General features: G+C 46.2%; 4 protein-coding genes across 8 annotated transcripts; all 4 read right to left on the bottom strand.

Annotated features, from left to right (window-relative positions):
• Positions 1 to 1,211: 1,211 nt before the first annotated feature.
• Positions 1,212 to 38,452, bottom strand: LOC149340825 (uncharacterized). 4 transcript variants are annotated; one of them, XM_089549720.1, is made up of 3 exons: positions 38,351 to 38,452; positions 4,956 to 5,055; positions 1,212 to 3,245 (listed from the first exon to the last, which is right to left on the bottom strand). In XM_089549720.1, exon 3 carries the CDS (start codon positions 3,171 to 3,173, stop codon positions 1,212 to 1,214), a length of 1,962 nt encoding a protein of 653 aa, XP_089405846.1. In that variant the 5' UTR covers positions 3,174 to 3,245; positions 4,956 to 5,055; positions 38,351 to 38,452. The 4 variants fall into 4 exon arrangements, with proteins under 4 accessions (XP_089405846.1, XP_089405845.1, XP_089405843.1 ...); XM_089549719.1 differs by lacking the exon at positions 38,351 to 38,452 and adding an exon at positions 21,293 to 21,428; XM_089549717.1 differs by lacking the exon at positions 38,351 to 38,452 and adding an exon at positions 13,228 to 13,349.
• LOC149340827 (uncharacterized) lies at positions 7,678 to 21,381 on the bottom strand. Of its 2 annotated transcripts, none has more exons than XM_089549723.1 (2): positions 21,293 to 21,381; positions 7,678 to 10,297 (listed from the first exon to the last, which is right to left on the bottom strand). In XM_089549723.1, exon 2 carries the CDS (start codon positions 10,222 to 10,224, stop codon positions 8,263 to 8,265), a length of 1,962 nt encoding a protein of 653 aa, XP_089405849.1. In that variant the 5' UTR covers positions 10,225 to 10,297; positions 21,293 to 21,381; the 3' UTR covers positions 7,678 to 8,262. The 2 variants fall into 2 exon arrangements, with proteins under 2 accessions (XP_089405849.1, XP_089405848.1); XM_089549722.1 differs by lacking the exon at positions 21,293 to 21,381 and adding an exon at positions 13,228 to 13,339.
• Positions 17,489 to 21,430, bottom strand: LOC149340826 (uncharacterized). Its single transcript, XM_089549715.1, has 2 exons — positions 21,293 to 21,430; positions 17,489 to 20,737 (listed from the first exon to the last, which is right to left on the bottom strand). The coding sequence occupies exon 2, from the start codon at positions 20,685 to 20,687 to the stop codon at positions 18,717 to 18,719; it is 1,971 nt and encodes a 656-aa protein (XP_089405841.1). The 5' UTR covers positions 20,688 to 20,737; positions 21,293 to 21,430; the 3' UTR covers positions 17,489 to 18,716.
• Positions 38,453 to 40,950: 2,498 nt separating the features above from the next.
• LOC149340824 (uncharacterized) lies at positions 40,951 to 43,387 on the bottom strand. The gene has a single exon (XM_089549714.1). It carries the CDS (start codon positions 42,906 to 42,908, stop codon positions 40,965 to 40,967), a length of 1,944 nt encoding a protein of 647 aa, XP_089405840.1. The 5' UTR covers positions 42,909 to 43,387; the 3' UTR covers positions 40,951 to 40,964.
• Between the last annotated feature and the right edge of the window lie 17,561 nt (positions 43,388 to 60,948).

Genomic DNA, 60,948 nt, shown 5'->3' with positions numbered 1-60,948 from the left:
TGGCTTGCGGTTAAAATTGATGAAAAAAGCAGAAACGTACAGCCGCCATCAATATAACCGTAAGAAAACTTTGAGCATTGATTATTGTACGTGACAAGCATAGTTTTTCTGTTTCTGAAGTAGGCTTCCTTTTCGCGTATGATAATGTATAATAAGGTTACTTGGCGGTCAGCCGAAGAATGAGGCTCGATAAACGATGGACAAGATATGATTTAATGGCCACCGGCCTAGCCCATCCTTCTTCTTCTTCTTCACCATATGAAAATGGCACATATGAGCCCATCCCGTGTGCCAGCTTCGTAGTCTTCGTCACATCATACCCGCGGCCACCGAGCGATCGTCCCGATCGTGAACGAAAGACACTGAAGAAGACGCGCGGAAAATGGTGATGGGCTTGAGATGACGGTACAATATAGATGGCAAGGTGGTGTAGTGCTGGCCGCCACGATGAAAGAAATGAGCAAATGAGTCCTGGTCCATGCAGCTTCCGAGCCGCTGGTCGCCAGGAGCCGAAGCCCTAGGCCCCTGGACACGCCTAACGGCATGGGCAAAGGGACACTATTCACATGTGAGCGGCGTCTTGGGTCGGTGGGGTCGGTAGGTGAGGTCGTTCATGGCGTCGGGTCCAGTTCGTCGCGTCGGGTGGTCAGTGCGCAGAAAGAGGCAGGGTAGCAACAGCGAGGTCAGTTCAGTTCTGACAGCCGAGGCGCAACCGGACGAAGCGGACCAGGAACCCTAGCCGACGGAAGGATGCAGACACAGAGCTCCGAGGAACGACGACCAGGAGGATGAGACGAGAGTTGGACGTTACTCAGCACCTCCACAAAACGTTGAGTGGCGCCCAGCCGAAGAAGAGGCGCGATTAACGATGGACAAGAGGTGATTTAATTGCCGCCGGCCTAGCCCGTCCCGCGGCACTGCCAGGTTCGTCGTCTTGGTCACAGTATCCAAAAGTCGTTGAGAAATTTACTGGAAAAATAAGCAGCTAATTTGCAATTTCGTGGAAATCATTTGTCCCCTTTCTGATTTCACACGTATTGGTAGATATGGCGCACCTTTCCGTGTGGTTCTTGCACTACGTACTCAACACATCAAGAGCTTCTTTTCCAGAAATCTTGAGTGCACACAGCTAGGTAATGTTTATAGAGGAGTTTGAACGTCGCACTGAATGCCACACACGAAGGCAGGAGGGCAAAATGGAAGTGGGGGCACTAGTTCTGCTTGTCGGCAGATCTGACTGCAGGCGGTCGATGGACATCCTCTCTGGAACTGAAGTCTTTCCCAAAAGTAGTCATCTCTGTGTTCGCCGTAGACACATCAGTAGCAACTGGTTTTTGTTTTTTGCGGAATCGCCTCGGGAGCAGGAGCTCGTAGTCCTTGAAACCGAAGAACAGATAAACCCCCTGGAGCCCGATAAGTATGATAACGATGATGTCGAGGGCGAGCATGTTGATGAACGCACCGACGAAACCCAAAAGCCACGTGGAGCCCATGATGAAAGCGAGCTTCACGAACAGTCTCAGGTGCGATTTGTTCCCACCGCCCTTGAAGTCGAAGCTCGCCGCGCTCTTGGCGGTTTTCCTGATTTTCACGACAATGTGCACGTAGAGTCCCACGTCGAGTAGAAGCAGTATTATCATGGGCATGAGGAAGAAAGTGAGCTGACTCCACAGACTGCCGATCCAGCATGAAAAGCGTCCGTACTGGGGCGAAAGCACGAAGTCTGGGGCCTTCCAGTTCAACACTGAACACAAGGCGATGACAGTTAGAGGGCCACCCCAAGCAATCGAAGCATAGAGCGAAAATCCGCTGCGGCGGCTTGATGAAAGGCGCACGGCCACGACGTTCTTCCAGATGTCGAAAGACAGCACGCTGGTCCAGAAGAATGTGGACAGGAAGCCGTAGTGAAGGACGATGGCAAAACCCACACACACTGGCTTGGATACGTCGAAGCTGTTTCCCAGGAGGAAGAGGAGATGGCTCAGGAAAAGCGTCCCTGAAAGGCACAGAGTGCACCTTGAAGAAAACGTCCGCGAGCTTCTGTAGAGCACGTACACGAGGCCTTTCAGGAAGAGGCAGATGAGTGACAGGCTGATGCAGATGACTGTCAGGTAGTTATGCACGTTGTAGGGTTCGTCTTTAGTTCGCGCGGTGTTGGTGCTATTGGTCATGTTGCCATTGCTGATTGTTCCATTTTCGGCTGTCATAGCACTATTTGTGAATATATACTGGGGTGCTTTGATGAAGCACTTACCGTTGTACCATGAGAAGCAGGAGTCGCGGCTCACAACTGGCCTTATCAGCGACAGAAGATTGGGGCGGTGAAAAAATGATTTGAAGTTTAAGCGGGACAATATATCGGGCACGAATAGCTCCGGGAGACATTTCATGAACGAGAGCTCGGCGCCATTGCAGAGTCCGCAGTATACATTTTTGTACACCACTTCAGACTCATTGCTCTTGAACTGTACTGGAGCGAAGTAAGTCGAGCATTTTCTTGCAGTTTCCGCGTCAGTGCTTTTGGGACAGCTCTCAACGTCTACAACGTAGTTGCCGCAAGGCCAGAAGAAAATATCTGGATTATCTAAGACATGTTCTGGAGGAGCCACAATCACTTCTTCTTTAGATGTCCCTGAAGCATTCCAAAATGTAGACGTGTTGTCCAAGTCGTAATTGCAGAGTGCACAAAATGCATTCAGGTAGGTTAGTTGTCTTTCTGTCGTTACGGGAATCAAGTAAAATGGATCATTCATCTCCGTGGCGTTCTCGCACGAACTCCGCACTTCGTCGTTGGGCCATTTGCTGTCGCATCCTGAGACAACGTAGAAATTTCTCTTTGTCAACTTGTCGACGTTACGTTCGACGCATGTGCCTGACACAGGAGACACCAAAGACATTCCAGGGTCCCAGCAGCAATCTCCGTAATAAATGCAGTTCTTGGCACAGGAGCAAGTGACAGCGAAGAGATTGTTTGTGCAGTTCACCGGGGACTCTGTGCAGCCGTGGAGTCTATCAGGGCACCGAAGAAGCTCTTCGATGCGTTCCACCGGTATGGCTGGGTGATCCTGGCTCAATACATTCCACGGTAGCGTTGCATTGCAGTCTCTGTCGAAGCAGTAGACACCGAATTCAAGGAGGGCTGTCAGTACAGTTAAAATGGCCGGGTTCTTCATAGTTCTTGGAGCCGAACTGACCTTGTCCCAGCGCCGGGTTCACGGTGAACTTAAGACCTTGTCTTGAAAGGCCTGCATACAGAAAGTTTAAAACGCCTTAAAAATTTTGGCTATACTTATACATCACTCACGGTGCCGGAGGCTCTCCTTCTTCGGCACATCCAAATGAATGCAATTATCACCCCGTCTCGCCTCTTTCTCTATCGCTATCGATGGGACCCTTCCTGTCTCAACTGCCCCTGTATCTATGCGGACGCGGCGCATTGCCTCTTCTATTGCCCGGCTGCTCAGCAGTCGGGCTCCTACCCCCCACCTTCTTTATCCATCACCACCTGGCTCGACTGGCTTGGCGCTGAAGGGGAGGAAGAACAGCGACTTCTGGTCGCCCAGGTGGTCGACATGCTCGACCTGTAAATTATGGCCGAATAAAGGTCTTGTACTACTACTACTACTTATACTTGTCAGCAGACAGGAGTCATCCATACCTTACTTTAGCTGTTATGTGCGCAGCCTTTGTCAAAATGCACAATGCATCGAGTGTGCTTCTAGGCTGTATAATGTCACTCGGTTTACACTGCAAGTATTTCAACGCTCTCGAAAGTGTGTGAAACCCGTCCTGAACTCCCTGAAACTTAAGACAGCAGGACAGCTAGAACGCCGCGCTACACGGCTTCGAAGTAAACTGTTCTTTCACGCTCATTTTCTCCTGACAAGGCTAACGAATTACTGTGCACAAACGAGCGAGTACCAATCAACAAAAAAACGTATTATAAAGACGGCGTGTATGCATGTGCGTTCCTCTCCTCTTAGTGCTATTTAAATGGTAAAAAAAATTATGGATTGCAGAAAACTATCAGCCAGTAGTGGAGCGCTACCATTGCGAAAATTTTAATAGAATAATATATTGGATTAATATATTCCTTTATATTCTGTTTAAGTCCCCTATTAGTCTCATATGGGCTTGAATTACTTGAAGAAAAAACACCACGTCCAATTCGAAGCATGAACAGCACTAACTTTTTTCTTTATTTCAGCAGTTACTGCGGTCTTCACTCAACGAAATGCCATAGGCCAATCTCGTCAGGTTTCTACGATGCCTAACCAATATCAAGTTATGATATTTATTAAGCTAGCTTCGCTCAACAACAACTCAGCATGTGCCAGTACGTATGGATGCACTGTTAAGGCATACAAGCCCAATAAAGGCTGCATATTTAAACACGGTACGTGCACAGTCTCTATGCTCTGCATGTCGTTGCAGCGTCGCTGCGTTCCCAAAGGACATTAATGGAGACCTCGGTTAATGGAGACCTCTGTCACGGCGTCGGCCCTGCATCTGCTACTTCCCACCACCATGGAATATAACAGGCTATCAGATGTTTCTATTTGATGCATTTCTTACTTGACTAATTGACTGTGAGTGGTCGATAAACAAATAAACTATTAGTTCTGTTCATAGAATTTCGCTAGAGTGATAAAGGAATGGGTATGCTTCAGCGTTACGCTGGCGGGGATCAAATTTGTTGGCATCGAAGAATTCACGTTTATAAACAATGAAATCTTTGCGTCTGCTTTTTGAACACAAAATATTGTTGATCGAATGACAGAAAAAAAATTTGTACAAGTTTTCTCGTCTGAATGCAGTGAGCCGATAAAAGAAAATTCAAACGTATTTGTTAGAATTAAGACTTTGCAGTAACCCAACAATGCAGCCGGAGAAACGAAAACACCTAGAGCATACACAATCCGCTGTTTTTCAGGCGAATAATGCGCATAAATCACCTCAGTCTTTTTTCTGGCTTGGAAGGTAGCCTGGAAGGGATCTGTCCGGGCCACAGCCACAGTGCCTCCGTTTTCCATAGAGATTCTTCAGGACAGGCGCCTGTAAAAAGAGCAGATAAAGCCTTGTAAATCGCTCTCAGCTGGAACTGTTTGAGCGAAGTTCCTCGCCGGCGTAGTCGTCGAATCAAGCCACACATCGCGAGCTCGCTTGCATCCGGCGTGCGAACCGACCGCTGCGACGGATGCGAGGTCTTTGTCGCAACAACAAACGATAAGAAAAACTAAAATAAACAATCATACAGAAGAGCAGATAGGGCATTGGCAAAAAGAGCAGATAGTGCGAATTGGCAAAAACACAACTCTAGATGGCAGCTCCATCACAACCTGTCTCAAGATGTTTTTTTTTATTCAAGGGTCACTCGTGAGCCCGGCTCTCAGGATTGTGATTTTGTGCAATTAAACACGTATAGCACGAAAGTAGGCACGGACAGCTTGGACATTCACTTATTTTTATTCATATTCTTTTATTAATTTACTTTTTTTCAGGCAATACAAAGCACTGACCCTGTGAGGAAAACAGAAAAGATGTGAAATGACGACCAAGACCTCACCTCGGCGGTCGACGCAGCAGTAAGAAGTAACACACATAGAACTAGTTTGTAAAAAGTTTATGCATTACGATTTTACGTACTGCGAAAAAAACAAAACACGATACAATGGGTATTCTGGAAGCAGAAAACAATGGGGACACTGACATTGTGCAGTCAAAACCAAGAGCCACATTAAACAAACAGTATTCTACGACAGACAAACTTCACTGAAAACACCGCGCATAGCCCGATGCACTGAAAAAAAAAGTCCGACAATGTGTACTGCATTGTTCGCCTTTGCTATACACAATGTCGAGGAAAAGTCGATGCATGTACAGAAACTTTGGAGAATGAATCCCAGAAAAACATGTCCGAAACCCGAAGCTTCTTGGTGAAGTTTGTCGCGTATCAAACATCAATAGACGGTGACAGACGTCAGCACACGCAGCGCTATATCTTGGGAAAGAGGAGCAGCAAATACAGAGGACAATATACGTCATAACAAAAGTTTGAGACATTTGAGCGGTGCATCTCGATTCCTTTTGTCGCAGTATTCTCCCAAAATCTGCAGCGATCTTATTTCTTCGACCTCCCTGCGTTCTTTACCGTGCACTGATATCGCATGCCCCTATGCTATGCCATGTCAGTGAACGTTTAACAACCCTAGGCGGTCAAAATTAATTCGAAGCCTCCCACAATGTCGTCTCGAGTAGTCCATGTGAAACTTTTAACCGACACGGATGGGGTCGAAGAGAGTGTCGATGTGTCCTGGAATTGGGAGGTCCTGTGGTCTGAAAGGAAGCAGACAAGGAGACTAGCGGACACATTCCTTGACCATTCTGGCAAAAAAGGCGTCACCGATGCGTTGCGTTCATAACTTGGCGATAGTGAAGCTGAGCAGCCCAAGCAGCGCATGTAATTGGCCCAATATTGGAAATATATTGGTAAGGGCCGGTCTTACAAAGGACCTTAGTAAAACCATCTAATTGTAATACTGGGCCAATTACCTGTGCTGATTGGGAAGATACCCATGGTTTTTACACGCTGTTTTCGACGACGGGTCTGCCATGTCGTCTGCTTCAAAGGTACCTTGCCTCGTGATTTATTGAAATGGCAACATTTACGAGTAGTTCTGCAGCCTAGTCGCCCAGTTGAACGTACTCGTACTACGCGACGGACTTGAAAAAGCCATTTAAGAATCTAATCGTTATTCACCTTACTGATGCTAGTAGTGAAAAACAAAAATGGAGCTATTATAATGACAACGATCAACGTCCGTGACGGCACAAACTGTCACTGCAACTTCGGGGAGGCGACAGTGGATGTTGAGATGGTTTTTTATTTACCAACCATCCGCACAGATACAAACAACATGTGATGCCTGTCAAGAAATTAATGAGAGACTAACCATACTGCTGCTATTTCCAGCATGCCATTTTTCTTGGCAAGGTATTTAACTGGTACCCCTTCCATGAACAGATCAAGAAGCCATATAACGTGATTCATTAGTAGACGCCGATGAGCCTGTGTAATGTATGGATTCGTAGTACGTAGCCCAGTAATATGCTGTGCACATCAGATACATAACTTTCTACTTAATTAGTAAAAACTGTGGGTACTTCAACTGCCGGTTGATCTGTATGAAGAGGTGATGACAGGGAGTCCGCGTGTGTTTCCATCGCAACAATAAAGCTCTTATATTTGTCGCACTGCAAAAAACAGTTTTGTGAAAACAGACACGCATGCTTCTAATTTTGAAACTCCTGTAGCCAGTGGACGAAGATCCGAATGCTCTAGTGACGCCGACCTGGGAGGTATATGTGGCGAGCGCACGCTGACATGAAGATTAAAGAAAAGCCGCAACATACCATTTTAGGCTATCTATTTTTGAAAGAGAATCAATTGCGATTAGAAACATTTACAGTAAAATTCAGCGACACCGGTGACGTGAAAGGATGTGCGGATATTTACCGTTCCTATGTGTCCAGGTCTCTTCGTGAGGAAGATGAGATGTCGTGACTGTGCCATAAATAACAGCGCCATACCAACAGTAGAGTGAAAGCCCAAATGCTTTGCCTTTCTAACTTTTACAAGTTCAGCGATTTAATTTCTTATAGTAAAAGCAGACCAGGTACTGACCAATCGCGTAATTTTACTTCAGCGGATCACTCACTGTTATCAACAAATAGATGGATACAATTCCCAGAACTGAAATTCCTCTCAGAACGAGGGAGATTTGTTTTTACCACAGACATTAGCATACATGGTCACTCCCTTATGTGAAACAGGACAGCAAGTGCTGACAGTCTTTGAAGCATCCAAAATATGCACATCCTAGATCCTGATCAGATGATAATGGTGATGTCCGGAGCGAAGAAGTATAAAAGAACGCACAGGAGATGCTTGAAGTCACGTCGTGCCCATGATGAAGGCAAGCTTCACAACCTGCTTCGCCTGCAATCTGTTCTCCATTCCTCTAAAAAATTGAAGGAAGTTGCGTGCTTGGTGGCTTTGAGTTTGTCACTTGCAGTTAACACAAGACAAGAAAGCAGAATCGCAGACATGGCGGACTCTTGTGTGCGGTTTTCGCACTACGTCCACAAGACACCAAGATCTTGTTTTTCTTACCCTGAGTGTACACACGAAAATAATGCTCATAGAGGAACTTGTTGGAAGGAGTACCACACACACATGTGCGCGAAAGTGAGGTGAGAGAATTAGTTCTCCTTGTTGACAAATCCGACGGCAGGCGACCGGTGGATATCCTCTCTGGAACTGAAGTCTCTTCCTGAAGAAGACATCTCTGTGTTCGCCGTAGACACACCAGTAGCAACTGTTTTTTGTTTTTTGCGGAATCGCCTCGGTAGCAAGTGTTCGTAGTCCTTGAAACCGAAGAACAAATACACTCCCTGGAGCCCGATAAGTATGATAACGATGATGTCGAGGGCGAGCACGTTGACGAACGCACCGACGAAACCCAAAAGCCATGTGGAGCCCATGATAAAGGCGAGCTTCACGAACAGCCCCATGTGCGATTTGTTCCCACCGCCCTTGAAGTCGAAGGTCGCCGCGCGCTTGGCGGTTTCCCTGATTTTCACGACAATGTGCACGTAGAGTCCCACGTCGAGTAGAAGCAGTATTATCATGGGCATGAGGAAGAAAGTGAGCTGACTCCACAGACTGCCAATCCAGCATGAAAAGCGTCCGTACTGGGGTGAAAGCACGAAGTCGGGAGCCGTCCAGTTCAGCACTGAACACAAGGTGATGACAATTAGAGGACCACCCCAAGCAATCAAAGCATAGAGCAAAAACCCGCTGCGGCGGCTTGATGAAAGGCGCACGGCTACCACGTTCTTCCAGATGTCGAAAGACAGTACACTGGTCCAGAAGAATGTGGAGAGGAAGCCGTAGTGAAGGACGATGGCAAAACCGACGCACACTGGCTTGGACACGTCGAAGCTGTTTCCCAGGAGGAAGAGGAGATGGCTCAGGAAGAGCGTCCCCGAAAGGCACAGAGTGCACCTTGAAGAGAACGTCCGCGAACTCCTGTAGAGCGCGTACACGACGCCTTTCAGGAAGAGGCAGATGAGTGACAAGCTGATGCAGATGATTGTGAGGTAGTTCTGCACGTTGTAGGGTTCGTCGTCAGTTCGCGTGGTGCTGGTGCTGTTTGTCATGTTGCCGCTGCCGAGTGTTTCATTTTCGGCTGTCATAGATGTGTTTGCAAGTATGTACTGGGGAGCTTTAATATAGCACTTATCGTTGAACCACGAGAAGCAGGAATCTTGGTTCACTACTGGCCTTATCAGCGAAAGTAGATTGGGACGCCGAAAAGATGTTCTGAGTTGGATGCGGGGCCATATATCAGGCACAAGTTGTTTTGGGACGCAGTTCATCAGTGAAAGTTCGGCGCCGTTGCAGAGTCCGCAGTATACGTTCTTGTATACCACCTGAGTCTCATTGCTTTCGAACCTTACTGGGGCAAAGTATGTTGAACACTTTCGTGCAGTTTCCGCATCAGTGCCTTCGGGACATGCCTGGACATCCAAGAGTTCTGGGTCACAAGGCCATAAGAAATTATCGCCATTATCCAAAACGATTTGCGGAGGAGTAGCCAGCAATCCTCTCCCGGGAGTCCCCGAGACATTCCAAAATATGGATGTGTTGTCCAAGTCGTAGTTGCAGAGCGCGCAAAACGCATTCAAGTAGGTTAGTTGGCGTTCTGTGGTAACTGGAATTTGGTAGAACGGATCTTTCAGCGAAGTAGCGTTTTCGCACGAGCTTCGCACCTCGTCGTCAGGCCATTTACGGTCGCATCCTGAGACAACGTAAAAACTTCGTCTCGAATAGTTATCTACATTACGTGCGACACATGTAGCTGCCGCAGGAGACGACAGGGACACTCCGGCATCCCAGCAGCAGTCGCCGTAATATATGCAGTTCTTGTTACAGGAGCAAGTGACAGCGAATAGAATCTCCGTGCAGTTGACGGGAGACTCGCTGCATCCGTGTAGTTCACTGGGGCAGCGAAGGAGCTCTTCGATGCGCTCCTGTGGTATGGCTGGGTGATCTTCGACCGAGATATTCCACGGTAGCGTTGCATTGCAGTCATCCTCGAAACAGTGAGCACCAAGCCCGAGGAGGGTTGTCAGCACAGTCAGAATGGCTGGTTTCTTCATTGTTTCTGCAGTGGAGGCTATCTTGTCCCAGCGCCGGACTCCGTTTGCATGATATCGCCCTGCCTTGAGGAGCCTGCACAGGTTGAAGTTGAAGACCCCTTGTAATTGATACCTCGAATAGAAACATGTCTCCACACACGGTCATTCCAATCCTGCCCTTGCTGGAAATCGGTACAAGTACATGCGATAGTAAATTCTTAATTCGGTCCCAAAAAAGAGTCATTTGTACCTATGCACATTTGAAGAAGCACTTCGGGGTCTATTCATTGTCAGGGAAACTAAAAAAAAAGAAGTTGTGGTTTTCATTCATGATTGAGAAGAAAAACTGATTTTACGCTAATATAGCACGCTCTTTCATACTGATTCGGCATACGATTGTGTGATGAAGCAACGTAGGGAGCATGGCGAGCACAAAATTTATTCGCAGTGAACTGAGTAGCCGCAATGTTTTTGCATATGAACCGTGAAATACTCAACTAAAAATAAAGAATTCACGGGGATGGCTTTCACGGGGATGACGGGGAGTGTGATAGCACCAGAAGCTGTTGATGCCTCTGCATCGAGTATAGTGTTACTCTCACAGTTGTGCGTGTGGACACTCAGATGTCCGTTTATACACATCCAGACATCTCTTCTGGTCATCTAGCTGCCGGTTAAATGTTTGCCCGAATGTGTCTAGACGTTTCGAGACAGTCTCAATGAAGATAGATCAAACCGTGTAGTTGTCGCTTCGGGCCTGGTGACGTCAATTGGTTTCGGTCAATGAAAATTATCCAGTCCGATGACGTCACTTCCCTTCAACATGCATGCTTTTAGTGTTGTTTACAATGACTAGCATTTAGGGCATCGACCCTTTTAGATGCCTTTGTAGTAGTCTAGATGTCTGAAAAAGTGTTCGTAAACTTGTGAACGCTTTTTAGATCTGCGTGCGATGAGGAATGACGATTTTTTTTTCTCACAGTTGTCGCTGTTCACTTTAGTCGTGATCCTTTCGCATACTGATGACTATGCTTTGTATGCCGTGAAGAAGGTCAGCCTACCCAGCGAGTGTTTTCATTGAGATGCTCTTTTTGTTAACGAAGGAAATATTGCGTAATCAAGCGCTATGTGCTGACGAAAGGAAATTCTCAATCTTGAGTGGATCTTGAAAAATTCTGCAACACATGATTTATGTCATCGATGCTGCATTGCTAAAGCTGGATGTTAATATTATTGATTTATTTTTAAACAATAGCAGTTGCGTTTTTAAATGCCTGTCGGGGCATTTTCTGCCCCGACAGTTCTTCTGCAGTTCTTCTCAGTGTTCGTAAAAAGGTTGGAAACGGCAAACATTAACAAATTGTAATAGACATTTGTCAAGTGTCAGACTACATTTTAGTGGACATATGTAAACCCCTTCGGTTGATATTTTTCCCAAGCACTAAAGCTAAGGCGCCATTGCGGTCGTATCACAGCGTGCAAACCTGACTTAAGAGTTCCAGATTACTTTCTTAGACACTTTACCAGCTCGGGAACTGGTAACTGCACAATTAGGCGGTTGCAATTTTTGTATCCTTTTAGGCTTCGCTCGGCTTGTACGATATGCGGAAAATGTTACAACTGACATCATTAGAAAGAAATACACATGCTATTACGTACTGTAATTGATGCTCGACAATACTTTCGCAGTTTAGCAGGAAAGCCCAGGAAATCTGGAGAAACGTTTCTAGCTTTTCACGGCTAACACCACATTCCGCACGTCGCGGAACGCTCATATTCATGACGAGAGTATCGAATGTGCTGTACATCCCATTTGTTTTTTATGGTGGTTAATGATACTGGGTATAAGTGCAGGAAACATTTTATAGATAAGATATTGCGGCGAGGAAAACAGAGTCGGCAATGATAATTACCATGTTTGCGCAGAATCAGTTGGAACTTTCTAGGTTTTCAAAATTACAAATATAAAACATCGCCTTGGAAATTTGGGGTGTTTGCTACTCGCGGTAAACAGATGTCGCTAGTTGCTGAATATAGTGGAAATTTAAGCAGAGTGGACGTATGGACAACTTTTGGTGTGGTTTGTTGGCATATGGACGGTCGGATTTCCATCACATGTTTCTTATTTTTTTTTTGTCTAGAAAACAGGGCAATGTGGTTTTTCCGATGAAAAATTTCTCGCCTTGGGGTGAAGGGCGGTTCCTCCCCCAACCCCTTCCCCTACCCCTCTGAATTCGGCCTTGCTGTAGTGCAGTCGTCCAAAAGCAGCAAACCATCCTGCTTTTTAGGTTTAGTGTACAGCTCAATCATAAATATTTCTTTTTTGCTGGCGCATATTTTCTTGGTCAAAGAAAAGCCTTCTATATAAGGCTCAAGACAATTAACCCCTACAAGTACAGCGCTCAGAAAGCAATGGAATTGTCTCTGATTTGCTCTTTTCCGGGCGTCACAATATTCACGTGAATACACATTGAGCTCTTTGTAGCCAGAGTTTTTTTTTCCCACAAAAAAATAATGAGGCGAACAGTTCTCAGCGTTACACAAAGTACGTTCAGAAGCATACATATTAAGCTGTTTGCAGCCAGAGGTTTTGTTGTCTAAAAAAAATGAGGCGAGCATTTCTCAGCGTGACACAAATTACGTTCAGAAGCCAGTTGGTGAATCATCTTTCCTCCTCCATCCTGTCCCGTAGCGCAGTCTTGAGAAAGAAGACTGCGCTACGGGACAGGATGGAGGAGAGAATCCGTGGGGACACGCGTTCACAGGAAACGACTACGGATGTGCAGAGAGGAATGGACTGAGCATGCCTTGTCCTCCTCCCTGTCTCATAGCGGGCGCAGTTTTATTTCTAGAGTTTTTAAAGCTCCCGCTACTTGTAAAAGAAACGATAGCATGGATTATCACGAAGGGCTTGAAGGAAGTGGAAACGTTCAATTAACTTTTAGGGTGAGAATACATTCGAGGCAATGTAACCAAACAAAACGTATTAATTTGAAAGAACATGACTATGCGCTAAAAAATCACCTTAATTGTGTCTTTGACTTGGACGATCACGTAGTTGGGAAACGGGAGGGTAGCTGTCTGCAGTCGCTGACATAGCAGCAGCGTCACCACTTTGAAAAGCGATGCTCGACGCTAGGCACCTGTAAAACGAACAAATGAAACGGTGGAACTCGTTTTCGGCAGGAAATGTGCGACTGATATTGCTTGGTGGCGCAATCGTCGAAACAAGACCGCGCTTCACGACCACGTTCGCATCCGGCGTGCAGAACAACTGCTTGTAAACGGATGTGATCTATCTAGCGAGATCAAAGGGAAAGAAAAATGACAAAAGTATACGTAGTAAAACGCAGATAGAACTATCTATCAAGCGCTAATGTTACATGGCTGATTGTAAGGCAAATATGCACTAGACGCCAAGCTGCAGCTTCATCAACAACTTGAATCTAACTGAACCCGCTTTAATCCAGAATGCATTTAACGGCTGCTCTTCACGGTTTCCTCTTAACAAATTTATACTGAAATTTTCAAAAAGGGTCAGTCGTTTAAGCCCTCATAGAGAATGGAAAGGGTGCACATATGAACACGGAAATGGTACATCTGTAAAGTTGAGCCTTGTCGCTATTCAGTGGTGCAAATTTGCAGTTACTAATTACTTTTGGATGACCTTGACGGAAGGTGGTAACAGCTAAAACTCGCGTTTCGAGCCCTTTTAGTATACTACTCATCTGTCATATCGGACGACGAGCGCTCGAGCGCTCGCTGATGGATTACTAAGGACATACGCATAGCTGTCAGCCATCATCCATAGTCGCGCTGGACCTGTCGCCGTCGTCATCATCATCATCATCATCATCCCTGGTGGCCCGTCCAGAACGCTGCTCCCATGTGCCAGGCACGTAACGTGGGCCACAGCCAGTGTTCTGAGGCGGCCTTGCTGTCCTTCCTCTCCTCCTTCTTCTAACCTTCTCTCCGACTCTCCCCACTCTGTTCGCAGAGTGGCCGTTTGAGGGGAACTGGCACACTAGTTTGTGAGTAATTTGGACTGAACGAAATGTTTGACGCAGAAGACAGGTTAAGCAGGAGGTTAGCGGGAAGGGAAAGGATTTTGTTTATATTTAGAAAGTGTTTTTCACTTCTTTCTTTGTTTACAAAACGAAAGAGTTCTTCATTCTTTCTTTACAGAAAGAAAGAATGCAGCGCTCTTGACACTTCGTAAGAGGAGATGAAACCGGCTACGTTTCAGTTTCAAAATCTGCTTTATACAATTTTTAACAAAAAAAACATGAACTGCATGTAACTAGAATAGCCGGGATTAAATATTATTGCACTGAGATAAAACCCGCTTTTTGAACAGTCGCGCAGAAAAAAAGCGAGGCGCCTGTTCTGCCGCATCGTATTGCGAGTCATTATTTGTGGCGCATGTTAAGTATACTCCATAACCTGCTCATATATCTTTGTACTGCTGGCTCTGGGCCTTCGTAAGTGAGGAAGGCCAACCGACATGGTTTAAGCGCGGTAAGCTATCGACACACCTCTGGCATACCATTTCGGTTTAATTTTTGTAATTGCTCAACTTATAAAAAAAAAAATTGATTTAGCGTTTTCAACCCGAACTTTTGCTGCTTGAAAAGAAGAGGCAAACAGTTTCTACATGTTCTGGCCGTGCTTATTAAAAACAAGCTATTATGGTTTGATGAGAGCGCTAAAAGAAACAAAACATTCGTGAAAACTAGAGGCTGAGAGCCACTTTCAGCCTATAATATTATTGGGACAAAACTAATCGTACTCATTTGTTTGTAAAACCAACCAGGCTGCCATGACCACGGAAAAAGCGAGCTGGCGGCGGAGCGGCGACGCTGCAGTCGACAGCCCTTTTCGACTGCGAGGATAGCCTGTATCACCTGAACATGAGCCGCTTTTATCCTCCATCGGATGACAATAATCCACCTGATACTATTAGCACAAGTAAGGGCAGCTTGGTTACTTTTAGCACCGACGGTACAAGTCTTCGATAACGATGGGTATGAAAATCACCTCGTTCGTATTTCCGAGTTGGGCGAGTCCTTGGCAGGGTAGTGTCAGTGGCTTTGCTGATTGTCCGTGTTAGAGCAAGAGTGTCATCACTTTGCGAAGCGTTTTTCAGAAGAAAGACAACTGTAAGACGAGCAGATGAAACGCCGCAACTCGCTTTCACTAGAGCATTCTCGACTGAAGTGCCTTGCTGGCGCTGGTGTCGAAACGAGCTCATTTATCGGGGCCTTGTTCCCATCCGGCGAGGGAGCTACGTGCGGAAGCGGATGCTTCAGCGGAGCAAGAAACCACAAAAGACATGGATGCTGAAAGGCAGAGAGCGCCGTTTCTTGAATGCTCTCACCGTAGTGCTCGATGCAAGTCATATTAGGAGAAAAAAAGAAACTCGCAGGTATCCTAGTTCTATAACCCCTGAAACTTTAACTCGTGCCTTTTTCAAATGGTGCACATTCGGGAGGCACCCTTTTGAAAAGGTGCGCATTCGCGCCTGACCCTGAAAGGAATCGCACGAGCCGGGCAGTGGATGTGGAAGAGTTCTTGGTGATGGAGGTCACAGGTCGGTGACAACGATCGACGCCACTGGGGCCAGGCACGACTTTCGACAGAGCGACAGCAACTTTCTGAACGAATTCATGTACCTGGTGCCGACCTCGGTATAAAATGATCCGGAAGACTAAAGTTTTGCGTTGCGTACGTGTACTCGGTATGACTAGTAATACTGCAATGCTACGCGAATGACAATTTTTTTTTTCGGCACAAGGAACTGCGTAACCAAGCAGCAAGAGGATGAGCAGCCGCAGTAAGTTAAGTGCTGTATGCCGGGCTTAATGGCATGTAAGTGTAGTGCAGGCTATCACACGCCACAGTACTTCTCAATAGAGTGCCTGACTACAGGAAAACGTGAAATGACACCTCCTCGTGTACTTTGGCAATGCACTGTCACGTGTGTGTACTAAAAACTGTGTACAGGACGCATGGTCAGTGCGCGTGAGGTTAGTACTTGTTAATTATTAATGCGAAAGCATTATGTGGCTCTGTCACGTCAGCAAAAAATGTCCGCAAATTTGTTCGCCCGATTATGTCGTTCTCTGAAGATAAATGTGTGAAAGAGTGACTGCGACAGATAGTGTGTGATAAAATGTTACCGTGGGAAACATTTCGTTGATGAAGTATTATTAGCTACCCTTATAAAAATGTCTATAGACAGTCTATGGACTTCTTATTGACACTATTGACTTCCTGTAGATATTGCTTTCTGTCTATTCATAGTCTATAGACTGTATATAGATAAAAGTCTACTAAAAGTGTATGACCATAAATCTATAGATTGTCTATAGACTGTCTATGGCATTTGCATTGCCTATAGACTGTTCTCTAGGATTTGTCTATAGAAAGTCTATAGACTTCATAGACAGAAGTGCATAGACACTCTATAGAGTGTCTAGAACTTATTTGTAAGAGAGTTGTTTAATTAAATGCGAAAAAAACACGACAAAAATACACTTAGACGTCAAAATAGCCATGGAATTTGATATAGTACATGGACGCCAGAACAGCCACGGACGTCGATATATTATGTGGACGTTTTGCTCTCGCATTGCAACAGTGCGAGTAGCCGCAGTGATCTCATAAAGTTTTTTTTTGTTATACGCCTCACAAAGTGCTATGCACCTCTTTTCGCTGCACCGCTGGCTAATCGTAAAGGATCTGGTGCGTTCGCAATGCCAACAGGCACGGTTCAGGTGCGGCGAGCTCTACGATTTAGACTGCCTGTCCGCTACGCTTTCGGGTTGTCCAGGAGCAGGTTGGGCTTGTCGCCGTTGATAAGGCCGCTAGAACTGATGGAGTTAATGTACACTAAGGTGCAGCGTATCTATGGCGCAAGGAATATATTGTTTTGTGTTTTCTGTAAACTAAATCTTAACAAGAATTATGTGTAGTAAGTAAGACATGATGTTGGGCTAGTCGGTTCATGGTAAGAGCGAAACAAAACTGCGCGAAGACAACGGGACAAAAGAAAGGCACGAATACACACATACAAAGCGCAGTAAGACTCGCTACGTGCGCAAGATAGGATAGTTCAAGGTTTTTGTGCGCTGTTTTTCTCAACGGGTCTGCCGTTATGTCCCCTTTGAAGCTGACAGGCCAGTGGTAGAGCGAAACTACAATATTTGTCATCTCCGAAGCATGACTCTGATCTTTCATTTGAGTATATTGCGCGATGTCTCCTTGTTCTGGAGCATTCTGGAGTGACATCTTTAAGACTCGAAAGGCCTCCCGCAGATTGTATTCAATACCCGTATTCCTGACTTGCCGTGAAGCGACAAGAAAAAGTCATACTAGTCAGCACTGACGATACGTATTCGAGCCTGTACGCATTGTTCGAAATATTTCGGAAAGGTGTTTGTACACGTTACATTTTTTTTTATCGTAAACCTTTGTGCAGACGCCAACATTGGCTTAGTACCTGTCAAAAAAGTTGATTTGAGGCCAGCTGTGTGGCTCTTATTTCCGACACGTCATTTCTGGCGCGAAAGCCTTGAATTGTTGCTCTGTTGTTGGTCTCTCAAGAAGAAATGGGATTGTGACATAGAAGCGAACGGTAGCCAGCCGAGTCCTGGAGTTGCATGCACTGTTATAATATGTGGAGCGCAGAAAGTTCGCGGTTTTCTTTTCTTTTTTTTTTATAGTGTGTGGACAGACTGCGGGCTGACGAGTACGAAAAGGGGCGGCCTGTCCGCGTTTCAACCAAATACCGCAAAAAGCTTTTATGCTTTATAGGGGGTTTAACGTCCCAAAGCGACTCAGTCCGAGGAATGCCGTAGTGAAGGGCTCCGGAAACTGACCACCTGGGGTCCTTAATGTGCCCTGACATCGCACAGTGCATGGGCCTCTAGAATTTCGCCTCCATCGAAATTCGGCCACCGCGGCTGGGATCGAACCCACGTTTTCCGGGTCAGCAGCCGAGCGCCATAACCACTGAGCCACCGCGGCGGATTAGAGCTGTGTCCTTGTGTCTATTGGGGCTTATAGAAGCTTATGAGAGGCTTATATCATATGGAAGGGTCATGGCTGTGGCTTGCAGTAGCTGTAACCTGTCCATGTAACCTGTAACCTGTAACCTGTCCAGCTGTAACATAAAGTTGAATTTTCATGAAGCGCCGACGTATTTGTGGCACCTCAACTTTGTGCGCTCGGCGTGGCGAACAGCGGTAATAGATATGTGCATAAAGGCTTACATTGAAGCTCAACGCCGGTTAGGCTTTGTAATAGAGTTCGCATTTTTTATTGCAGTTCTAAAGCGAAGTTGACAAAATTAATATCCAGGGCTCTTGATGTGGAAATCTGCTTGGTGGGTTTAGCGTCCAGTTTCTTCGTTAGCAGTGCAAACACACGAGCCTAATTTGTTTCGTTTTCATTTTTTGGCAGTCAATTTCCTTTAAGATAAGAACAACATAGTTAGGGCTAAAGCACACGTATCATTGTCCTTTATCGGTTGATTTGTCATCAGGAGATCGACGGTTGTCTTCTCTAGAGCTTAAGTCATTTCCAGTACAAGCGAGTTCCGTATTTGCCGTAGATGCAGCCATATCCACTTTTCTCGTTGCGGAGTATCGCTTGGGGAGCAAGTTCTGGTAGTCCTTGAAGCCGAAGAAGAGGTAGGCTCCCTGGAGTCCGATCAGTATGATAACGATCATGTCCAGAGCGGGGAATTTGACGAACGCACCGACGAAACCCAAAATCCACGTCGTGCCCATAACGAGGGCGAGCTTCACAAACAATCCCATGTGCGATTTGCTCACGCCGCCTCTGAAGTCGAAGGTCTCCGCGCGCTTGGATGTTTTCCTGACGTGCACGAAAATGTGCACGTAGAGCCCCACGTCGAATAGAAGCAGTATTATCATGGGCGTGAGGAAGAATGTGAGTTGACTCCACAGGCTGCCGATCCAGCATGAAAAGCGACCGTACTGGGGCGAAAGCAGGGAGTCTGGGACAATCCAGTTCAGCGCTGCGCACGAGGTGATGACAATTAGTGGGCCGCCCCAAGCAATCAGGGCATAGAACGACAGTCCACTGCGGCGGCTTGATGAACGGCTCACGGCCACCACGTTCTTCCAGATGTCAAAAGACAGGACGCTGGTCCAGAAGAATGTGGAGAGGAAGCCGTAGTGAAGGACGATGGCAAAACCCACGCACATTGGCTTGGATATGTCGAGGCTGTTTCCAAGGAGAAAGAGAAGGTGGCTCAGGAAGAGCGTTCCAGAAAGGCACACCGTGCACCTTGAAGAAAACGTCCGCGAACTCTTACAGAGTGCGTAAATAACACCTTTCAGGAAGAGGCAGATGAGTGAAAGACTGATACAGGCAATTGTGAGGTAGTTGTGAACATTGTAGGGTTGGTCACGAATTGTCATATTTGTGGGGCTATTCAAGGTTTGGTTTTCTGTTACCGTAGAAGTATTCATATATCGGTACGCGGTGTTCTTGATGTAGCACTTGTTTTTATACCACGAAAAACAAGATCCGTTGCTCACCACAGGCCTTAAGAGGGAAACCAGATTCGGTCGGCCAGGCTTGGGTGGTCTGGATAGAAGTCGAGGCCATTTCTCTGGCACAACTTGTTTTGGAACGCACTGCATCGATGAAATGTCGACGCCGTTGCAGATGCCGCAGTACACATTCTTGTAAACCACTTTGGAATTGTTTCCTGTGAACTTTACCGGAGCAAAGTATGTCAGACATTTTCGCTTAGTGTCCGGATCAGTACCGTCGGGGCAAGTCTGCGTGTCAACCAAGACGGAATCACAAGGCCAAAAAAAGAAATCTCTGTTCTGCTTCACATAATTAGGCGGAGACACATAGAGACCTGTCCTTGCAGTACCCGATGCTTTCCAAAACATCGACGTCTTGTCTAAATCGTAGTTACATAGCGCACAGAAAGCGTTCGAGTACGTTATCTTTCTTTTAGTGGTAACTGGGATCAAATAAAACGCATCTACAACATCCGTAGCGTCCTCACACGAGCTGCGCACTTCGTCATTTGGCCAGTTGTCGCTGCATCCACAGACTGCGTAAAATTCCCTGCGAAAATATCGTTCCACGTTGCGGTCTATGCATGTTGCTTTTGCCGGCGACGACAAGTACTTCCCAGCGTTCCAGCAGCAGTTACCATGGAGTTCACAGTTCTTGGCACACGAACAAACGACTGCATAAGCGTCTTCGCTGCATTTAAGCGGCGATCCACTGCATCCGTGAAGCTTGTCCGGACATCTAAGCAGCTCTTCGATGCGCTGGAGTGGTATATCGGGGTGGTCCTCCTGTGACAAGTTCCACGGAAGTGTGACATTGCAGTCCACTTCGATGCAGCAGACACCATGTCCAGAGAACGGGGTGCCAGCAACAAAAGCAACAAATACGTACATCAAAATTTTGCGATTACAGCGCACCATCTCCAAGATCCGCACCGACGCCGCACCATATCATGGACCCTGGAGATAAGCTGCACACAAAATTAACGGCGAAAATAAACCGACTGCAGAAACTTGCCTGAAGTGGCAGCTTATACGCGTAATCTTCGATACGACGCATAATTCTTACACCTTGAAAGAACGTCAAAGCACGCGACAAGTGCGTACCCCTTTGCCAAAAGTAACCCAACCGTATTACGGAGCCTTTACGGCATCGCTAAAGACCGAACGGTGTCAGAACGTGAGGACAAGAGTCCACTTTACACAGATTCAGAGCTTAAGGGCTGTCATAAGTGCTTCGCTACGCGGCTAATAAACAAACCACCGCTGCCCGGTTACTTTTGGCAAAGACGGCGCATGCGTGGCACACGTGCTATTTTGGCATTCACGGCTGTGCTTATTCTAGCAGGCTGACCTATAGTACTGGCCACGAATCGCACTGGTCTACAGTCACAGTAATCACCCACCACTGGAGATGGTTAACTTCTCTTGCTGTGCATCAGGAATAAATATTAGCCGCCATATCCATAGTGTTGACATCAACAAGATTCTGCGGTCAAATCTCATCGCTGCCATTCGCCACGTACCTGAGGCGACGGTGTGCTCCCGGACGCGGTAAGCGTAACTGACAGCACTAGCTGCATCCCTCGCCGCGACGTCTGCCTTGGTTGTTGTTGTGGAGGAGGCCGCGCAATCCGCGGCATTTCTCGCGACCAAGAAAACCTGTCCGGTGAAGGCCGACAGCGGCCTGCGCACGTGGACTGCGTGACTGGAAGGCAGGCGTAATCAGCCCCAACTCTTGTTTCTCAGACCTTTCGCTTGCCCCGGTGGGGCGAGGGAAGAGTGAATGGGGCCGGCCGGAGTGGTTACCTGAGAGAGGGAGGCGGAGGGGTGGTTGTTGTGGGGGATGGGAGAGGGGTGAAGACGCCGGCTGCCATGTGCGACGGAAGCCCGGACACCGCAGGTCCTCCTTGAGATCGTCCGCTTTCGAGGACATGATAGCGCCGGTGGCAGACTGTGCCGTCTCCTGCAGCTCCTCGTTCGGTCGCAAGTTAACAATCGTTGCTCCTGAGAGAGCTTGCTCAAATCGCCTGTGTATACTTCAATTTATAAGATTGAGAACTGGCTCCAGGACCATTTCTCATTATTTTTTTGGCAGGCGAGGCGAAATACAGCCTTGTTGCTCTATGCTGGCTTCACGTTCTCGCTGGTTTCTGTAGGAATGACTTGCAGACCCCGCAGGTGTTTTTGTGAGAAAAAATCCAGTGCACGAAGAAGAAAAAAGAAAATGGGACAAATTAGATGCGGTGAACGTGAAAACATGACGTCTTCCTGTGTTTTCTCTCATACCATCGTCTTTTTAAAGCCACCCCAGCGGTACTGTGCATCTCATCATAGTAATTCGTCCAGTTAGGTTCCTTCCAGTCTGAACCTAAGTCAGCATTCAGGTGCCATATCGCCGGCGAAAATAAAATTTTGTGCATACAGAGCAGAAAAGCAGTAGCTACAGAGGATAGTCTTTGATATTTGCGTCTTTCCATCTTCGTGCGCGAATAAAGCAACTTGGTTTGCAAAAAAAGCTTAAAAGACATTGTAATGGAGCTCACCTAAAACAAACTATAGCGTGCAGATAGGTAAGTACGTTACGTACGTGAGAAAGAGATTGCATACTTCGAAGCACCGTAGCGATGCGGCATGCCATGCGAGGGAGAAGAAATTGAATAACATTGGCTCAGTAAACTTTTCTGTCCGTGAAGTGCACAATTACTGACGTGTACAAGTAGTGTATCGTGTGGTACAGCACTAAATGACCAACGGTCTGCTCGCAATGCGCCATCAGAGGTGCAAGTGTTCGAAACCTCGACGGTCGCCATCGGCTTGTGGTCCCTGAAGCCGAACGGGAAGCGGGCCGCCGGACTCGGTTGAAAGCGCGAGCAAATTGGAGCGGGGTCGCCGGTCAGGTGGGAATTTCGATAAGGTGGTCTTAATCTCCCTCTGGTTTCTTCCGGCTCATTGGGCTGTGGCGTGCACACGATGTGGGTTGTGCATGCCTGCGAGAAACTTCGATCCAGAATATTACGGTGAAATTACACATGAGTGGTTGGTTTTCTCGTATAGCCGTGTCATGGACTGATCTAAAGAACTGGTGACATGAAATTTGTTGGAGTTCTTCGAATGGCATGATGCGCTGACACTCGACTGGTATACAGGCGGGGACGTCAAGCGCTGTCGTGCTGCGAACAAATTACCATAGCATGATTTCTATCATTCGAAGGTATGGAACTACGTGTAACGTTATTCAAAGGTATGTGACGGGAGACAGGGCCCCTTGGCCGACAAATATACGACAACAGACCTGCTAAGTAAACTGTCACCCCCCTCCCTCCGCCCTCTTTCCCTCTCCTCCCTGCCACTCCTCAAGCGAATAACTATTGAATGGAAAACAATGGAAAACTTGACAGACCTGAATAACTAACATCTTCACGAAGGACCGGCCATCGAGGATGGAACCTCCAAAGAAGCCAATTCTCATCTCTGGCGTATAATCTAGCGTACACCGGGGCCGTTTATAATGTATACCAAAATTACAGAGCGTGAAAAGGTGGGACGCTTACGAAACGAACGCTGGAAGTAGTATGTTAAACCTTTGCATATTTCCACAAATCGCTGGTGTCGGCGCTGTAAGCAGTAACGTAGCGATTCAAGTGAACTAAATCGCAGGCGAACGAAAAAGTATTGCGAAAGAAATATATCGAAAGCTACCAAGCAACCGGAACTTTCGTACGACTTGAGTTCCCCTTACCGATGCAATACAGTGCCTAGAGTCATTGCTGGCTCTCCTAGGTTGTTATGAATGCTCCCAAGCATTGATGACAGGCTTCAGTCTAGTACTTACGTACAAGTAAGGAGTCACGCTGGTGCCTACCTCGAGGAAGATTTTGCGATGCGAGCATCGATCTTAACAGTGCCTAACCACTGTTCCGCCATGCATGGTTCTTTCGTTTTATTAATTTTGTTTGATTGTACGAGTGCCTCATGCAAACTATAGAGTTGCGACATCCTCCTTCACATGAATTTGGCTGAGCTCCTGGTTGGTGTATTTTTTATATTCCCAGCACTATGTCGTGCTGTACTTTGTAGAATGCCTAGTGTAATTTTAATAGAAATATGAAACGAAAGGCATCTTAAATTGGCTGAAGTATGCCATCTCCAAGTATTTGTTAGTTAACAAACTAACAAAAATGGATTCCGACATCTACATCAATTTCAATAAAAGAAGAGAAACAAGAGGCAAGCACAGCAAAACAATTTTGATGCCACAGGCTAAGACTAGCGCCTATCGCTTCTCGTTCTTCCCTCGAACTATTGCAGAGTGGAATGCTCTACCGCTAGAAGTCGCCAGTCTGACCTCGGTCGAATCCTTTGCGTCTGCCGTGCACTCTTTGCAATGAAGCGCGTTAGTTTTAGAGTGTCCAGTTCTCCTGTATTTGCAGTTTGCAGATGTGTGTTTTTTTTTGTTCGTTTCAATGACGTCAGTGTCCGTCATTTTGCAATTTTGTATAAGCTGAATTTACTCACGCAGTAGTCTGTATTGCAAGCCATTTCCTTATGCTTTCTTGCCACTCACATTCTTGTTTACCTTGATTTGTAGTGCCGACTTTGACTTGTCTTTCCTGTATTTACTCACTCCTGCCTGGACTGCCAAGAGGCAGTTGGCGGTATCAAATAAATAAATAAATAAATAAATAAATAAATAAATAAATAAATAAATAAATAAATAAATAAATAAATAAATAAATAAATAAATAAATAAATTATAAAAGGACAGATATATTACTCGCTCATACATACGCACCTTACCTGTTGCTCTCTTGTGGGGCTAACTACGACGGAAACAAATTTAGATTCTCTAGTCTGTCGAACGAATAGCGATGCGTGCTATCGTTAACTTGAGGCTCTCCGAAAGTTGTGCGCCCTATTTAAACCTGGGATGCTAAACGTACGACAATTACTCAAGTACAGACTCAGTATCGAAGTTTATCGCCAATACCAGTCGGATAGAAAATCTATGGAAAGAAAATATCTAAGAAATAAACAAGTGGTTACGATTTAATGCGGAAAATTATAATCAATTCAAGAACTCGAACCAACTACTGATACCAGAGATTAAGCTGTCAAATACTGGATTTATTAAGCCACTATTCAGTCATTCACCTATGTTAAACAATGATCTTTCACTTAGCGAAGTTAAGATATTGAAAGAACTGTTCTTACAGGATGATTAGCGCCTTAGAATAATTAAGAGATTTCATTCTATGTTTTAAAGGCCTACTTGACCGAAAGTTCACTTCAGCTAATTTTGCGCTCAATATAGTGTGCATGTTATGTGGCTTTGAAGCATTTGCGGGGTTTGGTTCAAAGCGTTCAAAAACCGCTGTAGCAGACGACGCAGTCCCCTAGCGGTGTGTTGGACAACTAACAAGTCGGACAAGAAATGACGCATCTTTGAGACGCTGGCATCGCCGGATCATCTGTCTCAGGCGTTCTCAAGTGCGTGAGCATCCCATGTTGGCCATTTTTCTGGCGCATTTCTGGCTGTTTTCACCTCGAAGCTCAATGGTTCCCGAGAAAAAATAACTCCTGGCACCATGTAGACGCAGTGCGTGGCTGCGGAAAGGAACGCGAGGTACGCGGAATGCACCATTGTACCCTTCTGCCTACTGTCCTTTACACTCGATTTCGAAAGCTGGCGGCAACTGTCTGGACTTCAGATTTAACACTAATACCCCTCTTTTTTTTTTTTTCAAAAAGATAACATTGGTGGGCTACAGATGCTTCTCCCTCGCGCTAACCCAGTTTGTGGGCAGGGTTTTCTGAACAGACCTCTCCCAGTCTGCATCATCAAGGTACCTACATATGTTTCTGGTCCGATCGGCAAAGCATGCACGTACCGAGTGGGCTGTATTTGGGAGATGAAAGGGTTCGAGGCGTCTCTAATTGGGAGAATAAAGACGACGAGGGAGCGGTAGTCACAAGCCAGCTTAGCTGGCTTAGAAGCTAAAGTGGACGGCATTGCTCATCGAACAACGCCCTTTCGACGTCCCATATTTACACCAGGCGGAGGTCTAAAGAGAGGCCTGCTTCATGTGAAGAGGAATAAACATGCACGTGTTTATTGCAGGGTGCAGCTCTACCCAATGCGCAATAATGCCATCGTGCACCGAGTGCATCTGCTGCAGCGAAGACTCGCAGGCCGCGCTGAGAACCCTGTAAAGCCACACGAGTGTTACTGAAAACGCCGGATTTCTTAATTACTGCCTCGCACCGTTCATACTTCAGGTCGCATACAGGGAACTTCAGCATTGCCATCCAGCGCGTTTCGACGACCTCAGAACCTGAACGGATAAGTTATATGAGTGATAATATTTTCAAAGGAAGGAAACACATAAATTTGATTACATGCTCGGCATTATAACTCAATGAATACAGGTACACTGCCTACCGGCAATTTGCGTGGTGGGCGTAGGGTCGACTGGAGTCCGGTAACCACGTACGTCATTCTGCCCAGCTGTGTGGTTGGAAAAATTAGGAAAACTTCCGTCCCTGCAGTACACGGGCTTTAAGTGGTTCTAGGTAAATATAGTAATGAACGCACCGCATAAGCCTTTGTTCATTTGTAACTGGTATGTATTTTGCAACGCGCAGTGGCTGGCCCGTCTGAGGCGCACAAAGATGAACCAGCTGCATCGGCACCGCATTGGTGCCACGGTCCTTGAAGAGAAATATGGATGTTTATTACGCAACACAAATTTTTCTTCTGGTATATTCTATCAATTTAGACTGCACTTAATTCTCTATAGCTCCTTTTTTTGACATCCAGCTGCTTTTATTGAATTACCTCTCGTTCACTGCACCTGCTCCAGCACAGGGAGGAATACCTTTGAACGGGGGAGAAAAAATTAAAAAAAAAGGCAGGTCTTTTTTTTTTTACCAAGACAATAACCATATTGCACGCACAGCATAGTACACATGTGTTGCTGGCACGCATGACCGCTCAAAAATGTCGACTTGATAACAAAAAAATTTTTATACTTGGCCTCCATTTGAATATGACTCTTTCCTTCGCGATGTCCGAACTTTGCACAAGCTGTAATCGAATACTGCCAGGCAAACAACGCTCACTATCACTAGCAACGCTCTTCACTGAGGTTGCGCGAGGAGTTCTGGACAGTATACCACAGCAAATAAAACAGGTTTAAACCTTTTCTAGGGCGTTTCATCGGGTTTAAGATGCGTGGTACGCGATTTTATGTATGTTTTTCTTAAATAACCGGTTATTATTCAGCAAAGTGCTGCACGCGCTACCAGTACCGTAGGTCGGTGAACTCACTCATGAGTGGACTCACCCGGGCTCACTCACGCTCATTTCAGATCATGATCTGAGTCGCGAGTGAGTCCGAACTAACGTTCAGGTCATGATCTGAGTCGTGAGTGAGTCCGGGCTCACATTCAGATCATGATCTGAGTCGCGGTGAGTCCTGGCTCAAATTCGAATCATGATCTGGGTCGTGGTGAGTCTGGGCTCACATTCAGATCATGATCTGAGTCGCGGCGAGTCCGGGCTCACATTCAGATCATGATCTGAGTAGCGGTGAGTCCGGGCTCACATTCAGATCATGATCTGAGTCGCGGTGAGTCCGGGCTCACATTCAAATCATGATCTGACTGGTGATGAGTCGGGCTCACATTCAGATCATGATCTGAGTCGTGGTGAGTCCGGGCTCACATTTAGATTTAGATCATGATCTGAGTCGTGGTGATTCCGGGCTTTGATTATGATTATGATGATTATTATGAGATTATGATGAATCGTGGTCAGCCCGGTCGAGTTCCCTATACGTTCGTAATACTTGTTACGCTTAAATGAGTCCAGATGAGTCGTGGGTCGAAATGAGTGAGCTCAGATGAGTCGTGAGTCAAAATGAGTTAGTGAGTTCACGTGCAGGAAAACTTTGCGCAGATTTACACAAGACGGGAGGGAGAAACACGCACACACACACACGAGCGCACATACACACACAAGTGCATAAACACGTTGCGCTCGCGTGTGTGTGTGCGTGTTTCTCCCTCCCGTCTTGTGTTAAACTGCGCAAAGTTTTCCTGATTGTGTCGCTACATCAAAAGACCCAAATTTATGCTCTACTGAGTTCACGTGAGTCGAAATGAGTGAGCTCAGGTGAGTTGCGCGTCGAAATGAGTGAGCTCAGGTGAGTTGCGCGTCGAAATGAGTGAGTGAGACCAAATGAGTCGTGAGTTGCAATGTGTGAGTGAACCCAGATAAGTCGTGAGTCTGAGTAAGTCGTTATGATTTGTTGACCCCTGATGACTAGTTAGTTTGAGTGAGCCCAAGTGAGGTGTAATCCTAAGTGAGTTTGAGATCATGAGTTTGAATGAGCCTAGGCCACGGTGAGTGTAAGTCTGAGTGAGCCCGTAGGTTGACCAAACTTTTGTGAGTGAGCTTGAGCGAGCACTGGTGATTTTGCCGAGGTATGACCAGTATCAGTGCTTTGCATGAGCCGCGACGAGCAGACGCTCCGCCCCTGTCCGGACTCTTGTCTCGAACATGCGTCACTTCGGGCGAGCGGTAATGGCACCCGTTTTTCCAGTTTTGGTATTGAAGACTCAGATTTTTGCGTGCCGTTGGCACCTTAACTGCTCGAAACTAAAGCGTGATGTTTTGTGGGTAACATAATCCGGGCGTGCAATAGGAAAAAAACAACCCCTTTGCATTTTGCTAAATTTCGGTCAAGTAGGCCTTTAAGTGTTTGAATGTACGCATGTATATATGGTTAAATATTTTTTTTGTAACCGCACGTTATAAGTAGCAGCTGTATACTCAGACTCCTTTTATGATCGTTGTGATTCTTGCCTTGTGTTGTTTTACTTAGAGTTTTTGTAGGAAACTCGTTTTTTGTAACAACTAACAAGTTTTGTCGTGCTCTTGAGTGCCAACCGATCCGCTGTTTGACTAATGGGAAGGATTTCCCTCTTCAGGTAGTTTCCTGCCGTCGGTCACGTCATTCAAGAAAATATTGCAGTATTATTGTCTTGAAGAAAACACAAATTAAATTACAAATACAGTCTAATAATTTGTCCTTGTTCCTACTGTCAGCATAGATGGGTGGGGAATATTATTTTTAAAGCTTCCTTACCGACAGTGCATCTATGCTGACATTGAGTAGTTTGTACAAAATAAAAAGATTTAGTTTTAGTTTACGGGGTTTTAACGTCACAAAGCAACTAAGGCTATGAGGGACGCCGTAGTGAACGGTTCCAGAAATTTCGACCACCTGAGGTTCTTTAACGTGCACTGACATGACACAGTACACAGGCCTCCAAAATTTCGCCTCCATCGAAATTCGACCGCCACGGCCGGGAAAGACGCGGGTTCGATCCCGGCCGCGGCGGTCGAATTTCGATGGAGGCGAAATTTTGGAGGCCCGTGTACTGTGCGATGTCAGTGCACGTTAAAGAACCTCAGGTGGTCGAAATTTCCGGAGCCCTTCACTACGGCGTCCCTCATAGCCTTAGTTGCTTCGGGACGTTAAGACCCCGTAAACTAAAACTAAATCTTTTTATTTTGCCCAAACTACTCAATGTCAGCATAGATGCACTGTCGGTAAGGAAGCTTTGCTATCGCGTGTTGTCAGGACATCCACTTCGATGGAAGGTTAACACAGTTGTGGTCTCTACGGCCTCTTGTTGAGAATGTACCACGCACCTGGCACGAATTTTCGCATTTTAGCTCATTCATCATTACGTAAATGGAGGAAACTTTATTGTGATGTTAAATTTTACTTTTGACCCAAGTGGTCAAAGGAGGCGTTCAACACGACTCAGCGCATACACCCGCCGCCGTTCAGAAACTGTCTCATGCAACAAGCGATCATCGTTCACGAGGACGGGTATCCTGCTTTTACGCCTGGCAGTGGACATCGGCTTGGCGAAGCATAATCCACGCGAACATCCCGTCGCAGGCTCAAAGCACGCAAGCACGCGCTCACCTCTGAGGGTCAAGGTTGCAAAGGGCGCGCACGCGAGGGAAGTAGAAGCCATAGAGAAACAGGATAAGACAGGACACTATGAGAGAAGGGAGCGGAGGAGGGCTTCCACCGGTCGAGTCCGGTCTTCTCAAAAGGCTGACCCGGAAACTGCGCAATTATTTTGCCTCTCCCTCAACTTACTCTGTCACACGTGCGAAGGCAGGCATCAAGGCGAAACGACCCGTCGGCTTTCGATTACTACCGTCTTGCTGGCAACGTAGCCGCTTGTGCCAGCGGCGGTATGCGGGAAGCACCGTTTGCGTGTTTGTGTTGTGTCTGTTCCCGGCACTGCAGATTCAGTCGTGGTTTATCGCCGGATTTGATTCCGGATTTCGGGGGAAGACTGAATAACTTTATTTGAGGCCTTGAGCGCCCACGGTACAAAGTCTCCACGCCTGCACAGTACCCAAACTTGCAGGCGCTGCATGGTTACACACTGGGACGCTTCGTTGCGATCGCTCAATCTCAGGCTAGGGTTTGCAATTAAATTTAGCTGAATTTCTGATAAGGAACCCGGCGGCAAATGGAAGTTAGGGTGATCCAGGTTTTGAGGAATGACTCAATAACTTTAATGGAGGCCTTGAGGACTCAGCGCGAGGCGCGCACAGTGCGGAAACTTTAAACAGGGACGCCTCTTTGCAACCTCTTGATCTTAAGCTAAGGTTTGCAGTTGAACTTGGTTGAATTGTCGATGCGAAACATCGCGTCAAATGGAAGCTAGGCTGCAAGTTGGGCCATTTGTACAGGAAATATGAAAACCTTTCTAAGAAGGTGGATTACCTGCGCGGTACACTGCATTGCAGACGGGATGCCATTCTAGGGCGGGAAGTGTTTCCATGTCAGGCACAAGTCACCAAACATAACCGGGAAATCAAGCACGCAGCATGTTTGCCGGATGGCATGTTCGTTTATATTGGCGATTTTCACGATCTCTTGGGGGAACTTCGATTGATTCATAATGCAGGTGTTATGGATGAATGTTCCCGCTGATAAACCCGCGTTTATTTATTGATGGTGGAAATTTCGCTCGAGGTAAACAATCTGCCTTCTCGATGGTTTAAAACCAATAGAGAGAGAAGAAAAAATTTCTCTCTGGTGTTTGAAAACTTTCGACCTTAAAGCGGAGCGGTAGGTGGTCGAGGTGCACTTTGAACTCTATCTAAGATCTATGACATAGACGATGAATACTTGCAAAACGGGTCAATGAGAGAGGAGTCACGTGTGAGCGATCTGTCTATCAGCTTCTCTCTTAAAGAAATAGTTGTTTTTTTGGATAATCGGACGCAATTTATGTGTTACTGCTTCTGGCCTAAAAAGACCGCCTAATGCCGGGTGGTTGTTCTGTTTTTTTTTTCTGGAGATGTATATATAAAGAAGCCTCTGAAAAAAAATCAATTGTCTGCAGCGCTTTGCCTTGCGGTTTTCTTGTGTTCTTGCCTCGCAGTTAGCGCCCGTGTTTTTTCAAGGTGAATGACAAAACCAGGAGGTCAGGAAAACAAGACCCAGCGACTTTCGTTTTGTCATGTTGCTTCTTAGAAAACAAGCTGAAAAGGTTGCCAATCACTTTGCGAAATGATTGCCAATTTGGACTTATAAATCTGTGTATTTAAGTGAATTTTCGTGCTCAAAAGTCTTTTTAGCGATGTGCTACTTTAAATCTGAACATAACCGGGTGAACATAGCGTTAAACAAAGATTAAAAATCACCGATCAAGATCAGCAAGTCCAGGATTCTATTTGTAAGCAGGAATTTTATTTGTAAGCCAGCTCTAAAATACTGTAAGGTACCGTCGCGTAAATATTGAAGGTAATGGTACATTCTTCCGAAACTCAGGAATATCTTTCTTGTATAGTTATCATCGCTCCCATGAGCAGTTAAGACTGCGAAAGAAAACCAATGGGGAACGTTTTTGACGGCAGCAAAAACGTTAATAGCTAGGAAATGCAAGCGTGCCTAAGACGACCTGCGGATATATTGGTTGTTATAGTGAAATGTTGCGATATATGAAAAATTGATTTTATATACTGTTTCCCGTTGAAAAATGCGCTTTTCCGGATTTTTTGGGCATGGTCGCGGAAATTTCAACCGTATAGATTCTAAATAATACCTAGAAGGAAAGCTGGAGGCCGCCGTCTATGCGGTTCCCTTAAAAGGGCACTTCATTCATTCATCGTGGAAATGCCAGGAAGACGAATGCGAGTCTCTTAAAAGGGCACTTGGTTTATCGTAGGAATGCCAAGCGTTAGCCCTAAAACTTAACTACGACTGCAGAAATAAGTTTTTGCACAAAAAGATATAGTAAAGAATCGTTGTTTTACACTTAATATATCCTCTAATAAAATCTGCTTACTGTTGTTTGCCATAGATGACCAGAGAAGCAGTGCAAACGAAGTTTATGGCGAAAGAGAGCTTTCTCTTCATGTCTCCGAGTATAGCTAACCGTCGAAAACAATTTTTTTTTACGCTAAATGGACACACTTTTAAGGGAAAATATTCTTTCAAAAAACTTGTTCGCACTTAAAATAGTACACTTTAGGAACTTGGCATAGTGAACAATAGAAATAGAGCTACCGCGGTGGCTCAGTGGTTATGGTGCTTGGCTGCTGACCGGAAAGACACGGGTTCGATTCCGGCCGCTGCGGCCGCTAGAGACCCGTGTGCTGTGTGATGTCAGCGGGTGTTAAAGAGCCTCAATTGGTCGAAATTATCCGGAGCCTTCCCTAAGGCGCCACTCATAGTCTGAGTCGCTTTTGGATGTTAAATCACACACACAAAAAGAGAAACCGTTTCATTGATCTCGTCTACTATTGCAGGTTCGCGCCTCATGTACATGCATACACTACAGGTATGATTCGTGCCACGATAAACTTTCTTGAACCCTCACCCTTCTATGAAAAACTTGTTTGCACGTGCTAAGCGCCTGCTCTCATCGTGTCCCGGAACGACGCTTAAAGATTTTGCGAAGAAAAACATAAACTAGGAAGTGGTAACATGCGGCAGACTGGGACAAGACGATGAAGAAAACATGCTCTGTGGTGTTTTTTTCCCCCGTCGTCTCGTCCCTGTTTGCCGCGGCGAAGCCCTTTTTCAACCTTTTCTGAACCAGGCTAAAATGAATATCACCGAGAGCAGTTCACAAATCAATCACGGACTTGCGCTTATCGTTCAGAGCAGCTCATAAATCCGCTCTTCACTGAAACGACATTATCGGTGCATAAGCAGAAAGGAAAAGCGGATCGACGAACTTGTGCACTGTTCTAAGAAACGAAACAACTAGAAGTTTTCCCAGCAGCCATAATTATTTACGACGTACCACTGAGCCGCGGTGGCTCAGTGGTTATGGTGCTCGGCTGCTGACCCGAGAGACGCGGGTTCGATCCCTGCCGCGGCGGTTGAATTTCTTTGGAGGAGAAATTCTAGAGGCCCGTGTACTGTGCGATGTCAGTGCACGTTAAAGAACCCCAGGTGGTCGAAATTTCCGGAGCCCTCCACTACGGCGTCTCTCATAGCCTTAGTCGCTTTGGGACGTTAAACCCCATAAACCAAACCATAAACCAAACCGTAAACAATGTAAAGTTTGGTCACCGTCGCTTGTCTCTCACAGAAACGGGCACCAAAAGGAAACAAACATTATTTCCGTTTCTCGATCGAACAGACAGAAACACAACACAGTGGGTAAGGTCATGCGCGACTTCACGTCAAATGATAGAAGCTCTTCAGAGCTAAAGCAGATTACATCTGTGAATTTTACAACGCGGAAGCACAGCTACTGCACCCGCGCATTCTTTACGGTGACCATATTCGTTGCGGTGCAGGGATTGCAGCCTTCGGATGCTTCAGATCTCAAATGAACGCTGTGCGTAGCTGGATAACTGCTCCAACATAAAGCGCACAAAACATCAATTTAAACGAAACTGAACAACCAAGAAATCCAATCCGTAGAACAGTCAACTAGCCACCAGATGTCAGTACGAAGCCTCTTCTTCCCGGCATGCCTCGGGCGTCCATGGCGGATGAAGAGCAGGGCCACCAACTTTCCCCTACTCAATCGTAAGAAACTCTATGACCTCAACCATGTTGTTGAACATTGCACGTAGTTACTGAATTTATCTATTTCGTTGAATCGAATAATTAGATAAATTGAGAAAATTCACTGTTTAGCTATTTCTTCTCTTTCATAAGCGCTGCAGTCAACACGGACGCAGAGAGGGACACAAGGGCGGGAACTACTTCCAACTGATTTATTCAGTGAGAACTGAATGCCTTTATGCATATCCTCAAGCACTGGGTCGCCGCCGCAATGGCTCAGTATGGTGCTCGGCTGCTGACCCTAAAGACGCGGGTTCGATCCCGGCCGCGGTGGTCGAATTACGATGGAGGCGAAATGCGTGTACTGTGCGATGTCAGTGCACTTTAAAGACTCCAGGCGGTCGAAGTTATCCGGAGCCCTCCACTACGGCGTTTCTCATAGCCTGAGCCACTTTGGTGTGTAAAACCCCACGAAACCAAAGCGAGACCTCAAACACTGGAATGACAAAAGCAGCAGGAATACATCTGGCAGGTTAGTAAGTCATACTATGTCATGCCAAGAAAGGCAAAGCGATCTTCTTGATAATCAAATAGACGGTTAACTGACGCAGTTACAAGTGGTGCTATTTTTTGTGCTTCAATTATTTCTCAAGTTAGTTGATCTCGACTTCTTCCACTGATGTGCCAGTTCATCGCCTATTTCCTTGCAAAGAAAAGGGCTTGGTTTTCTTAGCATGACTTAGTATGACTTACATTGCGGAAACCAACAGTCACTGAAACAAAGGAGCATACTAATGACTTAGTAATCTTTCAGATGCATTCCTGCTGCTCTTGTCATTCCAGTGCTTGAGGGTACGCATAAAGCGCATGCGGTTCTCACTGAATAAATCAGTTGGAAGTAGAGCTCGTCCTTTTGTGTCTCGCTCTGTGACCATGCTGGCTGCAGCGCTTCCGAAAATGACGTATATGCACCAACTAGCCTGATCCGTCACCCTTCATAGCTATTTAGGTTCCGGCTAGAATTCCGATGCCAAATTCTAGAGCCTGCAAAAGGACGTCTAATTCATCAGTTTTTAATTTGATATGTGACACATATGTTTTTTTTTATTGCGCGTTGAAATTAAAACATGCAAAATCTTAAAAAAAATCGTACGTTATCATGCGCTTGCGCGTCTGGACAGCAGCGCTCTCAAACGCAGAATTCGTGAATTTAATCGGGTTAGATGGTGCCGCGAATGTGAAGGGGCGAAAACAATGAAGTGGACGCTGGCAGAAAAATTGAGAGTAACACTTGTGACGTCCCCGCGTTGACTGAGCTTGACTGAGCTCGTGTGCGTGTTCGGCTGTGCTGGGCATGTGCAGTAGATCATCATTATCAGCCTGACTACTATCACTGCAGGGCAGCTCTCCGATATCTCTTCAACTGACCCTACCCTGTGCCAGCTGCGACCATCCTATCCCCGCAAGTTTCTTCATCTCGTCTGCCCGCCTAACTTTCTGCCGCCCCTTGCTACGCTTGTCTTCTCTTGGAATCCATGCCGTTACTCCTAAGGACCATTGGTCACCTTGCCTCAAGATAAATGCAAGATATATTGCCTCAAGATAACAGTGAGCAGGGCATTACATGCCCTGCCCGCACCTACTTCTTCCTCTTGATTTCGACTGGGATGTCTGCAGGACTAGGATTTCTACTAGGATGTAGGTACAGTGGATGCCTGTATGAAACTCGCCACTCAGAACGCTGCTGGCCCAGCCCATTGGAAACATGGCGGCGCCCAAAAAGGCAATGTGAAAAGGTCTGTATGCAGGCCGAAATGAAGCTGCGTTCCTAGTCGTCGGTCGGTCATTTCGTCTGTGGTGCCGGGGAAAAATCGCCAACTTCTGCAGAGAAGCACTGCGTCGGAACGTCAAGACGCCACTGCGATGCGCCAGACGCGAGATGAAAATAAAAGCGGGTGAATTAGATGTTTTTTGGCACACTGCTACATTGGCACTGGAATTTTCACCGGAAACAATTGCTTGGCAGTGTGCGCATGTGTCTTGTTCTTGTGCTGTTCTAGTTGCTTCGTCGTTACTCTTGAATACCTAAAAAGTTGATTTGTTCAATTGATTTATTCATTCAATTGAACAAACACAACAATAATCTGAGTTGAGCAACTACATACAGTGATGAAGAGCATGGTTGTAGTTGCCTCCACCTATTTTGCCTCAGTATATTTTTAATCTTTGGCTAAAGCTAGCTGTGGACACCTCTAGATTTATAATTATGTGCGCAGTTGGACAGCAAAAACATTGAGATCTTAACTTCGCGCCCGCTCTCTTCTCGGAGCAGTGAACCGAGCCTAGTGCCTTCAGTTTCTTCGTAAGCAGTGGACGGAAGGCATGCAATGAAGGCCGCTACATGATGCAATTCGTCTCGTCCGATTGTGTTCAATTCTTTCCACCCTGCCTGTATGTACGACTGATTCCAGTGACAAAGTGAGTGAGTGAGTGAAGAAACTTTATTTCCGCCAGAAGAAGACCCGTGCCCCTCCGGGTCCGCACGCAGGCGTCCGGGGAGGGGCAGCGTCGCAGCTGGAAGACTAGCAACGGTATAGTCGCGCAGCTTCTGCTGCCAGGCGGGTAGCGTATCGTTGTATGCTAAGGTCGGCACTTCTGAGTATGGTCTCCCATTCCTCTGCATTATTGATTCTGCCATATCCTGGGGCACTGGGGCATCTCCATAGTATGTGTTCGAGTGTAGCGGTATGCCCGCAGAACTCGCACACCTCCGCATCCTCCCTCGTGTCACCTCCTGTCCAGCTCCTCCAGAGCGGGGATGCGAAGTTTCTAGCTTGGAGTCTTCTCCAGTCATAGGCCTCAGCCGAGCTAAGCGATCTATCCGGAGGAGGATAGATCCTTTTGTTCTTTTTCTGAATGTCTGTGATGCTATTAAAGGTATTGGTTTCCTCTTTAGTGCTGAATTCGTATGAGGTGTCCACGGCTCCCCGAGGTAAAGAGGAGCGGGCGAGCCTGTGGGCGGCCTCGTTTCCAACCAGACCCGAGTGGGCTGGGGTCCAGATAATTAGAATATTGTGGGCTGGGATAAAGTCTTTTAGATATTTAGCCGCCATTTCGTGGATGCGTCCCTTGCTGTAATTTCTAATTGCGGCTTTGCAGTCGCTTACTACGTATTTGGTACCTGGCTGAGTTAGAGCGATCGCTATTGCAACCTCCTCCGCCACAAGGGGTTTTAAGTCAAGGTGTCTTACAATGCGTAACGTTCTGCCTGAGTCCCCGACGGCTACGGAGACGGTGTCTCCTAGCGTGCCTACCGCGGCATCAGTGTAGGCCACGGTTCCCTGTGGCATCTTGCCTAGCTTAGCAGTCAGCTGTGCGACCCTGCTTTTCCTTCTGCCTTTGTCGTGGATGGGATGCATGTTTCTAGGTATGGGAGCGATAATAAGATGCTCTCTTATTTCTCTTCCCAGATCTGTTCTGGTGTTCACTGTGCTATCTACGGTTGCCCATTTCGCTAGCTGTAGGTATTTCCTTCCTGCGGGTGTGGATGTTAGCCTTTCGATTTGCGATGTTCTAACCGCTTCAGTCAGTTCTCTCCAATTGTTATGCAGGCCCATTTTCTCCAGTATATCATTGGACGTGGAAATGGGCGAAGAATGCCATGCACAAGAATCTTCGCGCTTGAAATGGGCCCGTTATTCATATGTTCTTAGCGATGTTTCATAACAGCGCCGTACATCTGCATAGGCGCTTATACTCCACGCAAATAATCTTATTAAGTACATAGGCTGAGTCTTTATAAGGACTACGCTTTGATGGTCCTGCAAGCGTTCCGCTAGAGCGTGGTAACGTTCTGTTCCCATTCTGTCTTTGTATTGTTGGCCCCACGAAACTCACAAAGCAATGACGCGTAACGCTTATTCTATCTCGGTAGCATGCCCGCATCCATGTAACAGCGCACTTAAGATATAACATATTTTAGCGTAAAACTCTTACAACAACGTCTGAACATGTCGGCGAATCTCTCAAGCAAAGGAGAAAACGACGCTGTTCCTTACGCGCCGATCCTTCTTGGGACTAGTTCGTGGCGCCATCGTAGCGTGGCGTCAATATCGTGAAACTCTCCATAGGGAGGCTCCTTGTACACCTGCATATTAAGACGTCGATACGAACGTCCAGCGCTAAGCGTATGAGGAAAGAAGCGCCTTGTGACTGCCCTGGCCACTTGTGTGACAGCATGGGAGTCGCATGTTTTACAGACTTTTTCTTGCTTTTCGCGGAAAGTTTAATCTCTGCGCCACTCACTGAAAATGCAGTCGGGCGACTTTACAGTTACACAACTCCACGGCTTCAAGCGCTAGACTGCTTCGGAGCGCCAGCCTATACATGTCGCACGCATAGCCGCAGCACTCGCTCACTCGAAAATAAGGCACGAATAGAGGAAGGCGCCAGTTTCGAAGGCGGACCGAAGCGATGCAAGAAAGCGTCTTATTTTCTGCGCGGCTCACGTACCTTGGAGAGGAGCCGCGTTGCTTGCGCTTATCGGCCGAACGCCGGAGGTGCGTCGTTTAAGCTTGCTCGTCACGGTCAGATGCCGTCGCTCGCGGAGAAGCGAAGAACCGACCACGTATAAGCTGACACCGACGGCGCAATTGGCACGGTTACCGACTATAAGTTTCTATGCTCTGTGCCAATAGATAATTGGCTCAATGGAAGGAAAACAAGCGAAACCCCGCTGAGGATTCGACGCTGTCCGCCTCTACAGCGGTAACCCTAACTCTTTGATTTAGCGAAGATGGTATTCATCAACCTACAAGGATGTGGTTTCAAAGTTTAAAACCGAAAACACCCCCTGCCGATAGCAGAACTGAATTTTTAATAAGCGCATCGACAGGTATGCACACGTATGTAGAGGGACTACCGACACTTTTACTTCAATTCGTTGTACATTTACATCGTTATTCGCGATCTTGCGAACAAGTCTCTCAAGTGGATGTGTTTCATCGCTCATGTCAGCGGCGGTTGTTCCCAACATAATGTCGTTAGTTGGATGCCAAGTGCATACTCAATAATCTTGCAAAAGAAATGCTCGTACAGCTGGTTTAGAAGAACGTCAGTTTGGGCTAGATGGTGCATTATTTGAGACAGAAATGGTAATAGCACTACAGCAAGACATACACAAGAAAGACTGACACAGGACATGCGCTAACTTCATCTGAGTTTATTTACTGCAAAGCCAGCAAATATATAGAGAATTTGAAGCATGCGCAAAAAACCGGTACAACAAGGCATCAACAAAACCGTTCAAGATATGATATCTCAGTCTTGAAAAGGCGGACCGTAGTATCACTTACACAATCTAAACCCTTCTTTTTAAGGTGGAATGCTTCCAAAAGCTCCCGTGCTTTCATATGTCTACTCCTGTCCAGCTCCTGCAACAAAAAGCATGGCAAGCAGTACGTGAAGTCCTGCACAGGTGTGGTGTACGAGATACCACTGACCTGCGGAAAAGCCTATGTGGGCCAAACGAGGCGGTGTGTTAATGACCGCGCGGCTGAGCATGCACGATCGCTAACAAATCTAGGAGGTGCACATCTTTCGCAGCACTGCGCTTAGTGCTTCGTGTGTAATCGTGCGGCAGAACATGGGCCGGGGCAAAAAAAGATGCCAGCAATGCAAGCAGTGTGAGCCACGGCTTGGGGAGATAACGATTCTGGGCAGGAGTGGAGATATGAAAGCACGGGAGCTTTTGGAAGCATTCCACATTAAAAAGAAGGGATTAGATTGTGTAAGTGATAATACGGTCCGCCTATTCAAGACTGAGATATCACATCTTGAACGGTTTTGTTGATGCCTTGTTGTACCGGTTTTTTGCGCATGCTTCAAATTTTCTATATATTTGCTGGCTTTGCAGTAAATAAACTGAGATGAAGTTAGCGCATGTCCTGGGTCAGTCTTTCTTGTGTACGTCTTGCTGTAACACTATTACCAATTCTGTCTCAAGCTCGTGCAGCTGCCTGCGGCAGAAAATTCTGGCAGGGCTTGAGCTTTCTCTGAAACTAATGGCGTATTCCAATCGGAAATGGGGAGCATGTTTCCTTGCTCCGCGAATCGAAACTCGGTTTTAGTGTGGGCGATTTGGATTAATATCCTGGGTTCCAATCGTGGACCAGGTGCAACGCACTCGGCAGTGGATCACCCCGCCTTGCCCTACGCAGACAGGCGTGCGTACGTCTTTTCCAATCCTCAGTTTGGGTTTGTCGACACCACGGCGGATTTTATGCTCTTTCACTGATTCAGACTGATCCTCCGGATCACTAACTGAAATAAGACATAGATGCTGCTGTGCTTCATTTGCTTCAACCTGCTTCAATTGAGCTTGCTGCTTCAGTTCTGCTTCAGTATGCCTAAACTGCGCCTCCGTTGTCAAGACAGTCATCGGGTTTGGCTTCAAATCGACGCGAAAATATCGGCGCTTAAGAGCCACGGCTGAGCTTTGCGCAGCAAGCGCTACCCGTTTTATGTAGCCATGCTACTCTTATTCCACACTCTGTCGCCAAATGTATGGCGGTAATGCAACATGCAAAAAGTTGTTCCATAATTCTTCTGCGGTAAATTTATCTTTCTAGCTTTCTTCACGCGTCCTGCGTTTTACCTTGGACTGCTTTGTCAGGTATTGGTAGCATTCTGAATATAACTTTCTCTCTTAGTGTCCTCTTCACGGTAAAATTCACGATAAACACTGCATGCTGCTACACAAGCATGTTACAAAATATTTCACGTGTAACCGTCGACTCAGGCGATCAATAAGTGTACATTTTTGCAACACAAACTCGCAGCATCGCTCTGGTCAGGTGAAACACAGTGCCAAAATGCTTATTCTACACAACAATGTTACCAACCCACCTCTCTTATCTTCTCTGCCGGTTTCAACTGTGATGTCACCCTGTTGCAGCTCAGATTACTTTTACATCCGTGATCATTGCTGAACGGCACACTTCGCTCCTGGTTGCATTCTAACATCGACACTGAACAACTTGTACCAGACAATACTAAAGCGGTACTTAAACCGACCACCAATACCGGCGTCTTGCACACACTAGGACCATTTAGACACGAATGTGCTTTACTCGACCTTCGGTACTCCATTTTGAGAAGATCTCCTACGAACCAGGTTTTTTTCTTGAACCGCTCCCTCAGCTGACGGCACCGGCGTGGTGACCGTAGGCACGGCAGAAATAACACACTTCCGCTTCCTGCGAAACCGCTTCGGTATGAGGTGTTCGTAGTCTTTGAAGCCGAAGAACAAGTACACTCCCTGCAGCCCGATCAAAACAATAACGACGATGTCCATTGCAAGCACGTTGAAAAAGGCACTCACAAAACCCAGCAGCCAAGTCATTCCCATGATGAAGGCGAGCTTCACGTACAACCTCATGTTTGACTGATTACCACCACCTTTGAACTCAAATATAGAAGCGCGCTTTGCTGTCCTGCGAATCTTCACGACTGTGTGGACGTATAGTCCGATGTCCAGTACCAGAAGAATCATCATAGGCATGAGGAAGAACGCTAGTTGGCTCCAGAGGTTGCCTATCCAGCAGCCGAACAGGCCGTATCGAGGCGACAACACAAAGTCAGGCGCACCCCAGTTAATGGCGGCGCTAGTCGCGACTATCACCATAGGAACGCCCCACGCGATAAAACTGTACAGAACAAACCCACCGCGCTTCGTCGAACTAATCCGCACTGCTGCCACGTGCTTCCAAATGTCGAAGGATAGGAGGCTCGTCCAGAAGAACGTGGAAAGAAACCCGTAGTGAAGAATTATTGCGAAAGCCACGCACACTGGAGTGTGCACGTCGAAGCTGTTGGCGAGAAGAAACAGCAGGTGACTCCAGAACAACGTAGAGGACAAACACAGCGTACACCTGGTAGAAAACGAACGAGAACTCTTGTAGAACACGTACACGACACCCTTTAGAAAGAGGCACACTAGGGATAAGCCAATACAAATTATTGTGAGGTAGTTTTGCACACTGTATGCCACGTACCGCAGCGTCGTAGTGTTCGTAATGTTGATCAGACCGTCACCCTCACCCGTCATTGAATAGTTAGCGTAAAAATTCTCGGGTGCCTTTATGTAACACTTGTCATCGTGCCAGGAGAAACAAGATTTATGGCTCACAACAGGCCTCATCAGGGAAACGAGATTTGGCCTGAACGAAGTTTGCACATGAACACGAACCCACGTCTCACGGATGGCTCGTTTCGGAATGCACTTCAAGGAGGACAGTTCTGCGCCGTTGCAGAGGCCGCAGTACACGTTCTTGTAGACAAGATCTGAATCGTTGCCTTTGTGTTTGACTGGAGCAAAGTACGTCATACACTTCCTGGTGAGCTCAGCATCCGCGCCTTCAGGGCAGCGATGAACGTCCACCAAGTGCGGGTCACAAGGTCTGAGAAAGGTGTCCACGTGTCTCGAGACGACTGGCGGAACGTCAACCTGAAAGCCACTTCCGGGCATCCCTGAGGAATTCCAGAAAATTGCGGTGTTGTCCAGATCGTAGTTACACAGAGCACAGAAGGCGTTGAAGTACGTAACCATTTTTCTAGTAGTCACCGGTATAAAGTAAAACGCTTCCTTCGAATATGTCGCATTTTCACACGACAAGCGGACGCCGTCATCCGGCCACTTGGGGTCGCACACTGAAATGACGTAGAAGTTCCTTCCAAAGTGGTGGTCAATGTTTCGAGCCACGCAGGTGGCTGGTGTTCTTGATGACAGGGAAGGTCCGGCGTCCCAGCAGCAGTCTCCGTAGTATTCACAGTTCTTCGCGCAAGAACAAGTGACGGCGAAGATCTGTTCGTCGCAAATAACTGGCGTCGGACTACAGCCATGTAGTTCGTGAGGGCAACGAAGAAGGTCTTGAATGATGTCGTGTGGTATGACAGGATGATCGCTGTGCGCAACACTCCAAGGAAGTGTGACGTTGCACTCCCATTCCGAGCACAGTGCGCAGGCAATGAAAGCAATGGTGACGGACACCAAGGTCGCAAACTCTTTCATTGCTTCACGGGAATGGAGGCCTAGTTTTTCCAAGGAGGACTCTCCGCTGGTTCCGAGTCTTCAAGTCTGGAGCCGCATATGGTCCAGATGGTCGGCTGCGTTATCCAAGTTCTTTTGTGCCTTTTCGCCGCATACATTTTGGAATGCACTACCATAGAGAGCCATCACGGTTTCAAACATTACTCGTGAAGAGAGAGGTGTAAGCTTGTCGCACTTGTTTGAACTTGGTGAAACCTGTGTTTTTCGTTTCTTCGAGTACATCATGAACAATTAACGCTATCTGGCCTTCAGGGGAGGGTCTGTACATGCTCACGGTACCATTCATAACGTACCTGAGGGAGTGACACCGGCCTGAACTGGGACACACTCGCGTGAGGCACATCCTTTCACGGGCGTTTCGTTTCGTTGTTGTTTGCGAGGCGGCAGCCGGGCTGCGTTGTGCGTCCCACACTTCATTCGAAACCCGTCCGGTGAAGGCCGAAGGCCATACGCACGTGACATCGGGATGCGAAAGTGAGCGAAATCGCTTGAGAGGACCGTACCGTCGGTGCCAGGGAGGGGACTCGACGACCGGTTTCCGCGCACGGGCTCGACCCTCTCCCCCGAGGAAGAATAGCGCATACTGAATGCTTCGCTCCGAATTCAATTTGAAAGTTAAGCGGGCAGATCTCTTCGACATGCCGCAACTTTCTGTGGCTGCCAACTAGGCCGACGCGGTTTTCCTGACACTTTACATTTTTGTTTTCACGTGATCGACTGGCAGAAAATGAAATCCGCTTTGCACGCCAGCTGTACGCCTGGGTCACAGGCAATAAAGAGGACTGGCGTGTACACGACGAGACCTATGTGTGTGCAAAGCTCTGTTTGAAATGCCCTTTCAACAATGGTATAACACTTTTGCTTAAATCAATGCAAGAATTTCGCTTCAAAGGACAGCAGCACCATGAAACTACAGCTCAAAGAATTTGCGACTTGCTTCCAGTGGCTCCTATCCCACGTCAAAAGTCGATGGTAACACGGCTACTGATTTACTTGACCAACGACCTCGGTCACATCAAACACCAATGGCTGTCCCAAAAGGAAACTTTTGCAAGGAAACTAATAATGCAGCACTTGTCTTCCCTTTGGCCGCCTCTACTCCTCCTTGGGTTACACAAAGCTTGTCAGGCGAGAGATACTCTCTTGCATTGCCTTCTCACCAACTCTGTCGACAAATCAGTATGGATGCACGAGATTCTTCAAGCCGCCTCACCTCGGTGCGTCAGTTGTGCTTTCGTGGGAGATGTGCGTTATTCCCTTTTAGTGCATCGAAATGTTTTTCATCACTATGAGACACTCCTGCGCAATTTGAGGAGATAGAATGTTCCATTGGACGACTTCACTAGAATCGTGTACCCCGAGGCTGCATAAACTGAGCGGCTAGAAGTGGGGCAACTCCTGGAAGTTTTTAGAGGACATTGCCCTTATGGGCCAGTAGCAGAGACACTTTCCTCACTAAAGCGACTCAGGCGGAGCAATTGCCGACAGAAATGTGCACGTCTCATCCCGCCCTCTGAAAAAAATGGGATCTCCTAATCAGAGAGACGTGCAAAAAGGAACATTACTGCTAAGTATTTTGTCAAACATTGCAAGTCTTTACACCAGCTTGGCTAATAAAGCGCGTCTTGACAAGAGAATGCATATTTAATGCTACTGTTTTATTGCTCACATGTCATGAACTAAAAGCTGAGTCACCTTTAACCTCAGTGGACCTCATCGAATAAGCACTCTACAAGCATTGATAAGATTGTAGACTCAGAGGAAGACTTCCATGAAATTTAAGAACAAATGAAGGCAATAGAATTTAGCCAACTACCCTGCTACTTTTTGTCGCTGCTGCATTTCGTTATTATCTGTTTGATAACTAGGTTCATTTCAGTGCGAAAGCTCTACTTAGCACTGTTACAATAAAAAATATTGTATGACGCCTCGGGGCAACTCGGGTAAGCTCGGGTAAGTTCGGAGGAGCGTCACACGTTTTCCAATGGGAGAATGACCTTGAAGGCGACCTTGGCATCCTCAAGGCTTCTTATTTTCGCACCATTCAAGCAAGATGTGCTTTTGCACCCTTTGCTTTCGCGAGTCTATTCATTTTAACTACGTTAAAAGTCTGCTATGCGGCTATTTGATCTTTTATACGGATATCTCTGATGAGCTTTACTCTGTTGCGTAGAGAGATAAACTCGAACACATGCAGTCAGCATTAAGTTTTTCACTGGATTATCAAAACTGCAATCTCCACAGTGGCTCCTAAAAGGAACCTGAGGACAACTGCTTCGATATTTTGTTGTTCGTAAAATTCACTTCTACGTCTCTTGCTTTCTGGATGTGTTTGTGTTTATCCGGCAGCAAAAGAAGCATTTACTGCTAAGAAAATCCCATTTTATTAAAACTTGTGATGTCTGCACCAAAAAACACTCCGTGACCACCTTTTTGAAGTGAACGATAGTGTAGCCTAGCATCTGGAATCCGCGCCAGAAGCTGTGCCGACGCAACGCAATCTACTTGCGAAATTGGCCAGTGGTGGCGACACCTAAACTCATTTATTTTATCCTTCCCTAGCTTATAAAAGTTTCGTTTTAGTTAGAGTAGCGCATTTGTTGTTAGGATAAGGTAATCTATCTATACTGGCCTACTTTACTTTGTCCTCAGTACACTTTTAATGGCTTCAATGGTACAAATACAGCCTGATGTGCAAGTTAAACCTAACGAAAATTTAGCAGCCTGTTCTCTACTCCCTCGCATTTGTTATCACAGTGAGCTATTGGTAAATGACTGGTGTTGAAATCATGATTGATGGTCTAATTTAGCGGATGCGTTCCAAAGCTTTTTCTCCTATTTTTGATTTTCTTTGTCGCAGTGTACTTTTGTTCCTTCGTTGCCATTGCGTTTTGTTTTGGCCGTATGTCCGGAATTCATGCTACTAATAAGTACCTTGTATCCTATATATAATTTCGCCTTTAAGTTTTGCTTCGTACATTAGTCTCTTCTTACTTAATATTTTGCATCTCATGTTGTATTAATTAGTTTCTTTTGCACATGTGTCGTTCTTTGCCCCCCCTTACTCAATGCCCTTCTGGGCCCTGTAAGGTATGGTGAATAAATAAATAAATAAACATGTGCGCTACAAGGCACGTAACATCTGCACGCTGGTGAAATTAGCATAATAATAATTGTTATTACCATTCTGAGTACTCCCGGGGATTGTCAATGCACCAAGACTTCAGTACAAGGATGTTTTTGCGTTTCGGCTCTATTGAAATGCAGCCGCTGAGGTCGAGGTCGAAGCAACGGCCTTGGGTTCAGCAGGCAGACACCATAGCCACAGAGCCACCGCGGCGGGTGGTAGAGACGAAGACTGGTGTGCAACGGTGCTAGCTTTGAGATATGGTCAGTATACGCATGATTTTCTGCAGCGTTTGCGCACGTAAACGCATGCGAAAGCTGGCAGGTTCAATAGGTAATAACGCCATGCAGGTTTTTTATGCTTCGGAGACCGGCTTACTGCGCATGTGCGCGTTGTGTTTCATAAAGCTTAAAGGCAGGTAATGGGAAAGCGGCCCAACATCAACAAAGCCTGCAAGAACAATAACAGCGTTTATTAATAATGCGTTGTATAGCACACTTTTCTTGGTTCTTGTAAATAACGATGACTAACTTTTTGATGGCGCAAAGCCAGTTTGGTCAAGGAACACCATGACACAAGTGATCAGTGTCCACATAAGATGGGGTAAGTCAAAGCCAATTTTTTAAGAAATTCACTCCAGAGAAGTTGAACACTATACAAGGGGAAAATGTTTATCACTTGAAAAGCGGTGGGTGTCCGACAGCACAGGGGATCGAACTCTGCACTTCCCGCACACCAGGCGGATGCCTAGACGATTAGGCTTCCGCTGCGGTTTTTGAAAAGCAAGCGGATTGCCAAATGACGCTCGTAGTTTCCGTAACATTTCCTTCTTTCATGGCGTTTAGAGCGTGGGCATCCTTACACGCTTTGCAGGTGTTCAAAAAACTAACAGTCGTTTATTCGCAAACGTCATATCCTGCCTTGAGGCACCCTTTTCATGCTGTCCAAACTGTCACTCACGTCGTACGAGTAGACTTAGGATTTGCGACCGGACTGTCAGCCGTAGTCTCACAGCGCCCTCTACAAGTTTCAGTACGTAGCCGATGCAAACCGCCCACGATTGCACTGTAAAACCGCTATTTTAACTGCGTGGATTGTTTTCGTGGTGTACCGTCGTAAACGCCAAGGTAAGATAAGCTGTGCCAGAAGAAGGAATGATATCTGCTGACGACTAAATCTTTGTGTTGAAGAAATAAAACTTCGAGCTATCAATAAATATTACGCACCGAAAGAGCACTCATTGCTGACTGCTCATCTGATCAACGTCTGACCTGATTGCTATATACTGCTCTCTTTTAACTGCCGTTTCTAGTAATCAGATGCAGCTCGTATGTTCTTGTGGGCGCCAAGACTAAGCTCATAAAGGGATCATGAGACATTATTTCGTAACTTTTTCTTTCTTTTTACTTTCTCTCAGCCCTCGGTCTCCGGCATTAGAGTCGTTCGTCACTGCCTACGTCACCGGCAAGGCACGACCAATGGCAGTGGACCAAAATAAAGGAAAGCAAAAAGAGACATTACAAAATACGGCTCCAGATATCATCCATTGGCTGTGCTCAACATTGCTAGGTGCACTCGCGTTTAAAGAAGGCGATGCGTGTGTAGAGAGCTGAAAGGGCGGTTGTTAATGGAGCGAATGCTTCTCCCGGCTCTTGCCAAGCAGAAATGGTGATTTCTTACGCGTTATTAAGCAATGGCGTGAACCGGTTTTTACAGTCTTATGAAGCGTGAGAGCTCCTATAAAATCTTTACAGCGCGGTTGGTTTAACTTGCACATACAATAATGTTTTTTTTTTTTTATTACGTGCTCTCATAAACTTGACTGCTTCACATTTACGACCGTCTGTGATAAGCACACCGCTGCGCACCATGACGCAATAAATAAAAGGTAACGTTAGAAATTGTTTAAATGCAAATCACATTATTTACTTGAGATTCACATATAAACAATTTAAAAAGAAAATAATATCTGTCAGATGTGATTTGCTGTTTACAGTCACGTCTAACACGTGATTTGCTGCAATTTCTTCATCCAAACTGCAGTTGTTTAGAGGAATTTCTTACAAGGAAAGATATTTTCAAGCTACTAATTTAAGCAACATGGCTCTTCAAGAGGAAACTACACTAAAGCCACTTGTATTCTTTCTTAACTTGATGATTGCATATTTCTTCGCATTCTGCAACTCCGGCAAGCTCTGGCTGGTGCGCACCTTGATTTATAACATTTCGTTGCTGAAAATTTTTTTCTCAACCATTGAGTCCACCTTGAACGTTTTATAGCCTCTAATGGCTATATATTTTCTTTATAGATTATTGGTTATCGATCACCGTCAACAGCACAATCAGCTTCCGTATCAAGAATCTAAAGGCTGTTCGTAATGATCCCTTTTTAGTACCCGCAAAGCATTCGAAACCATATCGACCTGACGTAACGGTGAGCAGAGCTCATCTAATTGAGATGCCAGACGCGTGGTGATATCTCTGCGCATGATGGCGAGTGCATCGGCTGCAAAGTACCGTTTCCTCTTGGTACGGCCTTGTAGGGATCTTTGTTGTCTTCTCACACGTTGCGACCAGTCGACCTTACGAGTTTGCAATAAAAAAAAAATGCTGCACGATAGAAAATGCAGGTTGGGCTGTGCCAGTAGCGGCGACGGTAATTTTAGCTCCAAGCTGGCTCGTCCCAGCAAAGGAGAACAGCAGGTGGTTGTGAATTCAGCTGACATGCCAGTGGTGAAACGGGATGGGCTATAGATCTTCGCTCGTGTTTATCTGCTTATCATGGAAAGATAGGCACTCTGAACAGTTCGTCCAACCAGTTCGCGAAGCTCTCTTTCCTTGGACACTTGTTTGCCCCTTGTTAAATAATGGTCGCAGATTTGGCAGCCTTTGTACCACGCGTAGTGGGGTACCAGTCTCAGTTCTACGACTTGTACCAGGGCTATCCTTCTCGTGAAGGGAAAAAAATTGTTTTTGTTTAACTATTTTCACTCAGTCGCCCCGTCACGGTTCATTAGATGACGAGTGGGATTTGAGAACAGTGGGCCTTAACAAAGATGATTAAGGATAGTAATGGTCGTCTTCGTTGCAGGATTTAAAACGGGAGCGATGTGTTAGCGTACCAGTTTGGGCGGGAAGGTCGCTTTAGTCTTTGGCTATACGTAGAAGGAAGTACTTCTAAGGACTACTGCTAAGGATAAGCGGTGTTTGGATGAGTCTGCCTGGAATGGCGATGCGCTGGTCTGATGAGCCGGTTGTTTGAGGGAAGGCCACAAAAAAATGGGTCGTAAAGTCAAATGCGCGATACTACACGGCGTCGCACTTTCAATAAACAGGTCTTCTTGCGAACTTGCTCATAATCATGGCTGCACAGTTTAATGCTTCGAACCAGCAGTAAGCTTGCGACGGGTTTTCCTCCTTCTGCAGCATTCCAGACAAAGAAACTGAGTATGCCATGCCGCGACTAATTTTACGTAATTCACAGCTATGTGAAAACTTGACTTTCTTGGTAGGTAGTTCACCGCTAATAGGGAGCAAACAAGTGTCACTTTCGCACTTTGGACGAATAAAAATGAGCTCTCGCGCCGGCTTTGCAGTCTCCTCCAGCGTGCTTGTTCGGAACGCGCATTAGTCTCCTGTACGTTTGGACGAGAAACGCCTTCATTAGCATGCCAGTTCACCTGTGCAGCTCAAGCTGCTTACGAAGTGAAGTAGTCGTAAAGCGCAATAGGACTTAGATTGTTGTCAAAGTGCCAACTAAGTAAAAATAATTACAAAAAGTTAGCGAAAAATTTGTGCTTAACTTTCGCCTATGCGAAGAGAAACGTGGGGAAAAAAAAAACTCGCTGCCTTAAAGTGTACGGGACGCGGACATGCTAATTAATCTTCAGTTGCTTCTCGGAGGAGATTTATATGCGGGATTGCTTAATAATCCGGGAAAAAATATACAAACGGAGAAAGGTGCATTCCAAACTCATAGTCCGTTTTCTCGCATGCATGCTGCAGCAATGGTACGACTCAACCGCGTAGCAAAATAATACGTGGTTTGGGTCCAACCGCAACAAGAACGCTGTGAGATGAGACGTTGAGAAATTGAATGTTGGTGGCTTAAAGGGACACTAACCTCAATTCTATCCAATTATTGTTCTTAGTAAAAATTGATTCTCTGACTCTCGCTGATTATGTTGACGGCTGTCCGGGAGCAAAAGACGCATTCACCGCCGAGAAAACTGAATTTAAAAAACTTCCATCTAGTTACAAGAACTGGTTTCCGCTGATTTGAAGTGAATAAGGAGGTAGCGTAGCCTTTGAGATCTGTTCCGAAAAATCTGCGCCGACGCACGCGTTTTACTTCTGAAAACGACCGGTGATGCCGACACTTGTTTTTTGTTTTTGCGCCATTTCTAGCTTATATGAAAGCTCTGTTTTCGAAGAAATCAGTCTCCTTGTGATTAAAACGCGGTATTATATCAATACAGGCCCACTCCTATGTATCCTCACTACCCTTATAACATTTAGCATTGCACTTGTCACGCATGAGAGCTTCTCTGAGTCCAAATTTCGTGAATATTTTCTTTTGTCACGCCGAAAGTAAGGACGTTTCCGTAGTTAATTACGATATAAGACAAGCTTCTCCTTGCCGAAAGCTAATGGCAACTCGAAAGCCATAAACACAAGAAAAAATCCTTTTGCATGAAAACCGATTTTTTTTTTCTTAGTGTAATTGGTGCCAATGCTGCTGTTAAGACCGAAACTGTGGTCGTTACTGCGCCAATGTCTGTTGCTACGTAACTCCTCACGGCAGACCGTGACAGCAGGAATGCTCGCCGAGAGCAGAGCCGACTGCTGAACATGGGGGGTCTTCACTGTGTTCTTACACCAGCATAGGTATTTCTCAAGGCACACCTGTAATGGGTGCTTCTTCTGTCTTTCGAAATAAAGGAAGAAACCCCCCGTTGCTTCTTGGCGTGTAATTCAGGGGAATAACCACTGAGGTACTAACCGCCACTTTTCTGGATATTAGAAATCTCGACTAAGTGCCGTCCGGACTGTAATTTGACAGGCAAACTTCGAATCGCAACAAAAAACGTCGCTTCCTTGTAGCGGATGAGGAGGCATCTAAACACTAAGCGATTCCAGTCCGCGTCGAACAATGAGCCGGAAGCCTTGAAGGCCGCTCTACTGGCTAAAGCCGCCATTCCTGATTGGTTCCTTTCCCTTTTTAGAGAGGAGGCTGTACAGCCTGATATGACGTCAATACAGTTCTCTTTAGCCAAAGAGACATGAAATTTGATAGCTGTAAAAAAATAGCGGGCGGCATGGAAAGTAGTTGTACTGTTAGTTTGCTCTTCTCTTTGCTTTTTTATCCACGAATAAGAAACCTGCCTGTAGATGTTTCCCGATCCAGATTGTTTTCTGTAAGTAAACCGTGCAAGTTACTGAAGCGGATATTTGGCAGTTTATATTTGTCTACAGCGGACATTCATGCACTTAATGTGTCTGATTTTTATACTCTAATCCGCATATTATGGTGTGGTGTTTCGCGTCTAGGTGGTCGTTTAGCCTTCTTCTCCTCTGTTGCTTTGCTATCATGTTAGATCCCTACCGCTGGATATGGTTGCGTCAAGGACCAATTTTCTTACCTAATCTTTCTAAGCTTTTCTTTTCGAGGGTACACGAATAACTGGAAAACAGGTAGTCAATATATGTGCGTTCATTATGACCCCGCACTATTGTGCTGAAGCTACGTAGCTGTTAGTTAATCTCTTAAGCCTCCACGCGAGAGCCCACTACAGTCATTTCCCCAAGGACAGCAGGCTTATGGTACAGAATACGGAAACAATCGCGATATGAAGGTGACCGGTGAGGTCACACGGAGCTGCTATAGGAAGCTCCAGCAACTTTCGCGACAGGCTTCGGAATAGCATTCCTGAAAGACGCAGCAGCTGCGCGGATGAACGCAGTCGTGCAAAAAATTTTATTGCGTGGTTTCCTTATATCGATTACAGCAGAGCGGCTGCGCCGAAGGGGCGCCCATGTCAGGAATGCAGTCTGAATGTCGCGAGGTGAGCGTGGCAAGTGCGCCGGTGCGGTCTCTTCAGTGCAGCGTCAATATTACGCAAACGCACCACTCTCGCAAGGACATCCGCCCGCCGTTAACGCCTATGTGAACTGAAAATTCTTGGCGCCAGTAAGATTCCGGCTTGCGTCTTTCAGGTTGAGAAACCAGCGCTTTTGGACACCGCCTCGGCGCTGGCTTCGAGTATATGTAAGGCTTACATTTGAAGCATCGTATGAGGCAGTAAATGAATGTATGCTTTCGCAGTTTCTATGCTGTAGTCAAAGTCTGTGCGTCGTGACTACGAAACTGATGAGCTATCATTTGTGAAGCACTTACGAAAGGCCGTCCATGATGGTTACCACCTTCAGCCGCTGTTCACTGTCACCTAAATTGTCTTCAATATAGATTGACGTGGAGACTTTATGATTTCCGCTGTTTGTAACAGCTCAGATACCTTACACTTGATCGATGCTGTCATCCTGCGGGTCGCGGGAAAGGCTCCTGCCAAGTCACCACCTCATATATGAGCATGATTATTTGACTGTGGCATGTACCATGTGTGGTGCAGAGATGGGTCGAGCATGACGTTGGATTGCACGACTTAAAGTCAGTTAACTTACTGCCGCACCAAGACCGCTTACAACCATATCCACACATTCCTTTGCTTACGCGAGTCGTTGTTGTTCCTGCGCGAAGAAAGTTCCTAACCGCTCCACTTAACTCGAGCCTCTGCCCAGGCTCGCTCCACTCCTCTCTTTTTTGTCGCCCTAAGAGACAACCTGTTATCACTTCTGTGCATTACATGTGCTGCTAGCTCCTCATTTCAGACATGGCAGTAATTAATTTCTCTAATGAAATTTGAAAGAAAATTAGCGAAAAAGTGTAATGAAATTAAAACAGCAATTCTACCACATTTCTCACCGCACCTGTGGCCCTGCGTTTCATCATGCGCCTCCTATGCAGGAGGTTCAAAGTTCGATCTCCAGAGCCGCTGGGTATCCACCGGTTTTCCGATGGGTACAAGCTTTGCCCTGACCTGGTGCTCAGCTCATATGGAGTGAAATGCGCGAAAAATGGGCCTTTGACATCCCCCTGTGCAGACGATAAATATCTAGTAGCATGGAGCTCTTTGGCCAAGCTGCCCTGGAGGAATTAAAATACATCATCATCAGCCACATTCGTTTGTAATTTTGGGAAGTACTAATTACTGTTTCGGGCTAGTAATTGATAATGTAATAAATTACTCCGGTGCAGTAATTTCTCAGAAGAAGTAATTAATTACCAGCGGAATTACTTTTGTTGTGAACAACGGGCATCTTCTCTTTTTGTCGGTCATCTTTGGCCTCGCGTCTGCAAGGCTGGGCGCCTAGGAGGCAGAAATTTCGCGCGGCAAGTTGTGTACAGCAGTTTAGTGATGCGGCGCATGCGTACTAGCTGCTATACGAGAGCAGGCGTCAGCCAGCCTCGGCGATGATTTTGCGTATTCCAGCACTACAGCGCTACAAACCTACATGCTAAAGGCTCGGCCGCCAGGAGCGCTCCTTGCGAAAAGCATGTCATATGTTACTCACTGCAGTCAACAGAGAACGCTTCAGCGAGTTCTTGCCTCCAGACTGCTTCATAAGGTGCACTTCACTGCACATACATGCCTCGATGGCATCTGACAAATATGGTTACGAACTACTGGAAAAACGAGCTTTGGTGGCAGGATTTGAGACTCAGTTTATGACTAAATGGAAAAATATTGTCATGGAACAAAGGATCGAGACGCCGTTCACCGGCAGCGTTCCCATATGAAGACGATGATGATGATGTCCTCAAGCTTAATGGCACATACCCATGGCGCGGATCGGTTTTTGTTGCTGTTGCCTCTGAAGCGATGGCGCATACCCACGATAGGGGACTGGCCAGGTTTTGGTGCAGATCCAAATTGCGAGGAGATTGGAACGAGAATCGAAGAAGCAAACATATGAGGGCTAAAAATATTATTTAAAAATATTAAGCATGAACAAATAAATTTTGAGAGAAAAGTAAAGGGAAAGAAGAGTTAACACAAAAATCTCCTGGTCTCGATAACATACGTGTGAAGAAGCTCACACACCAGCTCAAGAACATTCCCTTTGACGCTTGCACAGAAGGATAGGAGGACAGGAAAAGTAAACGGCAGTCCTATAATTGAGCGAGAGGAATTTGCAAATACTTCATTCTCCGCGGTGCAAACAGAAGCTCCCAGGGCGCGTGTGAAAGCCTTACCTCCCTTGTCTTTTGGTGCTACCTGGGGCCACCTGGTGGCAATATGTTCCAATGTTCCGGCAGCATGCAAGTTATGCTCGCCAGCTTGAGCAAAAAAAAAAAATGACAGGTGTTCCGCCTGGATATTCTGCAATTTTTAAAAAAAGGTTTTTTGAGTTAGAATAATGAATTTTTCCGCATAGTTTTGTCAGCTGTGCAGCACATCAGAATACAGCTTAGACGTGCTAATTACTGGGCTGGTTAATTAATTTTGAGCAGGTAACTTTTTAACTGTTACCCTTAGTCTCCTTATTTATTGATAGGCGTGTAGCCCACCGTAACAATATCCAGATTAGTTTTGAGAATGTCTACAACGCAGTTACTATCGGCGCTGTGGCCAAACTAATTTTGCCGACCTTGCGCCAAAATACGTACTGCTTCGAAAAGCTCGCAGGCAAATAAACTTATACAGTGCACGTAACTCGTCGAAATAGCCAACATTTGTAGGGCCACAGTGCCGAGGGTTACCGCGTTTTCGAAATTATGACAGCTGATATAGATATTACTAATAATGGGCTACGAGCCTCCCAATAAATGAAGGGACTAACAGTAATACATAACACGCTATCTGCTCAATATTAGTTAGCCAGACTACTAGTTAGCACGTCTTATGCGAATTCTGCTGCGCTACGCTACTGGCAATGCTATACTAAAAGGCGCTCTTCTAACTAAAAAGCCAATTAAAAAAATTGCAGAACATCTCAGGTGAAGCACCTGCTATGCGGGACGTTGACCTCGAATGAGGAGTCGCTGCACTACCTGGAGCTGACGCGGATGACCAATTCTTGAAAACAGAGAAGGTGGGACTCCACGAGGCATTGAACGATGGACTTCAGAAGCGTGATGGCAGCAATGTTGCAGATTTTGCGATTACTGTTGCCCTCATTTACACCAACGGAAGGCTGTTCAATGTGGCTAAGGGCACCTTTTCCTCAAAGCAGGGCAAAATTTCGGACGCCCGCATTGGAACTGCTATGCAAGAAAGAAATCTGCAACGACTGTAGGAGCTGAGACCAGTGTGCTTTTCTGCGTACGCGTCAAAACCAAAAGTAATTGAAAAGTAATTTAGGCTCCATTTGGGAACGTAATTGTAATTTAGGGACTGGCTGTGGGCAGCTGCTTGTCATTTATTTCATCGGTGAGGGTTATAGGTAACTTATTAGTAATGTAATTTATTTCCGTTTAAAAAGTAATTTCACCACGTACGCCGCATTCTATCAAGAATAATACCTACTTGCCTTTGTTCTCTAATCTGCACTGCCCAATTTTTCGCCCCTTAACGTCGCACATGTTTTTTTTTCATTGTCCTTTTTACTGTCCTTGGACAAGAATCAATGACCCGGGTAAAGTACACTTGTAATAATGGGATTAATTACAGATTAGCATCCACTCAAGCGCCGCCCTACGGCTACAGAGGAAAGCTATACAGCTTTCATAGGAACTACGAAGTTTGGGAAGTTCCATAAACATTTGACGAACACCGTTTCCACCTCGAGATGTTGATCAAATCGCACTCGCCGAGCCTTATGCGAGCCGTTTCTGTTAGCTCAGCTAATAGAGCGACTGTTCCGGTGTGGCGGAACGATACAGTCCTGGGTTCGAACCTCGGACGTAGACTTCTTCTTCTTCAACCAAGTTTCGGAGGAAGTTGTATAGCTTTCCTTTGTAGCCGTATGGCTGAGCTTTGGTAAATGCTAACGAGTATTTACTTCCGTTATTAAGGGTGATGTAGCTGTCCAAAATATTCGTGGGCTTCAAAAAAAAAAAATGATGGTAGTGAATACTGCTAGGAGGCATTTGCCAAGGCAGTTTTGCGGCATCGGTTGGATGTGGGAGGGAGGATGAGAGTCGCGCCTTTTATATTTGAAAATCATGACACAAATTGCCTACCTGAATACTATGAAGTTGACGAAGGGCTTCGGCTGCCCCCACGAGAGTGTGCCATGCACTGCGACTCGAAAACGATGAAATGAAGAAAATGGATGTTTTATTTAGAAAATAAAAAGCGACTAGGAGCCGTCCGAAACGCAAGCTAATCCATGAACAATTTGGTTAGACCGTGTTCACAGATTTTTCTTACGAAAGGTGAGACCTGGAAAGCGGGCATGGTTTATGGGGTTTAACGTCCCGATGCTGCTCCCGCGTGGGTACGCGTCATGTTTACTGAGGTAAATAACAACAACAACAACGCGGCAGCTTTTCGGCGTTTCACCCCTATCGAAATGCCGCAGCCGTTGTCCAAATCGCTGCGCTCTACAGCACAGCGGAATGCCCGGGCGACCAAGGTTGTCTACTGCGGTTTCTAGAAGATAGTTGCCTTCAGGTACGAGTACCTGACAATATCGTGAAATTAGGGCATATAGAACCTGCATCTGTATACAAAAACATTCTCATAATTTTATGGGGGGGTGAGGTTTATGCGACGTTGGGCTTCAAATTCTTGAACATCGAAAAGTTTCAGCTTTCCCCCGTCCGCTCTCAAATGTGAATTATCGCCATTGCACCGGGTCATGACGTACTAGTAGCGGCTTTAATCATTTTTCTGTAAGCGATTTTAAGTGCAGGTGTCGATACCGAGTGATTTTTTACTTGTTCCCTTTGTGTTTCTTTTCTTTTTTTTGTTCATTTTCGAGAACATCATTTGTTTGGTTTTGCTTGCTCGTCATCTTTATTCGCGAATAAGGTTGGAGGTGTACTGCACCTGGGACCCTGTGAATAGTCCGCATGTATACTGCAGAACATACTATTGCCGCCGCGGTGGCTCAGTGGTTATGGTGCTCGGCTGCTGACCCAAAAGACGCGGGTTCGATCCCGGCCGCGGCGGCTGGAATTTCTTTGGAGGAGAAATTCTAGAGGCCCGTGTGCTGTGCGATGTCAGTGCACGTTAAAGAACCCCAGGTGGTCGAAATTTCCGGAGCCCTTCACTACGGCGTCTCTCATAGCCTGAGTCGCTTTGGGACGTTAAACCCACATAAAGCAATCAACCTATTTCCTTGCTGTTCCAGAAACGTCGTTCTTAGCTCCGCGTTAACAGGACAATGAGGACAACCCAACTAAGTTATTGTTCTCAATACAACTTTACCCTCTGGCTGTTTCTGGACATGTTACCGTTTGTCCGAAAGCGATAAACCCATTGATGTCAGAGAAATCTGAATTTAAAAATTGTCCCGCCTCTTGTATTAAACACGCCACGTATACGCCGTGATGGACTGGGTACCACAGTTTTGAAGTAAACGTCGGTGTAGCAAAACCTTTGACATCCGGAGATGGCGACACTTACATTTTATTTTATTTTTTCTATTCTCTAGCTTTTAAATGCTCCGTTTTCGGTCACAGTGGTGATTTGTCTTTAAATTGCCGAAGTCTGTCGAAACACGCCTGCTTCAAATTTTTCCCCATTGAACCTTTAAGGAGGCAATTCATAAGAAAATAACCCTTCGTAATTAAATAAATTACTTAACAGCTCAGGGTTGCTACAAGGCAGGCAATAGCACTCACTCAGTTGAAGTTCCATTCAAATAAATTTCGTTATTCATCAAGCAACCAAGCAGCCTAGCTCTTAAACGCCGAAGCAATAAACGTACCCACCATTTCAACATTAGCATGAGGTATTTAGTACTGATATATTACAGATGATTTTTTTTCTCTTTCAGCCTTGACACGGTTGCGAAGATTTGCAAGCCCGTGCAGAAAGAGCGCGAGTGCATCCAAATGAACCGAATACAAGAATCTGTTTCTCCCGGATGCCGGAAGGACACCGAGAGATTCCTTGATCAAGCAGTCAGGACGCACGCTTGTACAGGCGCTCGTAACGGGAACACTCGTCGTAGATCAAGATAACGTCCTCTTAATCAGCACTGCTATCACGGTTTGCGAAAACCTGGTGTTGGAAAGGGTTACCCCTATCGCGGTGCACAAGAAACGAGGGTCATCATTTACGGTGTCTTGCAACTGAATCTTGCTAACCCAATACAAATGTGGTACGTACATACGCAGAAAGATAGAGAGGGCGGGCGAGAAGCCGGATGGGGCTTATACTCATTGGCCTCGAATGCTCCTTTTCTCTTCGGTGGGACCTTGCCAGGTTTGGAGTTGTTGACTCGCACGTGCTGACCTCCGTACCTTCTGCGTCCGTGCTTTAAATACTACGATCTTGGGAGGCCAAAAGAGTACGCTCACGAATGCTTCCTACGCTGTAGATGAACGCAGCTAATCGCTGTAATCTACCCTGTACGTTGCTGTCTTGCGAGGGCTTCACTGAATGACTTAAAGCGCGTTGTATGGTTCTTTTTTTTTTCTGGGGCTGGAACCCGAAAAACAAAATATCAAATAATGCTGTTGGGTCGCGCTCATTCCTTTCTTACAGATTGTGGTTTAACATGGGGCTACGTGGTTTCAAACATGTCTGTTCATCTACCGCTATCTGCGTAATGCGTACTATAAATGACTCACGTACTTGTTCTCTTTGATACACTGCTATAATTCTTTATGTGATTAAGCCAATATGTGTCTTTCTTCAGCGGTGCTGTTGTGTGTGTAAATGTATGGTTCCAAACACTGTTTTGTTGAAGAGACCCTGAAATAATTTTCGTGGTCATATTCTAATGCAAGAGATCTCTAGAGGTAGATCTTGTGAGTGGTCGAGTCAAATCTATAAGCTCTGCGTCGAACCTATAGTTTACAAATAAGTTTTAAAAATTGCTGCTCGCAACATATTAGGGTGACACCTAATAGGAGCGTTCTTAGCCGCCCCTCTCCCTGTGACGTAGAGCGGGTATCTGGCAGAGCGTTCTAATTGGGCATGCCAAGTGATATGGATGAGGAGGGGCGCAGTCCCGACCTCTATTTTTTACTTTTTTTCTGACACGTCGGCTTTTATGAGTTGAAGGGGGGGGGGTGGAGAAGAGAACAATCATTTTTAATAGCCTATACCTTTGGGGTTACTGAAGCCAGGTTAAAGTTTTTGCGGTGGCGTGACGAGTGGTGGAATATCGATCGCTCGTGCGTTTCTTTGAAGCTTAGTAAATATCATTTCATGGCCCCTTTAAAGTGCAAGATGGCTGCTTTGGTATTCAAGCGAGGGCGACTCCCAGGTCAACGATCTCCTTTTCTGTTGCCTCGTGGGCAATTACAGCATATTGCGTGAAGGACCGATAGCGAAATATATATATATATATATATATATATATATATATATATATATATATATATATATATATATATGTATATAAGCGAAATTGTAGTGGTCATAAAAGATCATTTGCAATAATAGACTTTTAGCTAAGCGCACTACTGCCGCTAACGTTACCGTGTACCGCGCCCCGCAAGTGCTCATGCCTCGACGGGGAACGCCTGCGCGCCGCTGGTCAGCATGTGGCACCATCTGGCGACCCCAAGGCAACCTAATCATGCGCACTAAAGTCACACGCTAGGCGGTACGCAGTGCGCACTATGGTAAGGGTCTCTAATGTATTTGGCGAACGCTGGTGGGGCGTTATTTAAAACTTGCTGCCATTACTGTAACCAATCTGTCGGTCACCGGCAATAGCCATCACCATACGCATCGGATGCGAGAAGCGGCTGGTGCCGAAAGGACTAGAGTGATCCAGTAACGCTTACTTCCCTGAAACAGGCGGCGTTCGTTAAGCGCAAGTATGAACATTACTCAGGTCGCCTTCTGAAACAGCCCTCTTTTCATTTTCGTGCCCGCTACCGCGTAACGCCTTCCTGTGCCGTTGAAAGCTGTAGATTTTGATTCCGACTACCTGTGGCCCGTCTTTCAGGACCTTAGGAGCACCTTCGATACGTCGGGAATCCACCCTGCTCTAACTTCCAAACTGGCTGATCGAGCCTCGAACTCAGCGTTACTTCAATTCCGCTCTCGACTCCAGACGACTTTGGAGTCAACTCGGTTTTACTTCGCTGTTCAGTTCTTGAAAGCTTCGGCCTCATTGTCGCTCGTTCTCACTCCCAACACGTAACAACCTGCGAGACATGTGACTTGCAGGGCTTGCTAACCCTTCAGAGCTCAAAGCAGAGTTTTTCGCGAATCTTCTTTTGCTGCTATACGCGCACACAGACGAGCGGAGAGCTTTCAAGACACTTCGAGGGTAATCATCCATGCTACAATCTGAAAGATGAAAAACAACACTGCAACAGCATCAAACTCACGGAATGCACGTTCAGCGTAGCGCCAGGTCGAACGAGCGTACAAGACACGAATGACGAGTTCAGAGAAAGAAGAGCAGTGAAAAAACAATGTGGCCACGATGAGCCAAACGTTTTCCCCATTCGGTTCCTCAGCACAACGCTATAAAGTAATATCACAGAACGGCGAGCGCCACACAGCTTTCTTGCACACCTGCAGAGGTGTAAGCAAGGAGAGCAGCTTAACAAATAGTCCATAGTTCGGACCTGCAGTGGCGCGTGCGTCGAGTGAACCCAGCCCGCGAGTGCGTGTGTCGTAGAGTTGCGTTATCGACGACTTTGCGGAGTCGAGTAGTAGACCAGTGCTCTGTGGC

This window comes from Amblyomma mixtum, chromosome 6 (assembly GCF_055824585.1).
Source record: "Amblyomma mixtum isolate Tamu chromosome 6, ASM5582458v1, whole genome shotgun sequence".
NCBI classification, from domain to species: Eukaryota; Metazoa; Arthropoda; class Arachnida; order Ixodida; family Ixodidae; genus Amblyomma; species Amblyomma mixtum.
Note: the sequence above shows the minus strand (reverse complement) of the source record. Positions and strands in the feature narration are given on the sequence as shown.

Excerpts from the sequence above, each read along its gene's own strand:
- LOC149340826 (XM_089549715.1), bottom strand. The coding sequence starts at position 20,687 with ATGGTGCGCTGTAATCGCAAAATTTTGATGTACGTATTTGTTGCTTTT.
- LOC149340825 (XM_089549720.1), bottom strand. The coding sequence starts at position 3,173 with ATGAAGAACCCGGCCATTTTAACTGTACTGACAGCCCTCCTTGAATTC.
- LOC149340824 (XM_089549714.1), bottom strand. The coding sequence starts at position 42,908 with ATGAAAGAGTTTGCGACCTTGGTGTCCGTCACCATTGCTTTCATTGCC.
- LOC149340827 (XM_089549723.1), bottom strand. The coding sequence starts at position 10,224 with ATGAAGAAACCAGCCATTCTGACTGTGCTGACAACCCTCCTCGGGCTT.